Genomic DNA, 72,089 nt, shown 5'->3' on the forward strand with positions numbered 1-72,089 from the left:
CATGGAGACCCTGGTTCATGACTTCTGTCCTGCATTGCTGTTAGACTCCATGGTGCTGGACATGCACTCCATTGGTGCAGGCACTATGATAGAGGATGGCAGGGCTTCTCAAGCTCATTCCTGCTGCCCCTCTACCTCCAGGGAGGATACCAGAGGCCATCCGGTAGCCATAGGGAGGAGGAGCAGCCGGTCTACAGCCTGGGACCATCCACCCAGGTGACCCTAGGAGTGTCCAGCCCATCCAATTCCCATCTTCCTGTGACCACTTCAGCTCCACAGGCTGAGGAGGGTGGTGCTGCCTCACAGCAGGACCCCGAAAGCAGGCTGGGGCCCTCCAGATCTTGACCCTCCAATGGATGCCCACCAAGGTCATCACAGACAACAGGATTTGGTAGACAGCAGGCTGCCTCCACCTCCGCTGTGGATCCTGGGGATACACCAAGTGGCAGGGTTAGAAAAGCTAAGAAGGTGTAGTTGTACAGCACAGGCATGGGTGTTAGGCACTTGATCATAGTATCCACCTATGTAAATAGGGCACCCTGTCTGTGGCTCCTTGTTGTGATGAGATGTCTTGCTGCAATGCCAGCCTGAAAACTTGATTCCTGTTCCATAGAAAAGCTCAATCCAGAGCTTCGTCTTTCTGCAAGGTTGCCAGCACATTGGTGGCATCCCCTCAGTGACTGGACACCTCAGTCATGCCAAACTTCTCGTGGAGCATTAGGGCGCCTCCCACGATGTGCAGGGCTACCATCACTCACCCCAGTCATTGGCAATGTGTGCTCTCGGCACGTGTCACCCTGCTGCACCCCCCCCATAAAACATTACCCTCAGCCTCTGGTGACCCTGAACGTCAAGGGCACAGATCACTTGTGGTTTAAAAAGGAGGCACACCATTACCACTTATAGCTGCTGGAGATGGATAGTAAATACTGGCTTGACTAGTAAAGCCCACCTCCCCAGAACAAATTTTTAAAAACTCTCCAATTTCCAGGCCTGTTCTTTGTAGGCTAATCAGGTATCACCCTTAAGTTCTACTCTTTTCTTATCCTAGTCCCAGTGAACCATCACATGCACCAAAAGAAACAGGAAAGTCTTATGTTTTTTATTCAATTTTAAATTTCAGCCTGAATTTCACGGCTGAATTTTATGGGTTCTGCAGGAGTGGATGGGCGATAGAGATTGAAAAATCAAGGAGTGTGAGGGTGGTGGAGTGCACATTGCCTTCTCCTCCCCATGACAGTAAAAGTTTACTTTCCGTTGTTCCAAACACTTCCTCTTTTTCCCATTCCCACTGTCGCATAAAAACAGGGAGGAAGACAAACACACTACCTCCAGCCAGGAGCCCACACGCCTTCTAACTAAACACGGCCAGCAGCCAAAAACTGAAAGTGAAAGAAATCTTGTCACCTGACCTGTCAATCATTCTTCCCCCAACAATTCAAATGGGTCGTAAACTCATAAAATCCCAGGACATTGCATTAGGCCCAGATTAAATATAAACAAAACCCCATTTAAGCAGCAATAAAGTGAGATATTGCACTTTGGAAGGACAAATCAAAGTAGAACGTGCAGGGTAAATGGTAGGACTCTGAAGAGTGCAGTTGAACAGAGGGATCTGGGAATACAGGTACAGAATTCCCTAAAAGTGACGTCACAGGTGGATAGGGTCGTAAAGAGTGCCTTTGGTACATTGGCCTTTATAAATCGGAGTATCGAGTATAAAAGTTGGAGTGTTATGGTAAGGTTATATAAGGCATTGGTGAGGCCGAATTTGGAGTATTGTGTACAGTTTTGGTCACCTAGTTACAGGAAGGATGTAAATAAGATTGAAAGAGTGCAGAGAAGGTTCACAAGGATGTTGCCGGGACTTGAGAAGCTGAGTTACAGAGAGAGATTGAATAGGTTGGGACTTTATTCCCTGGAACGTAGAAGATTGAGGGGAGATTTGATAGAGGTGTATAAGATTTTGATGGGTATAGATAGAGTGAATGCAAGCAGGCTTTTTCCACTGAGGCTAGGGGAGAAAAAAAACCAGAGGGCATGGGTTAAGGGTGAAAGGAGAAAAGTTTAAAGGGAATATTAGGGGGGGCTTCTTCACGCAGAGAGTGGTGGGAGTGTGGAATGAGCTGCCAGATAAAGTGGTAAATGCAGGGTCACTTTTAACATTTAAGAAAAACTTGGACGGGTTCATGGATGAGAGGGGTGTGGAGGGATATGGTCCAAGTGCAGGTCAGTGGGACTAGGCATAAAATGGTTCGGCACAGACAAGAAGGGCCAAAAGGCCTGTTTCTGAGCTGTAATTTTCTATGGTTCTAAAAGGACTTCTAATCAGGCAGCCCAGTGCCTGCTTAGAACTGCAGAGAACATGATTAAAAATATATTTCTTAAAGGCATAGTAGCATCACAAGACTAATAATAAACCTTGAGGTCAGTGGTAATAAACTAACTGGAACAGTTTATTAACACTAAATCATTCAAAGGTCGCTGCATACGGGCAACCCTGTGTATATTGCAATGACAGTAAGAAGTCTCACAACACCAGGTTAAAGTCCAACAGGTTTATTTGGTAGCAAAAGCCACTAGCTTTCAGAGCGCTGCTCCTTCATCAGGCGAGTGGGAGTTTTGTTCACAAACAGGGCACATAAATATTGCATATATTGCTATATTGCAATGTACACTATCTAACAGCAAGGCTTGGAGAAGGCATAACCATAAGAACAAAACTCAAATAGTTTATTAATGTTACAAAACTCCATAATGGAACACAGTGCAGTGGTTAACAGAGAAAAAAAGTGCCAACAATTTAATAAGATTACAAAAACAATTACCATAGAATAGAAACCAGAGAATCCCTACGGTGCAGAAGGAGGCCATTCGACCCATTGAGTCTGCACCGACAACAATCCCTATCATTGTAACCCCACATATTTACCCCGGTCATCCCTCTAACCCCCTGGGACACTAAGGGGCAATTTAGCATGACCAATCGACCTAACCCACACATCTTTGCACTGTGGGAGGAAACCGGAGCACCCGGAGGAAACCTACGTGGAATACGTGGAAATTGGTGGAAATGATCCAAAAAGATTATGTATAAGAGCATGAGACCATAAGAAAAAGGAGCTGGAGCGGCCATTTGCCCCTCTACCATTTCAGTAAGATCATCTTCCTCCAATTTCCCTTCCAGCCTGTCTAGCATTAAAGCTAATAGGTTAGGAGTTGTCTTGATGGAGCATCTCTAATGTTAGATTTGAGAGGGTCTAAATGAAACTGCTTATATTGAGAATTCAAAGATTTCAAAGGAGGACCCTCATCTGTCTACGTAATTACCATTTATGACTGTGATATTGCATATACCTGTATGGTTCAAAAAGTGATCTATCATGAACAAATCATAGTATAGGTGGTCAATCTTAACAATGTAGTGCAACAGGCCAACATTTTTTTTAACCCTTTTTGGCACAATGCAGGTTCTCTTGCTTTCTTTTCCTTTCTCCCACCCACAACACTGTTATGTATGTTGGGCAATACGCCTTTCAGAGAACGGGTCAGGTGACCCAGGACTCAAGCTCAACCCTGGGTGGAGCTTGCCTAGCCAGGTATTGCGCTGACTGTGCAAGGATAAAGACGTGTTGATAAACTGTTCCAGTTAGCTTATTACCACTGACCCCGAGGTTTTATTATTAGTCTCAATATCAGATATCAAACATACCTCTCTGGGGTAATTCTCCGCTCTTGAGCATTTTATCCACTAGGTCTGGAACTTGTGCCCTAGACAGGAGAAGACCATGGTGCATCAATGTGCCCCATAATGTAACAATACAATTTACTCACACCATCCCCCTCCCAACAGCCAAGCAATCACTTGGTTGAAACAGGAAAATGAAGCTCTCGGACATATGGGTAGGCAAGTACGCTAAAGGTCAGGACTGGCAGCTTTGCTGTTTCTAAAAATGAAAACATTGAAGCAGTGAGACCAACTCTTAGGAACTCACCTGTTGTGTATGTTGAATAGGATGAAGGCTCTTCTGACCATCTCAGGAATCATTGTGGAGGAAGAAAGTGCAACCATCAGACCGCCTCTTCCTCTCTGACAATGTGAAATTCCTCAAAATCTAATCCCGATCTCTTACCCACTCATGAACAGACTACTCAACTTTTGAACTATTGTTTTTAAAAATTATTTTCAGGTACATGTGCAGTGTTGTGAAGTTGAGTTTGTGAAGTGTGGTCTCTTTAAAAGCTGGTTTTGTGTCAGTGCTTGGAGGTTTAAAATGCAGGTGCATACAGGGTACGCAGACTGCAACATTTGTACCAAAGTCCAAGCACAGGGTTGCCTTGGTATCAGGCTTTGCAGGCCTTTGAATTTTGAGTTCAGCCTATCAGTTTAAAGAAGACGCTCAGCTATCAGGAACCTATCAAATTGGAATTTGTTTTTGTTGACAACATCAGACCAATCCTGCTGTAGAAAAATTGATCAGTCATCACAGTTATAAAAACAGGAGATCCACTGCCTGTCCGGTTCAACTGAAGGCCTGCCACCTCTCAAAGCCTAGAGAGGGAAAGAGCAGCTCTCTGCCAGCTGCAAATATCTCTTGCGAGACTTCTTCATCTATCTAATGAAGGGTATCAAATCAGAACGAGATCACAGACAGCGGAATTGACAGAAGAACCCCAAAAGTTTTCCAAAGCCACAATACCTGGTTGTATAGTTTTTTTCTGAGAGTGACTAAATTCTGGGGTTTTTTGTCAATGAGTGGACCTTGTATTTATTTGAACAGCATTCCAGTAGAATCTTACTTTAACCGGTATGTTACTTGTTTAGTTAAAGTTCCCTGCTCGTTAAATAAATAAATTGTTAGTTGTTCATTTAAAGCGAGTGTTAGATATTTCTTTTAGTTAACCCTCTAAACATTAATGAAGAACAGTTCACACCTTCCCAAACACTTTTAACAGATTACGAAGCGAGGTATTCCTCTTTGGGGGATTCGGCATGGCTTCTCAAATGGGGACCAATCTCCACATCGTAACAGCAATCACATTCAGACACATCCTACAGTACATTTGGAAGCCAGCAAGGAGCAAGGTAAAGGATAATTCACATAGGTGATGATTTCTCCAGGCCTTAATCATCAGTCCTTATCTCCCTGGACATTGGAGATTATGATGTGGAGATGCCGGCGTTGGACTGGGGTAAACACAGTAAGAAGTTTAACAACACCAGGTTAAAGTCCAACAGGTTTATTTGGTAGCAAAAGCCACACAAGCTTTCGGAGCTGCAAGCCCCTTCTTCAGGTGAGTGGGAATTCCCACTCACCTGAAGAAGGGGCTTGCAGCTCCGAAAGCTTGTGTGGCTTTTGCTACCAAATAAACCTATTGGACTTTAACCTGGTGTTGTTAAACTTCTTACATTGGAGATTAACCAGGCTACTTGGATTATGTGTGTTGTAGCTTTTATATCTATATGTAGTCATGATAGATAGTCAAAAGTCAATCCTGTTCTGTCTCAATCCATTGTACTCAGTGGTAGCAATGGCTATGATTGACTTGATCAAGGGGATGTCCCAAAATAAGAGGTATGTATATAATTAAGCATTGAGCACAGTGGTGCATTTTATTGTTAATTAGCTCAAATTAGTAAATAATCACAAGGTTCAACATCCAGTCTCTCTTCCTGGGCTAGGAAGGGTTATATGGAATGCACAGCTGCTTTGGCAGGATCTGTAATCGTTATACTCTCAGCTTGGCTCATTTGGATCTCACCTCAGATTGTGATGTACATTCGAAGCCTATCATGGGCTGGACCACAGAATCTAGCTGGTACTCGTGCCCATTTCTCCAAACAAGATGTATAACATAAAAGCAAAATACTGCGGATGCTGGAATTTGAAACAAAAACAGAAAATGCTAGAAAATTGCAGCAGGTCTGACAGCATTTATAGAGAGAGAACAGAGCCAATGTTTCGAGTCTGGATGATCCTTCGTCTGATGAAGGGTCATCCAGACTCAGTGTTGGCTCTATTCTCTCTCTACAGATGCTGTCAGACCTGCTGAGTTGATCCAGGTGTCTTCTGAATGAGATGATGGATGGCACGGTGGCACAGTGGTTAGCACTGCTGCCTCACAGTGCCAGGGACCCGGGTTCAATTCCAGCCTCGGGTCACTCTCTGTGTGGAGTTTGCACCTTCTCCCCGTGTTTGCGTGGATTTCCTTCGGTTGCTTCGGTTTCCTCCCACAGTCCAAAGATGTGCAGGTTAGGTTGATTGGCTGCACTAAATTGCCCCCTTTGTGTAAAGGAGATTGATTAGCAAGGTAAATACATGGGTTATGGAGATAGGGCCTGAGTGGGATTGATGTCGATGTAGGTTTGATGGGTCGAATGGCCTCCTTCTGCACTGTAGGGGTTCTGTGACTATGTTAAACGGAAGCTCCATCTACCTGCTCAGGTAGATGTAATGGTTCCTGTGGCACAATATGAAGAAGTAAAGATTGTCCTGGCTAATATCACTCCTTCCATCAACAACACCAAAAATAGATTATCTGGTTATTTTTCATTTGCTGATATGTGACCTTTCTGTATGCAGACTGGTTCCATGTTTGCCTGCATTACAGTTGTGACTGAATTTCGAAAGCAGTCCATTGATTATAATGTACCTTGGCGCATCCCAACAGCACAATAAGATGTTGTGTATAAATGCAGATTTTTTTCATATAAATATTGAATTTCCAAATGATACATTATTCAGGAAGCTCATTAGTGAGTTATCTTCCGTCTTATTTCATTTGCTGTTTCTATTTGTTGCATGCATCAGCAAACACACCACCGATAACAGTACCTTAGAATTTAGATGTGAAAAGGTCTGTCGCTGCTCTGTAACATATAATCCAGATTGCATGTCATATTTTCACAGAATTCATCATTCTGAACCAGAATCCACTTAGAAATGGTTTGCAATATTGAGAGCCTCCCAATAATTGATTTGCTTAAATAATTGCACAGAAATAATTCAATTTTTTGAAGACTTCCTCTTTCAAAAGTAGCATAACCTTTAAAATGCCTTCAATTCTGTTTTCATGATATATTCTGAGCTGTATTGATCCTACTTTGCTCTGCCCCAGATAGGCAATCAATAATGGTTTGTCATCATACATGTGGATATAAAAGCAATCTCAGCTAGTTTCGATTTATCATAGAATCATAGAAACCCTACAGTGCAGAAGGAGGCCATTCGGCCCATCGAGTCTGCACCGACCACAATCCCACCCAGGCCCTACCCCCACATATTTTACCCGCTAATCCCTCTAACCTACACAACCCAGGAGTCTAAGGGACAATTTTTAACCTGGCCAATCAACCTAACCCGCACATCTTTGGACTGTGGGAGGAAACCGGAGCACCCGGAGGAAACCCACGCAGACACGAGGAGAATGTGCAAACTCCACACAGACAGTGACCCGAGCCGGGAATCGAACCCGGGACCCTGGAGCTGTGAAGCAGCAGTGCTAACCGCTGTGCTACCGTGCCGCTACCGTACCGTGGTGCTGTGAAGCTGTTTATATATATATATATATATATATGTATGTATATATGTATACACATGGGCGACACGGTGGCACAGTGGTTAGCACTGCTGCCTCACAGCGCCAGGGATCCAGGTTTGATTCCCAGCTTGGGTCACTGTCTGTGTGGAGTTTGCACGTTCTCCCTGTGTCTGCATGGGTTTCCTCCAGGTGCTCCGGTTTCCTCCCACAGTCCAAAGATGTGGGTGTTAGGTGGATTGGTCATGTTAAATTGTCCATTAGTGTTAGGGGGACTAGCTAGGGTAAATGCATGGGGTTATGGGGATAAGGCCTGGGTGGGATTGTGGTTGGTGCAGCCTCGATTGGCCGAATGGCCTCTTTCTGCACTGTGGGATTCTATGATTCTTAACACTAGGGTTGAATGATAGTAATATCAACTTGATTCAACTGATACAGACAATGGTTTTCAACAACAGCTTTCATTTTATACTGCCTTTAATGTTCAGATCAGAGCTGACTTGCATAGCTGCTGAGCCGAAGAGGAGATACTGAGCAGGCTGAGCAGTAAGTGGAACAAAGAGGTGGTTTTAATAAGCATCTTAAAGGAAGTGGGTGTTCTATGGTCACTTTCCATATGGATGCTTATTATATATTTAACTGGTTGCATGATTGCTTTAAGAGCCGGTCACATGTTTGATGGTGATGTCATAGGGTCCCTACAACACACAAGGAGGCCATTCAGCCCATTGAGTCGTCACCGGCTCTCTGACACAGTATCTCACCCAGACCCTCTCTCCCGCCCTATCCCCGTAACCCCACACATTTCCTGTGGCTAATCCATCTAACTCACATATCTTGGGACACTAAGGGGAAATTTTCACCACCAATCCACCTAATCTGCACATCGGACTGTGGGAGGAAACCGAAGCACCCGGAGGAAACCCACGCAGACGCGAACTCGGGTCCCTGGCATTGTGAGGCAGCAGTGCTACACACTGTGCCACCGTATTGCCCCCTGATGCTTATCACACTTAACTTTATCTATTGAGCAGATGCCACTAATTAGTTTTGCTAATATTCTTTATTTTTTGTCAGTCGATCATTTGCCCGTGACGGCTTCTCAAATGATCCCATGGTAGGGAAGGTGATGGATATGGTATTGAAAGGAATGACAGCTGGAGTGCATTGTATGCATCTGATTTGAAACAGTGTGTGCCAAGAAAACTTGAATTGACCATCCAAGGTGGCTGATATTGTGGAGAATCCGTGTGATAATTCCTCCTAGTTTGCATGGAAGTGTTCTTAAACAACTACATGAAGGACATCCTGGTATAGTCCAGTTGAAGGAATTAACACATAGTTATTTTGGTTGTTGAGTCTGGAAGCCCAGATTGAAGAAAAAGTGTCAATCCTGTGCCGGAATAAGGAATATACCACCATTGTATCCTTTGCACCCTTGGGAGTGGCCTAACATGCCATGGCAATGATTGCAGGTAGATTTTTGCTAGTCCATTTCATGATTTCATGTTCTTAGTCATAATTGATGCACACTCAAAATGGCCAGATGTTCTTATCATGAAATCTACTACATCTGAACAAACAATTGAAAAATGTGACAAAACATTAGCAAGATTTGGTAAACTGAAACAGATTGTTAGTGATAATGATTCACAGTTTACTACACAAGAGTTTGAGGATTATCTCAAAGTAAATGCTATCCAGCGTATAAAATCTACACATTATCAACTTTCAACCAATGCTGAGATATTTGTACAATCCTTGAAGCATTCTTTAAAAGCTTCAAGAGAGAAAGCTTCATTATCACGTTACGTGAATAGCTTTTTGACATCTTATAGAAACACTACCCATATTACTGCTCTTGAAGAGAAATTTGTGAGCTGCGTTTGATTTGTTATTACCTCCAGAAACTTCAATGATAGTAGAGTGTCAACAACAATCTCAAGTTGCAAAATGAGAAGTGAGGGCAAAGCAATGCTGATTTCAACAAGATCAAGTGTTAGCACGTAATTATATCACGAGTGAGAAATGGGTACCAGCCATTGTTTTAGCAAAAACAGTTCCAATTCCTTACATAGTTCAAACCAAAGATGAATTAGTTTGGCGATACTATGCTGGCCAGTTGTTGTCATCTCAAAATGATTCTCAGAATTATCTCCAGAAGTACCAATTCCTTTAGTCCCTTGTGTTGTGAATACTTCAATGGAAGACTCAGTTGAAGCTGAGTTGTCTGACGATTGTGTCTTCGTTACCACACCATCGGAGAATGATGCAGAATTAGTTCCAAGGGAATAAGTGTCTACTGAAGTTCCAAATCATACTTCTAGGGCCAAGGACAGCCAAATTCCAGAATGTTGTATAAGATCAAAGAGGAATAGGCGTTCTCCTGATTGACTTTCTTATTGACTGTGCATAATGATTGATGGTGCATTGTGCTGTGTCTAGAATATTATTGATCCTATGTATAACATCACAGTAATTTGTTGTCATGACCACAGAAGTAAAGGAGGGGGAAATGTTATATATTTAAGTGGTTGCATGATTGCTTTAAGAGCTGACCACATGATTTGATGATAATGTCATTGGGGTGTTTCACAGACTCTTGCCTTTGTTTCATTTTCTATGTTATGCAGGCCTTGGGCAGTACCACAGGGCCCAGCCTGGCACTGCCAAGGTGGCAATCCAGACCCTCTTGGGGGCCTGGATTTCCCCTCCCTTCACTTCAGCTGGGTCGGGCCACCAGCTCCCCACAAGTGGGGAGCTATACTAAACCCCGCTGGAGTTAAACACTCCTGGCGGGGGGAGAGGCTAGCGGGCCCAAAGACTTCAGTCCCGGACCCCCTAGTGATATGCAAATACATTCAAATCACCATTTGAACATTTGAAATCGGCGCGGAGCTGATGACACCGGAAATCCAGCTGCTGAAGACACGCGGAGGTCGTGGCGCCCAGCGCGGTGCCCATGAAACGACCTCCACTAGAGTCTCCCAACCCACTGCACTACAAAAGCAGCATTGCAGACTGGGAGAATGTCCCCTCTGCCCCCCACCGCCGCCCCCCCCCCCCCCCCCCAGCCCCCAACATCTTTTTTGTTTTGTTTAAAATCCACAACCCCCTTACATAGGACATTAAAATGCTGGTGACACTCAACTCTGTGGCGAGGCACAGGAGTTTGGGATTTGTTGAATGTTACAAAGGCAGAGAGAAGTTAGATCCTGCAAGAATTTAAACATGAAATTTAGAATTTTAAACTTGAGGCTGTGGGGATCTGAGAGCCAACATGAGGCAGGACTGATTGGTGAATGGGGTTTGATGCAGTTTAGGATATGAAGAGAAAAGTTTCTGATCAGCTGAAGGTTACGAAGTGTGAATTAGGGCAAGTTAACCGGCAGAGCATTCAAGTGATTACCGGGAAGTGACAAAATCACGGGTAATGCTTCAGAAGTGACAGAAAATTAAAGTCGGCAGTCTTTATGATGGAGAGGATGTAGGACCAACAACTCAAATTGGAGTTGAATAGGATGCCAAGCTTGAGAACAGCCTGTCTGAGCCTGTGACAGTGATTGAGAAGGGAGACAGAAATGGTGACAAGGGTATAGAGTCTGTAGTAAGTTTGAATGATGATGGATTCGATCTTCTTCATCTTTACACTTAACAAATTAGGGATTATCCAAATCTGGCAGCTGTTGGCCAGATGAAGTGACAAGAGGTGATACAGTGATAGCATTGGATGTCATCAGCATACATGTGGAAACTGACCATGTAAGATCTGACTAAGTGATAGTATGTAAATGAGAAAAGGGAGAGGGACAACTCTGGCCAGGGTTGGGGACGACTCTGGGGTAATATTAGAAGAGTGGGGACAGTATTGCTCGATGCAGTTGGATAGGTAAGAGCAGACCTAAGTGAAAGCAGTCCCACTGAACTGTGGCAAGCTGGAAAGGCATTGGAGGAGAATACAGTGACCAAGAAGGAATAATGCACCAGAGTCACGTTCAGAGATAATTTAAGCTCTGGTTAGGTGAAGATGCACCAAAGAAAGAAGACTGACTGGAGGGACTTAGATGGGCTAATGTGGGGAAAGTGGACACACGTTCATGAAATCTTTAAGAAAAGGGAAGTTTGCAGATGAAGCAGTAATTTTCACGGACCGAGTGGTTTAGAGTCAAATTTTCAATGTGACTGGGTGACGACAGTTTGGAAAGAGAGAGATGATACAGTACCTGAGGAGAGGGAAACTCATGGGCGCCATAAAAGGAATTTGGGTGATTTGCAGTTTAACAGGAATTAAGTCAATGGAATAAGGTGAGCTTATGGACAAAATCAGCTTGTAGAAGAAATGAAAGAAGATGCAAGGAAAATCTAGTGAAGGACACAGGTTAGGACTAGGATTGGAGGAACTTGGGTTTGAGATTTAACTTAGTGGAGAAGGGAAAAACAGAAAAGACAAATCCATAAGCGCCTCACATTTGCTGTTTGACTGAGAGGGAAGCAACTTAACAAGCGGGGTTAAAGGAGATACAATGTAGTGGAGAAAAGAAGCTCAGGGCTACCTTTGCTCTTCAGTATGATCCTAGAGGCGTGAGCAATTTTGAAACAGGACAATTAGCTCAACAATGCAGAATGTGGTCCAGGCAGATCTGGTGATGAATGGATAAACCAGCTGTGAACCACTGACGCTACAAGCCTGCGTCCTTTGAACTTGAGGGAGTGAAGATGGGAGCTATGCCAGGAAAAAGTACTGGGATGGGAGTGTAAAAGTCAAGCTGAGGATGTTAGTATCAAAAGTAAAGGTGAAGGAACAATTGAGCAAATCAGTGTCTACTGTACTGTAATAAGTCTTTGGAGGCAGAAGTCCCTTCACCAAAATCCCTTTATTTACAATTCCAACAGCAGTACACAGAGTGCTAGCAGTCTACCATCGGGAGTCCCAGGGGAACTGACACTCCCAGCTAAATACAAGGAAAAGACTCCCTGATTGGCCCGTCAATTGATTCCTTAATCAGGGAGTTCATATTCCAATAGTCCAACTTCAATGGCCTGATTGAAGTCATTACAAGTACTATCAGGACAAATAGAGAGGGCCAAAGGTTAGACAATTGGAAATCCGTAAGTGACTTGAGCAAAGAGTTTTTTTTAAAAGGACTTGATTGAAATGTTTTTAAAAATCATGAGATACAAAAATGCAGTAAACCAAATATTGGCCTGATGCAATATCTGTATTTGAACAGAGCTTTGATCTACAACATTTGATTTACACTATCTTTTGTTGCCTGTAATCCTTGTTCAGTGCAGTAAACAGTATATGACATAGCCCACATCTAAAAATATTCATGGGTGAGGCAGTGTTCTTGAATAACACAAATATTTTTAGATCCGCAATTACCAGCTTTACAATGGTGTAATGTGGAAAGAGTTAGACTGCCCTCCCTTTGCTTCTGTGCATTTAATGGGATGCTTTAGCATGGAATGATTTTCTCCATGCCTATTGTAGGCTCACATTCGCCCTATTGCAAGAGAAGATTATGCTCCTTCTGTTTTTAAATTCCCGAAATTATAGATGTTCAATTTTCAACTATTTTGCTTCAAAATTCAAGCTATATTCTACCTTTTTGAGATATTAAAACGCAGATTAGGAACTGAGAGCAGTTCAGCTTGACCAGACACTCCTTTGTGATATTGTCAGGGACCAGATCAGAAACGCCAAGGTATATTATAAAATTAGACTAGACCCTAACTATTTTGTATTTTGGAATTAGTGTGAGGAGAAGGTGTTCCACTCCAGGTGTGATTCTATTGACCCACTAGGAAGTTTTTGCCAAAACAAACTTTATTTTAATACAGCTTAAATACAACAAATGAATTAGCTTAATTTTTACCAATTGAAATACTTAAACATGACATGATACAATTCTTAACTGCTAATCTATCTCTATTAGTTCCAATTTAAGCAATATTCCTAATAGACTTGTACTCTTTTTCAAAATCAATTAGCTGATGTAGTAAGTCTTCGGAGGCAGAAGTCTCTTCACCAAAATCCCTTTATTTACAAACTCTAATAGCAGTTCACAGAGTGCCAGCAGTTAGCAGTCTACCTCCGGGGTTATCAGAGGAACTGACACCCCCGGTTAAGTACAAGGCAAAGACTCCTTGATTGGCCCATCGTTTGGATCCTTAATCAGGGAATTCATACTCCAATAGGCCAACCCCAATGGCCTGATTATAATCATTATAGCAAACAACTCAAGCGTATGTACTTTCTTACTTGCTAATGGTCTTAGAGCTTTTGAGCACACCTGGACAGAGTTACAGAGAGATATTTGTCTTGTAACACTCAAACATCAGCCTCCAGAGAGGGAGAGAGTGAGAGAGAAACACTTCTTGCTTCTTTCAAGATCAAGCAGAAACTAAATTGTTTTTTCTGTCAGCTTAGCTCCACCTATTCACATGACTCTGTCTTTTGTCAATCAACCTAACTATACCCTACTCTGAAACCCCAGGGGAAAACTCAAAAGTTAACAAAAATGCATTAGCTCCAATTGAAACAAATACCCCATTAACTAGGATCAATTATTTCTCCTGCATTCTCAGCATGGAGCTGCCGGGTTTGCAGACAGATCGGCACCGGGTAAATCAGAGCTAAAACTTAAACATACCCCTCACAAGGAACATGATCAAATACATTTCTTAAAGGCACAGTAACATCACAATATATTATTGATGTCTTCCACTGAACCTCACCATGACAGCTGGGATGGTGGAGTGTAGAAGAGTAAGTCTGTTGGATGAGCACGGCATTTGACCAAGTGTCAGAAATTCTTGTTACTCTATAAATGTTGGTGCTCCGTTGTCCAACTTGTTGAGTAGAAGATCTAATTGCAACCTCAGACTGAGATGTTGACTGCTGTCCATGATGAATCTGGTCGCTTCTTGTGACAGCTGAATGGCCCATTTTTGTACGTGGAGGGAAAAGTAGTAGAGGAGCCTGCTTCGCAAAGTTGCCAGCTGCTCACAGTGGTTCTAGGGTCTTATCCTGTCAACCAAACAAAGGGCTGTCTTAGCAGAGGAACATACTGGACTGACAAGGATCAAAATGAAAGCTGATTTTTTTTTGCAAAAAGAAACTTATAAAATCTATAAAACCACAATTTAATGGAAGCTTTTTGTTCATTCAACTGAAGAAATATTACTAACTCTTCCTTTAATCATCCATCTCAACCTCAATCTGTCAAACCATTTTCAGATGCATTCATTGTTACTAAATTAGAATAACCCATTTACTGAAGGTCCTGTTTTATGAACAGTTCTAGGAATGCGTAGAGAAATGTGACGTGAACCAAATTAAGCTGTAGTCCAACATCTGTCACTAACCCCAGTCGAGAAGATGATAAGGGTGGAAGACCAAAAGAAATATTTTGGGGGGAAATTTAGTGCAAACCTGCCATAGTTTCTCAACTTGGAACAGTCTTTGAACAGGATTTAGCGTCCAATCCGTACTAAGTATGATTAAATCTAGTATTAGAGACCTGGAGGAGTCCAGTTTAGCCTTGTTCCAAATAAAGTTTATTTATTTATTAGTCACAACAAAGGCTTATATTAACACTGCAATGAAGTTACTGTGAAATTCTCCTAGTCGCCACACTCCAGCACCTGTTCATATCAATGCACCTAACCAGCACGTCTTTCAGAATGTGGGAGGAAACCAGAGCACCCCCACGCAGTGAATGTGCAAACTCCACACAGACAGTGACCCAAGCTGGGAATCCAACCCAGGTCCCTGGCGCTGTAAGCAGCAGTGCTAACCACTGTGCTACCGTGCCGGAAGTCAAGCTGATCACTTGCTTCCATAAACTCAATGGCATTGAAAATTGGAGGCGGTGCAGGTGCATAAGATAAAATAGAGGTCAAATTCCAATGTACTCTGTGCCTTTGACTGCACTCTTTCAACTTTGTCTTATGGCAACACCCATCTACTGATGAAACCAACAAAACATGGAATGCACCAGGAGATCACATATCATTGACCAATAAAAACTATCGATCACCGTATACCCTATCATGAACCTCCCGATTCCCCAAAGCCTTCGGAAAAGCCACTAGTCAGAAATATGGAATACTTTCCACTTCTCTGGGGATGAGTGCAGTTCCAAAAACACTCAACATTCAACACTGTCCAAGAAAAAGTAACGCACTTGATTGGCACTCCATCTACCACCTTAAACATTCATTCCCTCCATCACTGGCACACAGTGGTAGCAATGTGTACCATATACAAGGTGTATTACATCAACTCACCAAGATTCCTTCATCAGCACCTCCAAATCCGCAGCATCTACACTTAGAAGAACAAGGTCAGCAGCCACATGAGAACACCAGCATGAGCAAGTTTCCTCCAATTCAGACACCATTCTAACTTGGAAATATATTGTAGACCCTACACTGTCACTGGACAATTTCAACTTTGTCTTATGGCACCACCCCTCTACTGATGAAACAATATCCACACCAACAAAGCATGGAATGCACCAGTCGATCCCATTTCATTGACCAATAAATACTATCTATCACTGTATACCCTATCATAAGCCTCCAAAAGATCAAAGAAAATTACAGCACAGGAACTGGCCCTTCGGTCCTCCAAGCCTGCACTGACCATGCTGCCTGACTTAACTGAAAGCCTCTATCCTTCTGGGGACCATATCCCTCTATTCCCATCCTATTCATGTATTTGTCAAGACACCCCTTAAAAGTCACTACTGTATCCGCTTCCACTACCTCCCCCGGCCACGAGTTCCAGGCACTCACTATTCTCTGTGTAAAAAATCTGCCTCGTACATCTCCTTTAAACCTTGGCCCTCGCACCTTAAACCTGTACCCCTAGTAATTGACTCTTCCACCCTGGGAAAAAGCTTCTGACTATCCACTCTGTCCATGCTTCTCATAATCTTGTAGACTTCTATCAGGTCACCCCTCAACCTCCGTCGTTCCAGTGAGAACAAACCAAGTTTCTCCAACCTCTCCTCATAGTTAATGCCCTCCATACCAGGCAACATCCTGGCAAATCTTTTCTGTACCCTCTCCAAAGCCTCCACATCCTTCTGGTAGTGTGGCGACCAGAATTGAACACTATATTCTAAGTACGGCCTAACTAAGGTTCTATAAAGCTGCAACATGAGCTCCATGTGGCATTAACTGCTTTTGATAGGAGATTGCACCACAGATCCATATTCTGAATGAAAAATAAATTATTCTAACCTCTTTTTTTTTAAATTACTGGTTCCTTCTCTCCATTTGATAAAAAATATTTTTTTAAAAAAGGAATGTCGAAAACAAAAGATGCAAAAGTCTGAACTCAGACCACAAGTATCTTCGGGAAACCAACAGGTTATTTAAACCCAGCCTGGATTTGACTATCCTACAATGGGCAAGCTTTCTGAAAAGCTGGAGTTGTTTTGCAAGATATTCTTTGAATTCTCAGAACATTCTGCAGCTGAAAAGATGAAAAAATGCTGGTACAGCAATATGAGATCTTCTGATCTTGAGGTTTATTCATTGTCCACAAGGAATAAGAAAGCATAGAACAACATTAACTTGTATTTTTATAGTTTAAAGTTTATTTATTGGTGGCACAAGTTGGCTTACACTAACACTGCAATTAAGTTACTGTGAAAATCCCCTAGTTGCCACACTCCGGCGCCTGTTCGGGGACACTGAGGGAGAATTTAGCATGGCCAATGCACCCTAACCAGCACGTCTTTCAGACTGTGGGAGGAAACCAGAGCACCCGGAGGAAACCCATGCAGACACGGGGAGAATGTTCAGACTCCACACAGACAGGAACCCAAGCCAGGAATCGAACCCGGGTGTCTGGCGCTGTGCGGCAACAGTGCTAACCACTGTGCTACCGTGCTGTCCAGAAGACTGATCAAAATGTACAGGATTATGAGGGAGATGGGCAGAGTGGATAAAGAGCAGTTGTTCCCCTTGGTTGAAGGATCAGTCATGAGGGGACATAGGTTCAAGGTGAGAGGCATAAAGTTTAGGGAGAATGTGAGGAAAAACCTTTTTACCCAGAGGGTGGTGATGGTCTGGAATGCGCTGCCTGGGAGGGTGGTAGAGGCAGGTTGCCTCAAATCCTTTAAAAAATACCTGGATGAGCACTTGGAGTTAGAATGTAAGCGGTGGCAACTTTGTATTGGATGTAATGTGACAAATGGGAACAAGATATAAGGGTCAGCTGACCCAGTAAACCATGGAACCAATTACAAAGTGATGTAATAGTCAACTGACCAGCTGATTCACTATAAATAAGGAACTATGTAGAATTGTGGAGAGCTTAGATTGGTCCAGGGCGAGGCCCCAAGTTTGGAGTAATGATGTTACTTTATTAAACCTTTCTTTGATTTATAAGTTGGACTAAGTTTTGTTGTATTTTCATTAGCTGCATTTTGAAGAGTTCCTTCTGAAGAAACACTTGGCACATCATAACATTCAGGGCTACGGGCCAAGTGCTGGTAAATGGGATTAGGTGGGAGGTCAGGTGTTTCTCACATGTCAGTGCAGACTCGATGGGCTGAAGGGCCTGTTCTGCACTGTATAACTCTATGATCAGAGGCTAGTAGCTCTTATGCTCAACAGTATCACTGGGGAGATGGTGGATACTGTACCCAGAGTTGAGATGTTACCCAGGGCAGAGGTAATTAATGGCTGGAGGAGTTTCATTGGGTGGGGATCGAGATCTGGGTAAGAGAGGATCAGCAGCAAGAACAAGGGGGTGGCTGTCAGTGGGCAACCCTCCTCCCCCACCCTTTCCCGACACTGGGTCCATTAATCAGGAACTGAGTGCCTTTGAAGGAGGGCCCCCTACCCCAGTTCCCCCACCCCATTCCCCATTCCCCGCCGCCCCAGAAGATGACAAACAATCCACAGGGGTTTATTTGTCATGCTCCCTGGGTGTCAACATGCACGCCCGCAGCTGGATTAATACTAGCAGCAGTAGGATGAGGCACTAAGTGGCCATTAATGGACCTTTTAAGGACCTCAATCGACGGTGGGGTGTGAAGGCTGAGCCCGGGCCTGCCCCGGACAATTTTGTCAGGGGTGAAGGGCTACCCACCGACCACCATCCTGCCCCAATTCACGCTCTCCCCACCTGCAAACACAGGGAAGGCAGAAGAGTCTGTCTAATATTTGCCCTATCACTAACCTCCATACAGCATTATCTGCTTTTACTAGGAAACTATTCCACAGACAGATACCAATCCCTTGATCATTTGCATTCCGAGTTTCGTCCCTTGCTTTGATAAAACTTGGTGAAGGAAGTGAAAAGAGAATTGAAGCAAAATATGCAAATGTGTGGATTCGTACCATGAGTCTGACAGGGCATTGTTTCAGCTGAGTTTCCACCTTCCATCAGCTGATGGATAAATTTCACCTTACCCAATGTGATCAGTTCTGAAACTCAAGACTTTTATTTACTTATTCATGGCATGCTGGGTCAGCATTTCTTACCCATCCCTCAGGGCATTTTAAGAGTCAACCACATTGCTGTGGCTCTGGAGTCACACGTAGGCCAGACCAGGTAAGGACAGCAGATTTCCTTCCCTAAAGGACATTAGTGAACCAGATGGGTTTTTACAACAATCGACAATTATTAGACTTTTAATTCCAGATTTTTATTGAATTCAAATTTCACCATCTGCCACGGTGGGATTTGAACCTGTGTCCCCAGAACATTACCCTGGGTTTTTGGATTACTAGTCCAACAACAATACCACTACGTCACTGCCTCCCCAATAAAGTTTCATAGACTAATGTGGTGATTGTCACTCTAAGACCAGTCTTACTGAGTAGGAGTCACATGGTCTGAACAACATATCAACATCCAGCATGGGAATCTCTCTAAGGGGAGATTTCCTCGTTAGAAAGAATATTGGGGAAGGTATCAAGGTCAAGGGTGGGTACCGGTAGACAGGAAGGTGGGTTGAAGTGTGTCTACTTCAATGCAAGGAGCATCCGGAACAAGGTAGATGAACTTGGGGCATGGATTGGTACTTGGGACTACGGTGTTGTGGCCATTACGGAGACGTGGGTAGAACAAGGACAGGAATGGTTGTTGGACATTCCGGGGTATAGATGTTTCAGTAAGTGTAGGGAAGCTGGTAAAAGAGGTGGAGGAGTAGCATTGTTAATCAAGGATAGTTTAACGGCTGCGGAAAGGCACTTCGAGGGGGATCTGCACACTGAGGTAATATGGGCTGAGGTTAGAAATAGGAAAGGAGCGGTCACGTTGTTAGGAGTTTACTATAGGCCCCCAAATAGTAATAGAGATGTGGAGGAAGAAATTGCTAAGCAGATTATGGATATGTGTGGGGGTCACAGGGTAGTTGTCATGGGGGACTTTAACTTTCCAAATATTGATTGGAACCTTTGTAGGCCAAATAGTTCGGATGGGGCAGTTTTTGTGCAGTGTGTGCAGGAGGGTTTCCTGACACAATATGTGGATAGGCCGACAAGAGGTGAGGCCACATTGGATTTGGTACTGGGAAATGAACCGGGCCAAGTGTTAGATTTGGTTGTGGGAGAGCACTTTGGAGATAGTGACCACAATTCGGTGTCTTTTGTTATTGCAATGGAGAGGGATAGGGCCGTACGGCACGGCAAGGTTTACAATTGGGGGAGAGGTAATTATGATGCGATTAGGCAAGAATTAGGGGGCATAAGATGGGAACAGAAACTGTCAGGGAAAGGCACTAATGAAAAGTGGAACTTTTTCAAGGAACAAATACTGGGTGTCCTTGATAAGTATGTCCCTGTCAGGCAGGGAGGAAATGGCAGAGTGGGGGAACCATGGTTCACGAAAGAGGTGGAATGTCTTGTGAAAAGGAAGAGGGAAGCTTATGTAGGGATGAGGAAACAAGGTTCAGATGGCTCGATTGAGGGTTACAAGTTAGCAAGGAATGAGCTGAAAAAGGGGCTTAGGAGAGCTAGGAGGGGACACGAGAAGTCCTTGGCGGGTTGGATCAAGGAAAACCCCAAGGCTTTTTACTCTTATGTGTGGAAAAAAAGAATGACCAGGGTGAGGTTAGGGCCGGTCAAGGACAGTAGTGGGAACTTGTGTGTGGAGTCAGTAGAGATAGGCGAGGTGATGAATGAATACTTTTCTTCAGTGTTCACCAAGGAGAGGGGCCATGTTTTTGAGGAAGAGAAGGTGTTACAGGCTAATAGGCTGGAGGAAATAGATGTTCAGAGGGAGGATGTCCTGGCAGTTTTGAATAAACTGAAGGTCGATAAGTCCCCTGGGCCTGATGAAATATATCCTAGGATTCTTTGGGAGACAAGGGATGAGATTGCAGAGCCTTTGGCTTTGATCTTTGGGTCCTCACTGTCCACGGGGATGGTGCCAGAGGACTGGAGAGTGGCGAATGTTGTTCCTCTGTTTAAGAAAGGGAATAGAAATGACCCTGGTAATTATAGACCGGTTAGTCTTACTTCGGTGGTTGGTAAATTGATGGAAAAGGTCCTTAGGGATAGGATTTACGACCATTTAGAAAGATGCAGCTTAATCCGGGATAGTCAGCACGGATTCGTGAAGGGCAAGTCGTGCCTCACAAATTTGATAGAATTTTTTGAGGAGGTAACTAAGTGTGTTGATGAAGGTAGGGCAGTTGATGTCATATACATGGATTTTAGTAAGGCATTTGATAAGGTCCCCCATGGTCGGCTTATGATGAAAGTGAGGAGGTGTGGGATAGAGGGAAAGTTGGCCGATTGGATAGGTAACTGGCTATCTGATCGAAGACAGAGGGTGGTGGTGGATGGAAAATTTTTGGACTGGAGGCAGGTTGCTAGTGGAGTGCCGCAGGGATCAGTGCTTGGTCCTCTGCTCTTTGTGATTTTTATTAATGACTTAGAGGAGGGGGCTGACGGGTGGATCAGTAAATTTGCTGATGACACCAAGATTGGTGGAGTAGTGGATGAGGTGGAGGGCTGTTGTAGGCTGCAAAGAGACATAGATAGGATGCAAAGCTGGGCTGAAAAATGGCAAATGGAGTTTAACCCTGATAAATATGAGGTGATTCATTTTGGTAGGACTAATTTAAATGTTGATTACAGGGTCAAAGGTAGGGTTCTGAAGACTGTGGAGGAACAGAGAGATCTTGGGGTTCATATCCACAGATCTCTAAAGGTTGCCACTCAAGTGGATAGAGCTGTGAAGAAGGCCTATAGTGTGTTAGCTTTTATTAACAGGGGGTTGGAGTTTAAGAGCCGTGGGGTTATGCTGCAACTGTACAGGACCTTGGTGAGACCACATTTGGAATATTGTGTGCAGTTCTGGTCACCTCACTATAAGAAGGATGTGGAAGCGCTGGAAAGAGTGCAGAGGAGATTTACCAGGATGCTGCCTGGTTTGGAGGGTAGGTCTTATGAGGAAAGGTTGAGGGAGCTAGGGCTGTTCTCTCTGGAGCGGAGGAGGCTGAGGGGAGACTTAATAGAGGTTTATAAAATGATGAAGGGGATAGATAGAGTGAACGTTCAAAGACTATTTCCTCGGGTGGATGGAGCTATTACAAGGGGGCATAACTATAGGGTTCGTGGTGGGAGATACAGGAAGGATATCAGAGGTAGGTTCTTTACGCAGAGAGTGGTTGGGGTGTGGAATGGACTGCCTGCAGTGATAGTGGAGTCAGACACTTTAGGAACATTTAAGCGGTTATTGGATAGGCACATGGAGCAGACCAGGATGATAGGGAGTGGGATAGCTTGATCTTGGTTTCAGATAAAGCTCGGCACAACATCGTGGGCCGAAGGGCCTGTTCTGTGCTGTACTGTTCTATGTTCTATGTTCTATGTACTACGGATGAGCTTGGAACATGCAGCTCATAAAGCAAGCTATTAAATAAAGTTAGTTTGTTCAATGCAGAACTGTTTGGCACGGTGGCACAGTGATTAGCACTGCTGCCTTGTTTCTCCAGGGACCCGGGTTCAATTCTGGCGTTGGGTCACTGTCTAAGTGGAGTCGACATGCTCTCCCCATGTCTGTGTGGGTTTCCTCTGGGTGCTCCGGTTTCCCCCCACAGTCTGAAAGACATGCTGGTTAGGTGCATTGGCCATGCTAAATTCTCCCTCAGTGTGCCCGAACAGGCGCCAGAGTGTGGCGACTAGGGGATTTTCACAGTAACTTCATTGCAGTGTTAATGTAAGCCTACTTGTGACACTAATAAATAAACTTTAAGGAGATGGTTAAAGTTTATTTATTAGTCACAAATAAGGCTTACATTAACACTGCAATGAAGTTACTGTGAAATTTCCCTAGTCGCCTCAATCTGGCGCCTGTGCGGGTCAATGCACCTCACCAGCACATCTTTCAGAATGTGGGGCAAAACCCAGAGGAAACCCATGCAGACACGGGGATAATGTGCAAAATCCACACCGATAGTGACCCAAGCCGGGAATCGAATCCGGGTTCCTGGCGCTGTGAAGCAGCAGTGCTAACCACTGTGCCACAGTGCCATGTGTCTAACCTTTGAACCTGGAGAGCATTTCCGCCAAGTTGAAGATGTACACGGGAGCTGCCACACTGTTATGAAAATACAATGGTGTTTTCCGTGATGAATCAGGCAAAATCATAGACTTGCAAGCTATGATCTATATTAATCCAGGGGCAACTCATGATTCTTTAGGGCAAGACCTGTACCAAATGCCTTACACAAAAAAGTAGATGTTGAGTTGAACAGGTTGGAAGAACTAGGCATCATACAAGATGTTTAATTTTTGGAATGGGCAGTACCCGTATTGAAACCAGATAAGACCATCCATATTTGCGGAGATTATAAGCTAACAGTTAATTAGGCCGCCAATTATCCATTAAGTATCCAATTCCAAAAATTGAAGACTTGTATGCAAAGCTGGCAGGAGGTCAATTTTACACAAAGCTGGACATGAATCATGCATACCAGCAACTCGATTAGTTAACTTTCCGAGGATATGTCACAATAATCACGCACAAAGATCTGTTGCTGTACACATGCCTGCCTTTTGGTGTGTCTTTGGCATGTATAATAATTCAAAGGACAATGAAGGGTCTTCTACATGGGCTAGACTGCACCTAACCTGACCGCTACCCCTTAACACAACTCAGCCAAACACAACCCTCCCCAACCCAAACTGGCTCCCATTGCCCAATGTCCACCCAAACACTTAAATGTCTGAACCCCCCCCCCCCCCCCACCAATGCCTGACCCCTAACTCTCACTCCTGTGTCTGAACCCCACCCATGTCCAACTCCCCCATCACATCCCATTTGGGCAGCATGGTGGCACAGTGGTTAGCACTGCTGCCTCACAGCACCAGGGACCCGGGTTCAATTCCAGCCTTGGGTCACTGTCTGTGGAGTTTGCACGTTCTCCCTGTGTCTGTGTGGGTTTCCTCCGGGTGCTCCGGTTTCCTCCCACAGTCTGAAAGACATGCTGGTTAGGTGGATTGGCCCTGCTAAATTCTCCCTCAGTGTACCTGAACAGGCGCCGGAGTGTGGCAACTAAGGGATTTTCACAGTTACTTCATTGCAGTGTTAATGTAAGTCTACTTGCAACACAAATAAATAAACCATTCACTTACCTTTGACACTTGCTTCTCCCTGGCCTGTTATATTCATTGGGACCTTTAAACTCACCTGTTTTACGGCAATTAGTAAGTCAGTACAGAGTGGCTGCCACTGCGAGGAAGGTATGGCCCAATGAAGCTACGAAATGGAATAGATATTTCACAGTAACTTCATTGCAGTGTGAATGTAAGCTTATTTCTGACTAATAAATAAACTTTACTTTAGTTTAGATAATGTTATGACCGCCACAAAGGCCATGGGGGATCGTCGATAGATCTCCCCGGGGGAGTACAAGTTCCCTTATTGAGCAGACTGAGGCTTGGCCAATAGGAAGCATTCAGAGGGCCTTTTAAACCTGTTAGTTCTCCTGGACCAGTGTTGTTCGTCTTGAGGTGTTGCACTACCAAAGCTATGAGACGCAGGAGGATCTCTTTCTTGGTACACAATGACGGAAATTGGCATTCGGCTATATAGGTTAAGTGAATGGGCAAAGATCTGGCAAATGCAGTATAATGGGGAGAAATATGACAGTGTTCATTTTGGCAGGAAGAATAAAGAAGAAGCATATTATCTAAATGGTGAGATATCGTAGAACTCAGATCCAAAGGGATTTGGATGTCCCAATGCATGAATTACAAAAGATTAGTATGCAGGTGCAGCAAGTAACTAGCAAAGCTAATAGAATGTTATTGTTTATTGCAAGGGGTAGCACGGTGGCACAGTGCTTACCACTGCTGCCTCACAGTGCCAGTGACCTGGGTTTGATTCCCGGCCTTGGGCGACTATCTGTGTGGAGTTTGCACATTCTCCCCGTGTCTGAGTGGGTTTCCTCCAGGTGCTCCGGTTTCTTCTCACAGTCCAAAGATATGCAGGCTAGGTGGATCGGCCATGCTAAATTGTCCCCTCATGTCCCAAGGTGTGTAGGTTAGATGGATGAGCAGGGTAAATGTGTGGGGTTACAGTGATAGAGTGGGGGAAAGGGCTGGGTACAAGACTCTGTCAGAGAGTCAATGGTTTGAATGGCCTCTTCCTACATTATAGGGATTCTATGCAAGGAAAATTGAGGGAGGTTATGCTTCAGTTATACAGGGCATTGGTGAGACCACATCTGGAGTACTGTGTACAGTATTGGTCTCCTTATTTAAGGAAAGATGGAAATGTATTGGAAGCAGCTCAGAGACATTTACTATATTAATATCTGGAATGGGAGAGTTGTCTTTTGAAGAAAGACTGGATAGGCCAGGCTGGATGTGGAAAGGATTGTGAGAGACTCTAGAATAGGGGTCACTGTTTAAAAATAAGTGGTCACCCATTTAAGACAGAGATGCGGGAAAATAATTCTCTCAGAGGGTTGTGAGACTTTGGAATTCTCTTCCTCTATGGTTGTTGAGGCAGGGTCATTGAATATCTTAGAGGCAAAAGTAGTTCAATACAAGGTGAAAGGTTATCACGGGATTGGCAGGAACGTAATTGAGGTTAAAAGTAGATCAGCCATGATCTTATTGAATGTCAGAGCGACCTTGAGGGACCGAGTGGCCTATTATTCCTAATTCATATGTTCATATAACATTTGTAATAATTCACTTTCAGAGATTTCATTGGTGAACAACAAAGAATTTATTTACAAGATCTACAAGAGTCACAGCATGTCGGCAGCAAGTTCTGGAATGCTTCCTGCCTAAGGGAACTCCTCCCCGGGGTGATTCCCCATTCTGAGTCCCGATTGGTCACCCAGGCCAGGTGACCCATACTCTGCTGTGTTGCCCTTAAAGAAATAATTATCACAGCATCACAGTTCCATGAGTATCATGTGCTCACTCGAAGTAAAGTTTATTTATTAGTCAAAGATAGGCTTACGTTAACACTGCAGTGAAATTACTGTGAAAATCCCCTAGTCGCCACACTCCAGCGTCTGTTCAGGTACATTGAGGGAGAATTTAGAATGGCCAATTCACCTCAACTGCACATCTTTGGACTGTGGGAGGAAACTGGAGCACCCGGAGGAAACCCACACAAACACAGGGTGATTGTGCAAACTCCACACAGACAGTGACCCAAGCCGAGAATTAAACCTGGGTTCCTAGCGCTGTGAGGCAGCAGTGCTAACCATTGTGCCACCGTGCTGCCCAAACAAAAAGGTTTGGTATCAAGTGCTCCTGAGGTTAATTCTTCGCTCTGCAATAGCTTAACTACAGAAGCTTCATAAATGTCAGCTTTCCTGAATGGAGTGGATAACCGCTGGAAGGGCAGTAGCCAGAGGTTTGCTTCTTTTGTACATATTCTGAGGTTGAACTGGCATTTTAAATGGCACTCTGGAAGATCATATGGACTTATCAGCGAGATCTCAGTTTTCAAAACACGGCACTGGAGTTATGGTCCATATAACATCGAAACCGAGAAGTTTGAGACTGACTCCTGAGTACGTGAGGCCTGGACTCTGGAACTGTACAGTAAACGCAGCATGGCAGCTGATTGCAACATCTCTGCAAATTATCTCCCGATCTAGTCACACCCGAACAAAACAAGTGAAACAGCATTCTGCTCTTGAGGCAATAGAGTTCGCAATTTTTCTGAAGTTTAATGTTCTTCGAACCTCTTTCTTTCTGTGTGTTTATAATACATGGTCATCCCTTTGACCCCCAATAATCCTATACTCCACCTCTCCCCACAGAACATTTGAAATAAAACGTCAGACAGCCGTTTTTGCACAGAAACCAACTCTCTGAAGAATGAAATAATGGAATTAAAAGATTAAATATAATAAATCGAGGACAAGTTGATGAGGCTCAAAATAACAATGGCTTTGTTGCCAATGGATAAATAAGTATTTACACTAATAGGGTCAGACAGAATGAACTATGCGACTGTACAGCTCTCCTCCTCGGCTCCAAGTGAGAATCCTCCCTAACGCGGGATATGCATCCTTGCACTCGATTGGCTCGGCTTCCCACCTCAACATTCCATAGGGTCCGACCTGATCACATGGCTCTCAGGGAGCGCGCCCTTAAAGGGGCCACACTACCACATTGAATAATGATATTGTTGCCTCCATTTTATAATGGTCAATAGCAAGTCACAGCTCAGATAGCTACACTGCCCCCCCCCCCCTTTCCACAACAGGAAAAAAGAGTTTGGACAATATTATTATTTCCCCATTTTTACTGTTTTTTCTTATTTAACCCTATTTCAGAGGCAGACCTCCTTCTGATCAAAGATAATAGCTGTGCAGTATATATTAATTTTTAAAATTATTCTTGGGACATGGGCGTCGCTGGCTGGCCAGCATTTATTGCCCATCCCTAGTTGCCCGAGGGCAGTTGAGATTCAACCACATAGGCTAGACCAGGTAAGGATGGCAGATTTCCTTCCCTAAAGGACATTAGTGAACCAGATGGGTTTTTCTGACAATCGACAATGGTTTCATGGTCGTCAGTAGATCCTTAATTCCAGATATTTTTTATTGGATTCAAATTCCACCATCTGCCGCGGCAGGATTCGAACCCAGGTCCCCAGAACATTAGCTGAGTTTCTAGGTTAACGATAATACCACTAGGCCACTACCTTACTTGTGGTTTTACAAATCCTTACAAATGTCCATGGATGTGACATTTCTGAAAAGTAAAGGTAGGAAGAGATGCCACTCCTTCACAGATGGTTTTTCTGATTAATGCAATGAGTAGCTAAGTCAGATGGACCAGCAAGTTCTCGGGGTCAGTCAGTGGTCCCTGGTATTTGTGAAGCTAGTTTATTTCAGCTGTGACAGTGATAAGGATTCTACAATTGGCCCCAGTACTCTGAGCTGCAGCACAGAAAACTGACTAGATATCTCACTGGAAGAAGGGAATAACACGGGCAGATGTTAGATTAATTGGCTTGTAATTTCCTGCTTTCTGTCTCCCTCTCTTTCTGAATAAAGGAGCGACATTTGCTATCTTCCAACCTAATGGGATCGTCCCCGAATCTAGGGAGCTTTGGAGAATTAAGAACAGTGAATCGACAACTCACTCTCTGCTTTTTAATGATCCGAGGATGAAGTCCATCAGGAGATGGGCTTTTGTTCGTGTAATAAGTCCTCAGAGGTTGAAGTCCCTTCACCAAAATCCCTTTATTTACAAGTCTGACAACAGCATACAGAGTGCTTTCAGTCACCATCTACACTCGGAGTCCCAGAGGAACTGACACGCCTGGTTAAATACAAAGCAAGAGGCTCCCTGATTGGTCCATCAATTTGGCCCTTAATCAGGAGTTCATATTCTAACAGGCCCACCTCAATTGCCTGATAAAATTGTTAAGTTAGCCCGTAGCTCCAACAATTCACTCAGTGCCGCTTCCCTGGTGATTGCAATTTTCCTGCGTTCCTCCCTCCCTTCCACTTCCTGATTTATACCTATTACTGGGATGTTATCAATATCCTCTAGAGTGAAGACAATAAATACCTGTTCAAGAAGCTTTTAGAGAGTATGGGGAGGGGATTTACATAAAAATTTGGAAGAAAAATACATATCTTTTTATTCACTCATGGGATGTGGGTTTGACTGGCTGGAGCATTATCCCTAATTGCCCTCAACAGGTAGGCCATTTCAAACAGCATTCAACTGCATTGCTGTGGATCTGGAGTCACATGTAGGTCAAACCCGGTCCGGATGGCAGATTTCCTTCCCTAAATAGAGGACGATCAACAATGGTTTCAAGGTCATCGCTAGACGTTTAATTCCAGACTCTTAAGAAACCACAATCAGGCTGCATTTTTAAAAAATCTGGCAATGTGGAAAGCCACGCAACAAATTCTGCAAGATGACATTACATCCTGCAGGTCACAGATAAGTCACTTAACAGCTCAGGGCTACTTTTGCAAGCTATGTATCCCTTTGAGCGTGGGCTGGAGGGCCGAAAGCAGAGCCCTGCAACAGTTAAGAGTTTACCTTGTCCATTGCTTGGTCAGCACTGATGCGCGATAAATCACACGGGAGGCAGGATGTACCAGGAAAATAAAGGCTTTTATTGCCAACAATAACGGAGCTACTATATACAATATACAATCCCAGACTAAAGGGTCACCAGGCAGAGCAGTGACTTTTATACCTCTCCCATGAGGCGGAGTCAACTGGGGTGTACCATAGGACTATATTAACAGGTAGAACAGCCCAACCCTAACCCCAACAGTAACATATCTACAGACTCATAGTACTGGCCAAACCATGGCTCAGCACTCGTGGTGGTAATCAACAATGGTTCACCACAAGCACGAAACAACAAACAACTCCAAATCTAGTGAATTGCTCAGTCAATGCAGCGTTCTTTAGAGCGTAATGCTGCCTCTTAACAGTTACTGCCTGTCCCCAAGCAGCAGTCATTGAGCTGCAAGGTAATTTTTTGGGGCAGAACCTGATATTGCACAATCTTAATATCTATTGGAATTCATAGAAATAAAAATCAGGAGAGATGTAAAACAGGCTGCAAATTTGCTTTCACCCATTTTACACTCACACAAAGTCAAATTTTATTTTTTATTTCTTTCTTCGTTCATGGGATGTGGGCGTTGCTGGCTGGGCCAGCATTCATGGCCCATCCCTGGGAGCAGTTAACATTGCTGTGGCTCTGGAGTAACATGTAGACCAGATCAGGTAAGGATGACAGATTTGGCTGGCACAGTGGCACAGTGGTTAGCACTGCTACCTCACAACGCCAGGGACTCAAGTTCAACTCCAGTCTCAGTTCACTGCCTGTGTGGAGTTTGCACGTTCCCCCCACGTCTACGTGGGTTTCCTCCGGGTTCTCCGGTTTCCTCCCACAGTCCAAAGATGTGTAGGTTAGGTTGATTGGCCATGCTAAATTGACCCTAGTGTCCGAGGGACTAACAGGATAAATATGTGGGGTTACGGGGATAGAACCTGGGTGGGATTGTGGTCGGTGCAGACTCGATGGGCCAAATGGCCTCCTTCTGCACTGTAGGGATCCTATAAAAAAAAGTGGCGGCACGGTGGCACAGTGGTTAGCACTACTGCCTCACAGCACCAGAGACCCGGATTCATTTCCGGCCTCAGGTGAATGTCTGTGTGGAGTTTGCACATTCTCCCCGTGTCTGTGTGGGTTTCCACCGGGTGCTCTGGTTTCCTCCCACACTCCAAAGGTGTGCAGGGTTAGGTTGATTGGCCATGCTAAATTGCCCTTAGTGTCCCAAGACATGTAGGTTAGGGAGATTAGTGGGGTAAATACTTGCGGTTACAGGGAACAGGTCTGGGTGGGATTTCCAAGTAGTGTCGGGGGATTACGTGGGGATACAAGGATAGAGCGTGCGTGGGATTGTTGTCGGTGCAGACCCAATGGGCTGAATGGCCTCCTTCTGTACTGTAGGAATTCTATGATTCTATTTCCCTCCCGAATGGACATTAATGAACTAGATGGGGACTCTCCTCTATGGAGTACTGTGAAATTTATCTGAGGGGTGTGGTGGTTCAATATATAAATGCAAGTGATTCCTACGATTTATGATTTTGAATTGAGGAGGAGTAATTTAGAAGGAGGCTCTTCAGCCGATCAAGTCTGCACCAACTCTCTGACAGAGTACCTTACCCAGGCCCTCTCCCTCGCCCTATCCCCGTAACCCCATACATTTCCCATGACAAATCCATACAACCTACACATCTTGGGACACTAAGGAGCAATTTAGCACGGCCAATCCAACCTGCACATCTTTGGACAGTGGGAAGAAACCGGAGCACCTGGAGGAAACCCACGCAGACATGGGGAGAATGTGCAAACTCCGCACAATGACCGCAAGCCGGGAATCGAAGCCGGGCCCATGGCGGTGTGAGGCAGCATTGCTAACCACTGTGCCACCGTGCCACCCTAATTAGATATGAGATTATTCTCATATGGGGAGATTCCCTTTGTGTGACTTTTGTATGCAAAGCAATGTAAATATTCTGGTCAAAAGTAAATGGTAAAAATAAAATGAACTGTGTTCTGCTTTGAGGCCAATGATGGGTGTGTGTTCCATGCTGCACTGTTTTAGCTGCTCTGTCAGCCTCTAATTCAGACTCTATAAAAAGCTGCACAGTGTACATGAAATAAGTATTATACCCTTCTGATTATTGCAAATGTACTACTTGTGTCCTCACCAATACCAATGGTCCCACCAATCTTGGTTTCGTAATGACAGTTGGCACTGTTGGGATAAGAACCACCTAGCAATACAAATCTGGCAAAACAGCAATGTAAGAAACAACAAGCCAAGGTACCATGGCCATCGCCTGTAGACGAAAACTCTTTTGTCAAGCAAAGCAGCACTTACCCTCCCCAAATTTGGTGCTCAGGGTTACCTGCCAGCCAAGTCACCTCACCACATCAAAGTTTACTAGTCCAGTATAGGGAGGCAGTGGCATAGTGGTATTGTCACTGGACTAATAATCCAGAAACCTAGGATAATGTTCGAGGGACCCGGGTTCAAATTTCACCATGGTAGGTAGTGGAATTTGAATTCAATAAAAATCTGGACTTAAAAGTAAAATAATATACTGATGACTATGAAGCCATTGTTGATAGTCATAAAAACCCATCGGGTTCACCACTGCCCTTTAGGGAACAAGATCTCTATTCTTACCAGATCCACAGCCACGCAGCTGACTCTTAAATGCTCTCAGAGATGGGCAATGAATGCTGTGGCTTCAAGAGTTGTGCACTCAACGCAGCCTTCAGTTTCAACGATAATACTGAGAGAGTACTACATTGTTTTAAGATACGCCTGTTGAGTTGGAGATTCCATTGCACTATTTGAGGAAGAACAGGGAGAAAATTTGCCCGGTTCCCTGACTACTAACACCACTAAAAACAGATGATTTGCCACTTGTGGGACCCTGCTGTGCAAAGAGAGGCTGCTGTTTTTTCTACATAAGAACAGTCACCGCAGTTCAAAAGTGGTTCCTTGGCTGCAAAGTTGCATGGGATGTCCTGAGCAACTGATAATCAGCACATAAATTACCCTTATACTGCACAGTATTATTGATATTGTGACTGACAAATACTTGCAACAAAAAAGTTAATATGGTTGGGGTGTGGTGGGGGGGGGGGGGGGGGGGGGGGGGGGGGGGGGGGGGGGGGGGGGGGAGGTGGAATCGTCTTATAGTTATCTAATTGGACTGATAGAGCAGTCCATGAAGGAAAAATGGCTAATTGGATTTTTTTTTCTTTGTTCTTGTGGAGTATTTAAGAAACTTTCTCAGAAGACTAAGGAAATTTGGCATGTCAGCTGCGACACTCACCAACTTTTACAGATGCACCATAGAAAGCATTCTTTCTGGTTGTATCGCAGCTTGGTATGGCTCCTGCTCTGCCCAAGACCACAAGGAACTACAAAAGGTCATGAATGTAGCCCAATCCATCACGCAAACCAGCCTCCCATCCATTGACTCTGTCTACACTTCCCGCTGCCTCGGCAAAGCAGCCAGCATAATTAAGGACTCCACGCACCCCGGACATTCTCTCTTCCACCTTCTTCCTTCGGGAAAAAGATACAAAAATCTGAGGTCACGTACCAACCGACTCAAGAACAGCTTCTTCCCTGCTGCTGTCAGACTTTTGAATGGACTTATCTTGCATTAAGTTGATCTTTCTCTACACCCTAGCTATGACTGTAACACTACATTCTGCACTCTCTCGTTTCCTTCTCTATTAACGGTATGTTTTGCCTGTATAGTGCGCAAGAAACAATACTTTTCACTGTATGTTAATATATGTGACAATAATAAATCAAATCAAATCAAATCAAACTAAGTCAACTGAATAAATAACTGTGTGATGCTATACTTTGCCGACCAATGCCTCTCAATTTTGAGAGGCATAGACAGGGTGGATAGTCAGAGGCTTTTTCCCAGGGTGGAGGTCTCAATTACAAGGGGGCACAGGTTCAAGGTGACAGGGGAAAAGTTTAAGGAAGATGTGTGGAGGAAGTTTTTCATGCAGAGTGTGGTGGGTGCCTGGAACGCGGCCAGAGGAGGTGGAACCAGGCACATTAGCAACATTTACGAGGCACCTGGATGGCTACATGAATAGGGAGGGAATAGAGGGAAAGGGACCGAGTTTGGTTTGTTTTAGTTTTAGTTAGGGCATCATGATCGGCACAGGCTTGGAGGGCCGAAGGGCTTGTTCCTATTCTGTATTTTTCTTTGTTCTATCACGAGTTTGTCAGTTATCCACATTGTTCTTACAGTTGTACAATACAAGCATATTTTGAAAGAGCTGCTTTTATACCATTCTTCCAATTCACAACTCCTGGGGAGTTATGGAAAACCAATTTTGCCATGCACAAAGCATGGGCTGAACTTTTAGGCTTCATAGGCACAGAGGTGGGCAGATGTGGACTTTCTCACCACCACCATTTCACTCGATCTTCGAACAGTGCGACGGGGATCTGTTACATCCACCACCAGCAGACTGATCGGATTTTATTCATAATCCCATCCACAGGATGGCACCTTCCAATGGTACACCACCCCCCTCCCCCCGCAATACCGCACTGAAGTGTCAACCACAATTGTTGCTTCTCTTGACCCCACCACCCTCTGCTGCAGAGGAGCAAGGGCTCCGAACGAGCCAAGCTGAAAGTGTAATTGCCAACTTAAAGGCACAGTGAAAATATCAGTCATTTTTGTTTGAATAGCTTACCTTTTTATTGTTGCTCTTGACAGCTATCTAAACGGATACAAAACAGGGAAGGAGTACTTTCATCATCAAGTGCTGTAATCTACAGTAACTATCAGTAGAAGTACTCTGATAACAATGTGCTGACAATCATACAAAGACTTCCACTTTCGAGCTCTATTGCCGATGTAGGATAAAGGGTAGAACTGCAGGCCCACTGCACTGCTACTCGATATAGATAATATCCAATTAACACCATCCTTCAAACCTGCAAAAAAGCAGGTAATTTAAATCACTCTTTATAATCAACAGATCGATTTCTGTGCTCTACCAGAGGGAGAGGTCAGTAAATTCCAAGTAACACGGTGTAGTAAATGGCAAATACTCTTTTTTTAAGTTACAAAGTTCAAAGGTTTAAAGTTTATTTATTCGTGTCACAAGTTGGTTTATATTAACACTGCAATGAAATTGCTGTGAAAATCCCCTAGTCGCCACACTCTGACGCCTGTTCGGGTACACTGAGGGAGAATTTAGCATGGCCAATGCACCTAACCATCACGTCTTTCGGACTGTGGGTGAAAACTGTGGGAGGAAACTCACGCACGCAAGGGGAAAACGTGCAAGTCGCCCAAACCGGGAATCGAACGCGGGTCCCTGGCGCTGTGAGGCAGCAGTGCTAACCACTGTGTCACCATGCTGCCCCACATTAGTGGTCATAAGCGTGACCCATGGACCTTGGCGCTGTAAAAGACAGCTTGACGGTACGGTGGCACAATGGTTAGCACTTCTGCCTCACAGCGCCAGGGACCCGGGTTCAATTCCCGGCTTGGGTCGCTGTCTGTGTGGAGTGTGCACGTTCTCCCCATGTCTGCGTGGGTTTCCTCCGGGTGCTCCAGTTTCCTCTCACACTCCAAAGATGTGCGGGTTAGGTGGATTGGCCATGCTGAATTGCCCCTTAGTGTCAGAGGGACTAGCTAGGGTAAATGCATGGGATTGTGGGGATAAGACCTGGGTGGGATTGTGGTCAGTGCAGACTCGATGGGCTGAATGGCCTCCTTCTGCTCTGTAGGGATTCTATGATTCTATGGTTCTTGAAGCTTGGAGGAAAACAGGAAGTGATTCAAAATGTAACAGGAAGTCGAACAGCAAAATCTCCAAAATTCCTGGGATGTTGGCATCACTGGCGGGCTGAATGGCCTCCTTCTGGTCTGTAGGGATTCTATGATTCTATGGTTCTTGAAGCTTGGAGGAAAACAGGAAGTGATTCAAAATTTAACAGGAAGTCGAACAGCAAAAACTCCAAAATTCCTGGGATGTTGGCATCACTGGCTGGGCCAACATTTATTGCCCGAAATGGCTTGCTCAGCCATTTCAGAGTCAAGCACATTGCTGTAAGGTACAGAGTCACATATCGTTCAGGATGGCAGATTTCTCAATGAACCAGATTTTTTTTTCCCGCAGTCATTGTTAGACTTTTAAAACTGGATTTGTATGGAATTTCATTTTCATCATCTGCTGTGGTGGGATTCCGAAACCCAGGACTCCAGAGTATCACCCTGGGTCTCTGGTCCAGCGATAATATGATTAGACCACTATCCCCCTTGCAAGTAAGAGTTAAAACATGGCGTGAGGTTGAGCAAGGAGAGGAAACGGTGAGGTAGGAGAGACAGAGCACTGAAATTTAGAGGAAAGTTGAAGTGATTGAGGAACAAGAGCTCCTGGGTGACGAATAGTATACTAAATCTGGGAATGTCCAACTTTTAACTTGCAACCCGCAACGAGGAGTTCCAGAATTCCTAAACAATGCAAGCAACACAGAGCAAGTCTGTTGGATGCTCCTTTAGGTCAGAATTTACCTATTTCACTCATCTAGTCCTCAGCTTCATCATGATTAGGGATGGGATAGATCCCAGGATGATAAAGCCTCTTCAGCCCATAGCAGCAGAGTACTATGGCCCTCCTATTCCCATTACAACCGCCATCTGTCGTCCCCCCCCCCCCCCCCCCCCCCCCCCCCCTCCCCACCACCACGCCATGTAAAGCAGCGTTGAACACGTTTTTTGACTTTGAAGCAACACCTCCGGAAACAGCCCTTTCCAAATGTCTTTTTTGAAATTCATGAGATCAGAAAGGACTGTTGCCAATGTTGTTGCTCTCTATGTTTGAGATTAAATCTTAGCTAAGAATATCTTAAGTTTGCGATGCGTGCAAACGATAATTGGGCAGCACGGTGGCACAGTGGTTAGCACTGCTGCCTCGCAGCACTACGGACCCAGATTCAATTTCGCCCTTGGGTAACAGTCTGTGTGGAGTTTGCACGTTCTCCCTGCGTCTGCGTGGGTTTCCTCCGGGTGCTCCGGTTTCCTCCCACACTCCAAAGATGTGCGGGTTAGATGGATTGGCCATGCTAAATTACCCCGTAGTGTCAGGGGGATTAGTAGGGTAAACATGTGGGGTTACAGGGATAGGGCCTGGGTGGAATTGTTGTCGGAGCAGGCTCGATGGGCTGAATAGCCTCCTTCTGCACTGTAGGATTCCATTCTATATATACATATAGCTATAGTTATTCCAGGATATGCACTAAATGTAAGAAGGTGAGAAATAGGGATTGGCCATTCAGCCCTTCAAATCCCCTCCACCATCCAATGAGATCATGGCTGATCTATTTCTAAAGTATTTTCCTGCACTATACCCGTATCTTTGATGCTTTTATATGTAGAAATCTCAGTCTTGAACATACTCATTGCTAAATCCTTCACAGCCCTCTGGGGTAGAGAAAGATTCACAGATAACCATAAGCAGAGATGAACAGCCCATGCAACATGCCGGGTGCTTCTGGCCTGTTCGCTAAATCACCAGGGGAGGGCAAAATCCATTTCTGTCAATTACAAACACTTTTGCTAATCAATTAACTTTCTTTTAAGTTGCTTTTGTGTAAGTAACCAATCGGAACCCCACCCTTTACATAGAAACTGAATTGAACGTCTCAAAAAGATTACAGAATGTATAATTTTTTTTAAAACCTGAAATAACATTTAAGTTACAAATTGTTTAACTCCTCTGATGGGGGAATTTCAGTACAGATGCTCATACAGGTGTCTAAAGCCATGCAAAAGTCCGCTCCTAGGGTCATATGCTGCAGTTTTACCACCCCGCCTGCCACGGGAATTGGAGCGGGTGAGGGGCGGACAATGGGAAGGTCCATTGGCCTTGGGTGAGATTTTCCGGTCTCGTGTCGAGCTAGGGCATAAAATCCCACCCATAGAGTCATAGGACCCGATTTTACCATCAAGTTGTGCCCGTTTTCGGACGCGAAAACTTGATAAATTCGGGCGTGAGGCGAGTAGCACGATCCGCGCCTGCCTCTGCGCCGGTTCCCTCTTGACCAAGGCCCGAAAATGGCCACGATCGGGACCGCGCCCGAAAACAGGCGCGACAGCCATCTAAATGCATTTGCATGCATTTAAATTGACTTAATGGGCTGCACACCTAACCTAGCCAGTACTTCCTCCTTTACCACCGTGTTCGCCCATCCAGAATCAGCACGAAACAGACATGCTCTACACAAGTCCGATTTGGGCGCTCCAGTTAGTGAGGAGGTAAGTGTCAAGCGTCCGACGGCTCTCTGCTTGAGATCGTTGGGCAGGGGGAGGCAGAAGGGGGGTCCGCTGCCCCTCTGCCTGAGATCAATGGGGGAAGGAATGGGGGGGGGGTCCCGGGGGGCGGGGGGGGCGGTCCCCTGCCACTCTGCCTGTGATCAGTGAGATGAAGGGGGGGTCTGCTGCCCCTCTGCCTGAGATCAATGGGGGGGGGGGAATGGGGGGGTCCGCTGCCACTCTGCCTGTGATCAGTGAGGGGGAAAGGGGGGGTCCGCTGCCATTCTGCCTGAGCTCAGTGAGGGGGATGGGGAGAGGTCTGGGTGATGGAGGAGGTAGGGGGATAAGGGGGTCAGTAATGTTGTGGGGGGTGGGGCAATGTCTGTGGGGGCCAGGGGGAGGCATTATCCGGCCCGGGAGGGATGGTGTCAGAGGAGCAGCATTCTATCATTTTTGTTCCGCGCAGTTGGAGGCACCGATCAGAGCTGCGGGATTTCGGGCGCCCACAGGATTGTGCAGCGCGATTCGGAATGGCTGATATTTTTCAGGCAGAGTGTGAATGGGGGCGCCTGAGAACGGGTCTAAAAGTCGGACCTGAAATACTCCCAGTTTCAAGTCCGCCCAGCATTTAGAATCAAAATGGTAAAATAGGGCCCATCAAGTCAGCACTGACAATAACTACCACTAAAGGCCCGGTAATCCCAGTTTCCTGCACTTGTCCCATATCCTTGAATATTATGATATTTCAAGTGCTTATTCAAATATTTTTTGAAGGTTGTAAGGCTTCTGTTCTATATAGTGTCTCCTGTTTGAATGATCTTACAGTCAGAAAGTTGGCCAATTAATTGCCTGATATTTTGGCAGTAAAGAGCAGTTGTGCGCAGTCAGAGTCCCACAGATTCTGTTTGGGATAATCACAATTAGGATTACCTCTTAATATCGAAGATTGAGGGGTGCAACCTAATTGATTTATTTTTGGTGATGAGGAATTGATCGGACAGAGAGAAACTATTTTCCTCTGACGAGAGAGTCCAGGACAAAATTTTAGCTGGGGTGTTCAGGGTTAATGTGGGAGAGCACTTCTTCACTTCTAGAGCGGCACGGTGGCACAGTGGTTAGCACTGCTGCCTCATAGCACCAGGGACCCGGGTTCAATTCCGACGTCGGGTCACTGATTGTGTGGAGTTTGCACGTTCTCCCCGTGCCTGCGTGGGGTTTCCTCCGGGTGCTCCGGTTTCCTCTCACAGTCCAAAGATGTGCGGGTTAGGTTGATTGGCCATGCTAAATTGCCCCTTAGTGTCAAGGGGATTAGCAGGTTGAATCTGTGGGATTACGGGAATACGGCTTGAGTGGGATTGTGGTCGGTGTGGACTCGATGGGTCAAATGTTCTCCTTCTGCACTGTGGGGATTCTATGATTCTACGACTCACACCCAGGGTCACGATAATCTCTCCTCTGGCAAAAAGCTGTTGCGGCTGTGAGTGAATTAAAACCAAGACTGAGATTGATAGGTTTTTGTCAGGTAAGGCCAAGAACGTTATGGCAGACTAACAAATCTGCTTGCTCCCAGTAAAGCGAAAGATGTGCCGTACAAAATAATTACCTCCTCGCTGGGAGAAGATTTTAATTCCAAGTCACTAAATTTAACAGAAAGCAAAGATTTACTTCAGTGGCACAAAAGGATTTATCATTACATTGCAACTTTGGTACATTCTCAGATTTGTGCATTACAAAATATATCCATGTGTGGATTGGTGGGTGCAAGAATCCGGTGGAAGTTACAATACACACATGGGCCCATATCTTCTGGCCTCTGGGTAGTTGGAGGCTGGAGATACCCTGGTAGATATGCCACAGGACCCCTCAAAAATTCCCAATATCAGGACTCCATGGGTATTTCCTGACACGTTTGAACTTCTGATCGTCTGCTCCCCGGGACTCTCTGAGAAATCTCCAACTCTGAATTAGAGTCAAAGACTTTGGGCAGGAATTTTCTGGCCTTCCCGTTGGCAGGATCTTCCGGTCCTGCTGGAGTCGATCCCTGCCCCGGGTTCTCTGGCAGCGAGGGGGCGGGTGGCAGTAGGAGGGTGAGACATGAAAAATGGGGCAGAATTTGGCGGGGATGAAAGATCCCGTCGGTGGCCAATGTTGAGTTGCCACCACGGCGGGAAAACCTTCTATGGTGAGGTGAGAAAATTCCAATCTTCAGATGGAATTACTTATTTATAGACTTACTTTTCTGGATAGTTACCCAGGAAATGTTAGACAGGAAAGACCTAGTCCAACACGTGGGTAGCTATACAACCCTAACCTTCCAATCACTCACACTTAACCCCCCAATCACCCCCCCACCCACCCCACTCTCTTCACATCAAACCCAATTAGCCCCCAACCCGATTACCCCCTGACCCAAGCCAACAGCACCTCTGACCACCTATTCACCTCACCTATCAACCTAGCTCCTTTTATAGAATCATAGAATCCTACGGTGCAGAAGGAGGCCGTTCGGCCCATCGAGTCTGCACCGACCACAATCCCACCCAAGCCCTACCCCCTTAACCCCATGCATTTACCCTAGCTAGTCCCACTGACACTAAGGGTCAATTTAGCATGGCCAACCTACCTAACCCGCACATTTTTGGACTTTGGGAAGAAACCCATGGAGTCACGGGGAGAATGTGCAAACTCCACGTAGACAGTCACCCAAGCCGCGAATCGAACCCAGGTCCCTGGCGTTGTGAGGCAGCAATGCTAACCACTGTGCCGCCTTCCGTAGTTACCTTCTCTCTGTAACTGTTTTCAAAGCAGCTTTTGGACATTTGAGCTCTTTACCTTTCAGAGTACAGCAGCTAGTGCCATAACGAGGGCAGGATTCTCTGCCAGTTCCCTGCAAGGTTTGTTGCATTGGGCCAGATGTAAAGGATCTTCCATTGGAACGCTGCCCCGAAATATTAGAGGAAGCATGCTTTTTGTGTCTGATCACAGTTGTAAATGGAAAGGATGGTGGGGACGGTGGGGGGAGGGGGGGGGGTGCGGGTGGCGGGGGGAGAGGTGGTGATTCTCCCACTCGCCACACTAATTTTCTAGCGGGGTGGGAGAATCTTGCGGTCGGGATCGCCACGGGCTAGGGGGGCTGGAGACCAGGGCGGTCCGAGACGGGGGGGTGACAGGAATGGCCGGCGGGGGGGGGGGGGGGGGGGGGGTGGCTGTGATCGGGCCATGGTGGGGTTGGGAGGGGCAGCATTGTGGGGGTCCTGGACTGGCCAGCGATTGAGCTGGCCAGCAATCGGGCGGCTGACAGTGCAAGGCCACTGCGTATGCGCAGAGATCCGCTGGTTTCAGCCTCCTGGGCAGGAATAGGCCCCGCCTCCTGAAATTTAACGATATTCGCACTGGTGGCTTCCGCATTGCACCGAGTGTGGGAGATTCCAGTGTGAACTCCCACTGAAAAAACCAGTGTGAATTATTCCCGTTGTCCCACAAATTCGACACCGAGGCCAGAATTTTACCGGCACACCCGCCCCGATTCCGGAGGCGGGCGAGGCTCGGAGAACGGCATTCTCCATATGCCGCAGACAGGATCGTATGAACCTCGGGCGGAATTGCTGGTAAAATTCCGCCCTTGGAATTTTTTTGGGAGAATTCCGTCCAGGGTTTCTGAGTCACGAATAGAAGAGGGAGCACTTCGAATAATCTTCGGAATCAAAAAGTTTGGAAACTACAATGTCAAATATCATTTCTCAAGTGAGAATGATATGGCTGATGCAACGTCTCCTTTGCTGCTTCTGTAATCATCACAATAGGGGATGAATAAGAATCAGAGCTTTCACTCACCACAACTGAAAATGTGGCTGAGACTCAAAAAGAGTCTCACCACCAGCTGACTTTAAGTAATTGGACAGAGTTTAATTGGTGAACCGATGGGGAATTGAAACTATTTCACACTCGATGTAATGAGTTACCAAGTAAGCAGGGCTGCATTAAGTGGGGTCACAGAGCAGTGCCGAGTTGTTTAAGAGACAAGGGAGGGAATTTTCCTGTCCCGCCCACCACAGGAATCGTAGCAGGCAGGGGGGGGTGGACCATGCAAAGGTCTGTTGACCTCGGACGGGATTTTCCAGTTTTGGGGCGAGCGGGGCAGGAAAATCCCACCCAATTCTGCGTGGAGTTTGCACATTCTCCCCGTGTCTGCGTGGGTTTCCTCGTAGGTGCTCCGGTTTCCTCCCACAGTCCAAACTTGTGAAGGTTAGGTTATTTGGCCGTGATAAATTGCCCCTTAGTGTCAGGGGGATTTGTAGAGTAGATAAGTGGGGTTACAGGGATATCCCTGGGTGAGATTGTTGTCGGTGCAGACTCAATGGGCCGAGTGGCCTAATTCTGTTCCTATGTCTTATGGTCTTCTGCACTGTAGGGATTCTATGATTCTATGAAAATTCTGACAGAGCTTGATACTGAACAAATGGGATGAGATCCAAAACCAGAGGTTTTGTAGATTGGTCTGGTCTAGATGTTGATCTGGAATCTTTGGTTAGCAAATGCATCACTTGTCAAAACTGCAGGAATAAGTCACTAGAATAAGAGGAAACAAATTAAGATTTAAATTTATTTATTAGTGTCACAAGCAGGCTTACATTAATACTGCAATGAAGTTATTGTGAAATTCCCCTAGTCGCCACATTCCGGCGCCTGTTCGGGTACACGGAGGAAGAATTTAGCATGGCCAATGCACCTAAGCAGAGTGTCTTTTAGACTGTGGGAAGAAACCGGAGCACACGGAGGAAACTCACACAGACACGGGGAGAACGTGCAGACTCTGCACAGACAGTGACCCATGCTGGGAATTGAACCCGGGTCCCTCATGCTGTGCCGTCCCTGAATAGAATGTTTCTCTTCAAATTCTATGACACTCTGCCAAAAAAATCATGGGGATGTGTTTCATGCCATCATACAGGGGAGGGGCGCCTCAAAATGCAGCAAAATCCGGCTGCTCAGAGATCGGGGCATCATCTTAAAAGGACAGCCCAAGCAGAACCTCAGTAAGCCTACCCCTTCCCCCCAGCCCACCACAGAGGTGGGCAGCACGGTGACACAGCAGTTAGCACTGTTGCCTCACAGCGCGAAGGACTTGGGTTCGATTCCCGGCTTGGGTCATTATCTGTGTGGAGTTTGCACATTCTCCCTGTGTCTGTGTGCATTTCCTCCGGGTGATCCGGTTTCCTCCCACAGTCCAAATAACGTGATGGTTAGGGTGCATTGGTCATGCTAAATTCTCCCTCAGTGTACCCGAACAGGCGCCGGAGTGTGGCAACTAGGGGATCTTCACAATAACCTCATTCCAGTGTTAATGTAAACCTACTTGTGACACTAATAAATAAACTTAACTCTCAGCAGCCCCCTTCCTCACCCACAATCAGAATTGGCACTTCTCTACACCCCTCCTGATTATCCGTCCTTTCTTTCCCACCCCCTCCCCCCGCCTCTCCCTAATCATCAGCCCCTTCTCCACCCCCCACCCCCCCCCCCCCCCCCCCCACCACCGCCCAGCCCACAGTCTGAGTTGGCATCCACCTCCATCATCTCAAACCGTTCCCGCCATCCCCCACTGGCCACCACTAGTATTGCCAGCTCCTCTATCCGCTCCTGGCCATTACCACATTGAAATGAATCCCTTCCCCACCACGAGGCTCCCACTGGAGCCCGAACATGGCAATGCCAAGGTCAGTATAGCAGTGATTAGCACTGCTGCCTCACAGCGCCAGGGACCCGGGTTCGATTCCTGACTTGGGTCACTGTCTGTCACTGTCTGTGTGGAGTTTGCACATTCTCCCCGTGTCTGTGTGGGATTCCTCTGGGTGGCTCCGGTTTCCTCCCATACTCCAAAGATGTGTGGGTTAGGTGGATTGTTCATGCTAAATTGACCCTAGTGTCAGGGGGCCAACATGGAGATAGGGTCAGGGTGGGATTGTGGTCGGTGCAGACTCGATGGGCCCAATGGCCTCCTTCTGCACTGTAGGATTCTATGATTCTATGATTCCGGGAGACCCCCATGACTGGTTTGAGCATGCGCCGCCATTCCCGCAGACGGAGCGTGCGGGCTCAAAATCGTCCCCTCTGTTTCAGAGTGGGCGGCACGGTGGCACAGTGGTTAGCACTGCTGCCTCACAGTGCCAGGGACCCGGGTTCAATTCTTGGCTTGGGTCACTGTCTGTGTGGAGTTTGCACATTCTCCACAGACCTGCGTGGGTTTCCTCTGGGTGCTGCGGTTTCCTCCCACAATCCGAAAGACGTGCTGCTTGGGTGCATTGGCCATGCTAAATTCTCCCTCAGTGTACCTGTAATAATTCCACGGAGGCGAAAGTCCCGTCACCAAGTTACTTTATTTACCCCATACACCTGTGCACAGCCAGCTCTCCAGTTGCTCCCTGCTGAATGCAGGCTGGGAGTCTGACACACCTGCTTTAAATAGGGAGCACGAGGCGTCCTGATTTAACCATTAATTAGGACTCTAGCAAGCCAACTTTATTAGCCTGGCTGAAGTCATCACAGTACCCGAACAGGCGTCAGAGTGTGGCGACTAGGGGATTTTCACAGTAACTTAACTGCAGTGTTAATGTAAACCTACTTGTGACACAAATAAAATAAACTTAAACTTAAGTCCATTGTATTCATGCCAACAATGCCTATTTGCACTTGTTTGTTTTTGAAGTTGTCTAGTTAGTGTAACAATGAAGTTAATTTTTTTTAAACCCTTCTTTAAAAGGGAGAAGCAGTGTAATGTACTCAAATGTCCAGTGCATGATGACATCATTAAACATGTAATCTCACCATCTTACTCTCTCTCTTTACAAGTTCCATATTTAACACTCAGAAAGACTCCACTTCAGAGCTTTGTTATCTGAAACACCTTGATAAGATCATTACATCGTAATCCCTCTACTCAATAGGCCACACACTAACTGCCAGAAACTCTAAAACAATTCTTATTCCCATTCTCCGGTATGTTGCTGTTACTAGATTTTTAAAATTTATTGATGGATTGTATTTTGAATTTTAATTTTTGATATTGGCTGGATTTTATATATAAATTTAACACTGTGCGTGGGGCTTGGCTTAAAAGCTGCAATCACATTGTTATTTATTTATTAGTCACAAGTTGGCTTACATTTGCAAGGAAGTTACTGTGAAAATCCTCGAGTCACCACACCCTTGCGCCTGTTCGGGTACACTGAGGTAGAATTTAGCATGGCCAATGCACCTAACCAGCACGTCTTTTGGATTGTGGGAGGAAACTGGAGCACCCGGAGGAAACCCACGCAGACACGGGGAGAAAGTGCAGACTTCGTACAGACAGTGACCCAAGCTGGGAATTGAACCCGAGTCCCTGGCGCTGTGAGGCAGCAGTGCTGGCCACTGTGCCACCGTGCTGCTCGTGACCATGGGTGCCAAGGGTACTGAAAAAAGTAGCTTGGCAAAGGCTTTGCACCCCGGACAATGATTCCTCTGTTTCCTCCACAGAAGCTGCCTAACCTGCTGTGCGTTTCGAACTGTTTCAGTTTCTGAAACTGGTTCAACAGCTGAACCTGAACCAAAACTTAAACATGCCTGTAAGATCAAAGGTCATGCCTGAATACAGCTCTTTTTACAAAGTACAATGCTGGCAGGTATGACACGCAACAATATAGTTTAATGACTTTAATGATAGGCCGGCATAAAAACAGATATGACTTACTCTGATGCGAACAACAACATTGGTATTTTATGATATCTTCGTTCTGCCTTACAAACACCTCAGCCTGGAAAAATATCAGATTCTACAATATCTTGTATGATTGCATAGTAACTACGGAGCGACTAATTTATCTATTCTGACTGCTCTTAAATTGTGGCCAGAAAAAGTAGATCAGATCAAAAGAAATTTGTGGCCTCCAGTGACATCTGCTGGAAGTTTTATACAACTTCCCATCTCAATCTTCAAATTTACATGATGTGGAGCGTTGGACTGGGGGTGGGCACAGTAAGAAGTCTCACAACACCGGGTTAAAGTCCAACAGGTTTATTAGGAATCACGAGCTTTTGGAGCGCTGCTTCTTCCTCAGGTGAGGACTTCAAATTTACATGGTAACAATCCGGATTGGGCAACTCAGATTTTTATATCTTGCTGTGATTGAAGTTTATTGGAAATCTTTAGCGTATGCAGGTTCCTATTAATGTCTGCAGAAACGAAGGTTACCTTTGTGATAATTGTGCATATTTGTCCAGCATTTATTACCCATCACCAACTGCCCTCCAATTCAAAGGGTCAACCATATTGCTGTGTAGGCCAGACCGGGTAAGGACGGCAGATTTCCTTCCCTAAAGGACATTTGGGACATCTGAACCAGATGGGTTTTTCCGACAATCGACAATGGTTTCACAGTCATCAGTAGATTCTTAATTCCAGATTTTTTAAATTGAGTTCAAATTCCACCATCTGCCGTGGCAGGATTCGAACCCAGGTCCCCAGAATTAATTGGCCAATCATTTTATTGGTGCCTGTGGGATCTTGCTATGTGGATAATTATTAATACTTTTGCCTGTCTAACAGCTGTCATTAAATATCAAAGTAATTCATTCTGAATGGGTGTCATATGCCCGTGAATGTTTATGAGCTGTGATTAAATGCTATATGAATGCAACATTTTCCCTTTTAAAGTTAATTTATTTGTGTCACAAGTAGGCTTACATTAGCACTGTAATGAAATTACTGTGAAAATCCCCGAAACTCCGACGCCTGTTCGGGTACACTGAGGGGGAATTTATCACAGCCAATGCACCTAACTAGCACGTCTTTGGACTGTGGGAGGAAACCGGATCACCCGGAGGAAACCCACGCAGACATAGGGAGAACGTGCAGACTCTGCACCCACAGTAACCCAAGCCGGGAATTGAACCCAGGTCCCTGGTACTGTGAGGCAGCAGTGCTAACCACTGTGCTACCGTGCCACCACAATGGTGACCACAATTCTGACCACAATGGTGGATGGTTGGACACCATTGAAAGTGGCACGTCACCTCAGGCAGAGGCTGATCCCTTTGGTAGGTCATTGGAGCGACTTTCACAAATTTACTGTTTTATTCTGGATTTGTTTAAATAAAGCCATTTTCATCACTTTCTGCTTTTGGACCACCTTTTCTCAATTCCACATAACTGGATAATTTCAGAAGAAATAAATCTGGGGCAAGAAACAGCCATTCGGCCCATCAAGCCTTCTGCATCCTGATGCTAGTATATGACTATCCAATCATGAATTCCTCACTCTCCGTCTCACCCACGCCAACTCCACCCAACCCCCGACTGTCATCACCTCCACTTCTTGCCTTCCACCTCTCACCCCCACTTGTTATTTGCTTACATTAAAGAACATCAAAGGCTGGACGTGACTGCTCAGTATATAACATACAAACACGTTAATGCGTCTGTTCAAATAATGGATGGGAGAAATACGATATGTTTGCATAATTTCTTCGACAATAGTTTGTCATCTCAAATTCTGTCCCCGAAGCTCCCTTAAAGACAATTAGGCTATTGATAACATTCAATTCCCCTAAGAATGCAACTCTCCTCAAAAGTTGGCAAGTGGCAATCTTCCTTGGCAGTCAGCCCATCAGTTGGGTATGTCCCTCGCAAAGCCGGTCAGGTATTTGCCCCTCCCCCGGTGAGCGACAGGGAACCAAAGATTCCCAACCCCAGCTGCCTACTCAGTGGTTGTTTGTTTTGAATGTTGTTGTCACGGTTGCAATTGTCCTCCACCCAGAATAACACAGAAATGTTGGACAGGAAACATAAAATGGCTACCACCAGCACGCACCATGATGTTCTGTAAAACAATTGTCCTGGAATCTACCTCACCCAGAGCCAACGTTTAGGAAATAAATCATTAGTATTGCGAGGTAGCTGCGATATATTAAATAGAAGTTGATCAGAGGCTGGAATTTTCCTTTTAAATAGAATGTGTTCTCCCCCACCTTGTGCCAATGTTATACCGAGTTTCAGTTGGCATAGCAAAATTGTTTAAAGTTTTTTGTCAAGTTTATTTATTATTGTTGCAAGTGGGCTTACGTTAACACTGCAATGGAGTCACTGTGAAAATCAAATCGGAATGACAAGTTGTCTTTGTCAGTCTCCAGTGCTCCAAGAACAATCTTGGACCCATACAAATGAGTTGTAAAATATTATTACATGTTGCAAATGTCCCTCAGAGCAATGATTTACAAAGCAGATTAAGACATGTTTGCAGCAAAGCAAATATTTGGAAGCTTGCCTCTTTAAGTGCTGTAGCAATGACCCACATTACTTTGGCAAGTCCACATCAGAACTGCCAACAAACACACTGCCTGTTTCACAATCCTGACCAATAGACCATATAGTATCAGTAATAATCTTAAAGTGGTATTGTTGCTATGGCTAAGTGAATGGCACACTGGTTAGCACTGCTGCCTCACAGCGCCAGGGACCTGGGTTCAATTCCCAGCTTGGGTCACTGTCAGTGTGGAGTTTGCATGTTCTCCCTGTGTCTGCGTGGGTTTCCTCCGAGTAGAATCATAGAATCCCTACAGTACAGAAGGAGGCCATTCGGCCCAATGAGACTGCATCGACAACAATCCCACCCTATCCCCGTAACCCCATGTATTTACCTTACTAATCTCCCTGACATCTCCCTAACACGAAGAGTCAATTTAGCATGGCCAATCAACCTAACCCAGACATTTTTGGACTGTGGGATGAAACTGGAGCACCGGAGGAAACCCACGCAGACACAGTCCACGGTTTCCTCCCACAGTCCCAAAGACGTGCCGGTTAGATGCATTGGCCATGCTAAATTCTCCCTCAGTGTACCCGAACAGGCACCAGAGTGTGGCGACTGGGGGATTTTCACAGTAATTTCATTGCAGTGTTAATGTAAACCTACTTGTGACAATAAATGAATAATTGAATCCCTGCAGTGCAGAAGGAGCCCATCAAGTCTGCACAGATATCTGACAGAGCATCCCACCCAGACCCTATCCCTGCAATCCCACTTATTTACCCCGCTAATCCACCTAACCTACACATCTTGGGACACAAAGGGGCAATTTTAGCATGGCCAATCCATTTAACCAGCACATCTTTGGGTTGTGGGAGGAAACCGGAGCACCGAGAGGAAACCCATGCAGACACAGGGAGAACATGAAAACTCCACACAGACAGTCACTCAAAGTGGGAATCAAACCCGGGTCCCTAGTGCTATGAGGCAGCAGTGCTAACCGCTGTGTCACCGCACCACCCAAATGACTTGCATGCCATTTTAATGGGTTCCTAGACCAACAGTTGAAAAAATTCTTTCACGGGATATGGGTGTCACATGGGTGTCCAGCATTTATCGCCCATCCCCAGTTGCCCTTTAGAAGATGGTGGTAAGCCGCCTTCTTGAACCACTGTAGTCCATGTGCTGTTCAGGAGGGAATTGGAAGGTTCGTATTTATGGTATAATCGTGGCCTGTCAAGGGTCATGTTGCTCCTTAAACTTTTGTGGATTGTCAGTTAAAGATGTATTAAATATTGATGTGATGATGAAAAACCTGCATGACAACTGCCGTAAGAAGTTTAACAACACCAGGTTAAAGTCCAACAGGTTTATTTGGTAGCAAAAGCCACACAAGCTTTCGAGGCTCTGAGCCCCTTCTTCAGGTGAGTGGGAATTCTGTTCACAAACAGAACTTATAAGACACAGACTCAATTTACATGAATAATGGTTGGAATGCGAATACTTACAACTAATCCAGTCTTTAAGAAACAAAACAATGGGAGTGGAGAGAGCATCAAGACAGGCTAAAAAGATGTGTATTGTCTCCAGACAAGACAGCCAGTGAAACTCTGCAGGTCCACGCAACTGTGGGAGTTACAAATAGTGTGACATAAATTCTGATTCTAGGATCGCATGATAAAGACTCAGGAGGAAAAAAGCAGAAATATTTATGTGAAATAGTGTGACATAAACCCAATATCCCGGTTGAGGCCGTCCTTGTGTGTGCGGAACCTGGCTATCAGTTTCTGCTCCGCGACTCTGCGCTGTCGTGTGTCGCGAAGGCCGCCTTGGAGAACGCTTACCCGAATATCAGAGGCCGAATGCCCGTGACCGCTGAAGTGCTCCCCAACAGGAAGAGAACAGTCTTGCCTGGTGATTGTCGAGCGGTGTTCATTCATCCGTTGTCGCAGCGTCTGCATAGTTTCCCCAATGTACCATGCCTCGGGACATCCTTTCTTGCAGCGTATCAGGTAGACAACGTTGGCCGAGTTGCAAGAGTATGTACCGTGTACCTGGTGGATGGTGTTCTCACGTGAGATGATGGCATCTGTGTCGATGATCCGGCACGTCTTGCAGAGGTTGCTGTGGCAGGGTTGTGTGGTGTCTTGGTCACTGTTCTCCTGAAGGCTGGGTAGTTTGCTGCGGACAATGGTCTGTTTGAGGTTGTGCGGTTGTTTGAAGGCAAGAAGTGGGGGTGTGGGGATGGCCTTGGCGAGATGTTCGTCTTCATCAATGACATGTTGAAGGCTCCGGAGGAGATGCCGTAGCTTCTCCGCTCCGGGGAAGTACTGGACGACGAAGGGTACTCTGTCCACCGTGTCCCGTGTTTGTCTTCTGAGGAGGTCGGTGCGGTTTTTCGCTGTGGCGCGTTGGAACTGTTGATCAATGAGTCTAGCGCCATATCCTGTTCTTATGAGGGCATCTTTCAGCGTCTGGAGGTGTCTGTTGCGATCCTCCTCATCCAAGGCGGCCTTCGCGACACACGACAGCGCAGAGTCGCGGAGCAGAAACTGATAGCCAGGTTCCGCACACACAAGGACGGCCTCAACCGGGATATTGGGTTTATGTCACACTATTTCACATAAATATTTCTGCTTTTTTCCTCCTGAGTCTTTATCATGCGATCCTAGAATCAGAATTTATGTCACACTATTTGTAACTCCCACAGTTGCGTGGACCTGCAGAGTTTCACTGGCTGTCTTGTCTGGAGACAATACACATCTTTTTAGCCTGTCTTGATGCTCTCTCCACTCCCATTGTTTTGTTTCTTAAAGACTGGATTAGTTGTAAGTATTCGCATTCCAACCATTATTCATGTAAATTGAGTCTGTGTCTTATAAGTTCTGTTTGTGAACAGAATTCCCACTCACCTGAAGAAGGGGCTCAGAGCCTCGAAAGCTTGTGTGGCTTTTGCTACCAAATAAACCTGTTGGACTTTAACCTGGTGTTGTTAAACTTCTTACTGTGTTTACCCCAGTCCAACGCCGGCATCTCCACATCATGACAACTGCCCACCAGGCATCGGGCATTGCCACGGGAGCTGGGCCAGAGGGGGCAGAACCTATTGGGGGGCAGGGCCTATGGGGAGGGGGGAGGGTGTCCTGCTGCCCTCACTCTGCATTGGGATTGGTGACAGAGGGAGGGGAAGGGGGATCAGGACTGGCCATCCGGGTGAGGGGGTCGGGGGGTGGGGGGGAGGGTGCAGCGGGGGAGGGAGGTCGGGGCTGCCGGGTTGGAGGGTCTAGAGAGATTGGGTTTGGCCAGAGGTCGGGAAGATCGGGTCTTGTTGGGAGGGGTGAGCACACATCGAGGCTGGCCCAAAGAAGTCTGGGAAGCCAGCAGTCGGGGGGGGGGGGCGCGGGTGAGGGTATCGGTAGGCCCGCGATGTGGGGTTGCTGGGCTGGCCAGCGATCTGGAAGCCGGAAATACTGCACATGCGCCGGTCTCCGCTCTGACAGTCCGATGCATGCGCAGTGGCCCGCTCAGCGCTATGCTGCCGGCCTCTCAGGTGGGAATAGGCCCCGCCCCCTGATTTTCAGAGGGAATCCCGCTCGGGCACTCTGCGGAGCTCCGAGTGTGGGAGATTCATTCTGAAAATCACACTAAAAAATCCAGCGGGAGTAACTCCCATTTTCACGCAAATTTGGCACTTAGAACCTTTTTGGGAGAAGCCCGGCCATAGAGTTAGGCAACAGATCGATCACAATCTCATTGAATGGCGAGAGAGGTGCAAAGGTGTCAAATGGCCTCCTCCAGTTCCTTCAGTCCTGTGAATGGATGATAGAGAGATGTGAGACTTAGATAAATTGACAGCTGGAAGAAGAAGGATAAATATATGTATGTTAGAGAGATGAAAGTTAGATGGAGCAAAGAAAGACAGATGAAAAAATAGAAAACAGGCTTCTGTCTGTGATAATATCTACAATAGGCCAACAAGAGGTGATACTCACAAACGCAATTGTTCAGGCATGCTGACTCCCAGCGTCAGATGGTGCGTATTGTGTAGCAACACAGCCAAGGAAGTTCAAGAGGTTACAACGGAGACAATATCTTGCTAAATCCACTGAGTACAGAATGTCCCGTGGACTTTGTACCAGACTATCATGTTTTATGGCTTGATCTATTCAGAGAATAAAAATTGTTAAATATTGATGTTGGAGATCTTTAAATGATTAATTCTGCAGCACAAAAGCTCAAACAGATGAAACAAATATGCTGTTTTGTGTGCATGTGTGTGTGTGTGTGAGTCCGTTGGGATAGAAGGACAGTGTAGACAGTGCGCATGATTCTCCCCACACCCAGAGAGTTGAGTATGGTCAACACTGATTCAGATTTTGAGCATATAAATAACTCCAGGAGTCGGCTGTAAAGGAGCAGTGCTTTATCGCACAAAATAAAGTAAAGTAAAACCGCAAGCCCTGTGGTGAACACAAACAGGTCCTAACCGGGACAATGCAACAATGGACCCACTCAGGGGCCTGCTTTATAAAGGGCTCAGTACACGAGCTCCACTTGGTTGGTTAATTACCAGTCTCCAGGGAGCTTGTATTCTACGAGTCCTACAGGGAGGTCAATCAGTGATTCCGCATTGCAAGTCCCGGGGGTTATCACAGAGCAGGCACTCCAGTTTTTTTCAGTGTGTGATGTATTTGCTAATTTCCAAGATGTTAGCCAGATACCCGAAGTAATTTTTGAGTAAAAGCCCATTGTTTTTTTTCGATTGATGGTGGGATTCGTTATCAATTTGGTTCACGTCGCAATCATTATCAGTCAGGAAATTCTGAAAACACAAGCCATTATTCCACCCCTCACTGATATCAACTGATAAAGAACAAAGAACAAAGAAATCCCAAAGATATCCCAACTCTTATCTAGTTTGGACTTGTGCTTTACTCGATGGAAAAGACTTGAGTGCGTCTTGGGGATGTGAGCAGTACTAAAGTTCTTTCTTTGGCAAAATGTAACAAACTTAAAGGTGAAGTACTTCCTGGAAGGAAGAGATGAGGAATCAACAGCATCAATTATTTCAGCCCCACTGGCCTCTTTACTGCAATGGAAATTCCTCCAATGGTACAGAAAACAAAAGCTTCTCGAAACAGGAATAGACTTTTTATCCCCTTGAGCCTGTTTTACTATTCAATCAGTTCATGGCTGGTCTGAACTCAACCCCATTTGATTCTGTAACCCTTCATACTCTTATCTAATAAATATCTATCATTGCAATTTTGACATGTTCAATTGACACAGCTTTTTGGGGGAGGGAGTTACAAATCTCCACCGCCCCTCACATGAAGAAATGCCATTGGATATCACCCCTAAATGACCTAACCCTGTCTTTAATGTTATGTCCCCTTGTTCTGGGAGTCACTACCATAGTTTCTCACTATCTACCTTATCAACTCTTTTTTTCTTACACACCTCAACTATATAATCCTTATATAAAAGCAAAATACAGCAGATGCTGGAAATAGGAACAGAGGAATTAGGAGCAGAAGTGGGTAATTCAGCCCTTCAAACCTGCTCCACCAATCAATCAGTTCATGGCTGATCTCTTGCTGGTCTCAAATCCACTTCCCCACTGTTCCCCATATCCTTTTAGCCCATTTTAAAATCAGAAATATATCTACTTCCTTCTTGAAACCATTTAATGATTCAGACTCCACTGTGCTATGGGATGCCTTTATAAAGAGTTATCTAGACTCAAAACGTTGGCTCCATTCTCTCTCCACAGATGCTGTCAGACCTGCTGAGATTTTCCAGCATTTTCTGTTTTTGTTGTATGTTACCCCCTTAATGAGATTTGGCTCGAATAGACACGTATGACAAGGTGAGGGTCGATTGGAGGGCAGTGAGGAGAGATTAAGAGGATCTGAGGAGGATTGGAGGCTGAGGAGAGATGGTTAGGGAAGGTTTCCAGATTGAAGGTCCAACCACAAATGGTGGAGCCGGGATGACAGCAGAAGGTTCGGTTGAGCAAGATTGGAAGGGGAAATGATTCTTTATTAGGAGGAGTAAAGAATGGCTCGCGAAACAAGAAAACTGGCTCGTCACCTGAGGCTGATCTCATGTACCTCCTGGTAAAGTAATGTTGGCAGATGATGGCTCTTCTCTCTCGCTAGGGCAAAGTTCGGTAACAGGAAAGGTCAGAAGTAGTAAATGGCAATGCTGCTTTAGTGATAAATTTATTACAAGGGGTCACGGGCTCAAGGTGAGAGGGGCGAGGTATAACTCAGATATCAGAGGGACGTTTTTTACACAGAGAGTGGTGGGGGCCTGGAATGCGCTGCCAAGTAGGGTGGTGGAGGCAGACACGCTGGCATCGTTTAAGACTTACCTGGATAGTCACATGAGCAGTCTGGGAATGGAGGGATACAAACAAATGGTCTAGTTGGACCAATGAGCAGCACAGGCTTGGAGGGCCGAAGGGCCTGTTTCCTGTGCCGTACTGTTCTTCTTTGTTCTTTAACAGCCAGATGAGGCTAGAGCCATTAACTATATCTCCTTACAAGTCACCTTCCCAGTGTTAAAAAAAACCTTCCTCAACTAGGACTTTAGGGTGGCATGGTGATGCACAGTGGTCAGCACTGCTGCCTAGGGTGGCAAGGTGGCACAGTGGTTATTACTACTGCCTCACAGCTCACAGGGACCTAGGTGTGATTCTGGCCTCGGGTGACTGTCTGTATGGAGTCTGCACATTCTCCCCATGTCTGTGAGGGTTTCCTCCGGGTCCTCCTGTTTCCTCCCACAGTCCAAAGGTGCGCAGGTTAGGAGGATTAGCGGGTTAATTACAAGGGGTTTACGGGGATAGGGCCTCGATAGGATATTCTGTCGAAGAGTCGGTGCAGACGTGTTGGAGAGAATGACCTCCTCCTATGTTTCTGTGATTCTATGATTAGCTTGTTAATGTGCTGTGACTTTACCTTTGACCTTTGCATGTGAACAGGTGTAATGAATGCAATATAGTAAACTTCATAAACTGGAACTCCCAAAATATAGAAGCAGGAAAGGAATAGGAAATTAAGCAAAAACATTTGATAAAATGCAGGAAAAGATGAAATGGGTAACCTGTCAACAGTGATAACCTAATTAGCACAAATAAATCTAATTATCTAAGTCATTTCTGCTGTTCAGTTTTACCCCGTTCCATAGTCATATTGTCCTGAGCCAAGATGGTCCAATTCATTGGCAAAGATTTAAAACTCCAAAGATGTGTAAATTAGGTGGATGGGTCATGGCAAATTGCCGCCAAGTGTCAGGGGGATTGGCAGGTTAAATACTTGGGGTTACGGGGATAGGGTCTGGGTGGGATTGTTGTCAATGCATACTCGATGGGCTGAATGGCCTCCTTCTGCACAGTAGGATTCTGTTCTATGATCAACATCCCTGATGTTTCCCGTCCCACAGGAAGTCTACTCTTCATTCCTTCCCTCCATCTCTCCATCTCTCAGTTGGTCCCCATTTGAGAAACATGGTCCCCATGTTTAAAATTTTGAGAGGCTACATCGTGAAAAATTGTATCTGGTGGGTTTGTAAATTGACAACAGGACAGTGTAAAGGTAAGATAAGTACTAGAAACATAAGGAAGTGGATTAGGATACATTTTTTCAGATAGAATTATTAGAATGCAGAATGTATTTATTATTTATTGTTAGTTTCACAAGGAGTCTTACATTAACACTGCAACTCTGGTGCCTGTTCAGGTACACTGAGGGAGAATTTAGCATGGCCAATCCACCTAACCAGCACGTCTTTCGGACTGTATGTGGAAACTGGAGCACCCGGGGCAGCACAGTGGCACAGTAATTAGCCCTGCTGCCTCACCGCACCAGGGACCTAGGTTCGATTCCCAGCTTGGGTCACTGTCTGTGTGGAGTTTGCACGTTCTCCCCATGTCTACGTGGGTTTCCTACGCTCCAGTTTCCTCTCACAATCCAAAGATGTGCGGGTTAGGTTGATTGACCATGCTAAATTTTCTCTTAGTGTCAGGGGGACTAGCTAGGGTAAATACATGAGGTTACGGGGATAGGGTCTGGGTGGGATTGTGGTCGGTGTAGCTTCGATGGGCCAAATGACCTGCTCCTGCACTGTAGATTTCTATGATTCACCCGGAGAAAACCCACGCAGACACGAGGAGAATGTGCAAACTCCGCACAGACAGTGACCCACGCCGGGGAATGTATTGTCACAAATCGTGACATTTGAGAGGGAATTAGGTAAATAATTGGAAAAAAGGAATTAAATTCACAGCAGAAATAGGATTAGAGGCGATGGCACCAATGTGGATCGAGCAATGCCTTACGTACATTGAATCGAATGGTCTCCTTCTTCCCTGTAATCTCTATTATTCTCTCACTGGATTAAGAGGAAAGTGACCAAATGCAAATTGCTCGGGCTATAGGATGCATTTCAGCAGTTCACCACACTAACGTTGACAACGCCTCTGAGTTCCAAAACCTCTAGCATCAAGAAGGATCAATCAGCAATGTTAAAGGGTCAGCATTACCTCCAAGTTCCTTTTCAAGTCACATGCTGACTTGGGGATAGATTGCTGGTTGCTGTTACTGAATCAATCTGCAAGAGTTACTGATCCAATACCAAAGTGTCCCTATGTTTTTGATTTGATTTGATTTATTATTGTCACATGTATTAACATACAGTGAAAAGTATTGTTTCTTGCGCGCTATACAGACAAAACATACCGTTCATAGAGAAGGAAACGAGAGAGTGCAGAATGTAGTGTTACAGTCATAGCTAGGGTGTAGAGAAAGATCAACTTAATGCAAGGTAGGTCCATTCAAAAGTCTGATGATAGTAGGGAAGAAGCTGTTCTTGAGTCGGTTGGTACGTGACCTCAGACTTTCGTATCTTTTTCCCGAAGGAAGAAGGTGGAAGAGAGAATGTCCGGGGTGCGTGGGGTCCTTAATTATGCTGGCTGCTTTGCCGAGGCAGCGGGAAGTGTAGACAGAGTCAATGGATGGGAGGCTGATTTGCGTGATGGATTGGGCTATATTCACGACCTTTTGTAGTTCCTTGCAGCCTTGGGCAACAAGGGTCTTGAAGTGCAACCAGCAAAGGAGAAGACCCCACTCCCACCTCCCCCTGAGGAGAACTGGGGATCATCAATACATTTGAGGCTGGTAAGGTTTGTCAGGTTCCAAACACAAATAAAAACACATACATATCTCCTGGATAATGCTATATACAGGTTGCTTTACACTAATCTTTCTCTCTCCCCCTGATGTTACACCTGCAGCCTGGAGTCTCAGACAGCCACGTCCACATGAATCCCATGAGTGTTGTTCATATTACCTCTTATCGACTAATAGGCAGTATGTCTTGTCAAGCAGAAAAAAATCTCCCTGTCAATCTCTGACCCTTTCCCTCCCCAAGAGGATGCAGCGCACGTGACTGGTATGCAACACAATGCATGCCTGGCAGACAAGTGGCTAAACTTAGCTATAGAAGGAGAATGAGTCGAATCATAGAATCCCTACAGTACAGAGGGAGGCCATTCAGCCCATCGAGCCTGCACCGACCACAATCCCAATAAGGCCCTATCCCCAGAACCCCGCGTATTTACCCCGCTAATCCCCCTAACCTACGCATCCCAGGAAACTAAGGGACAATTTAGCGTGGCCAATGCACCTAACCTGCACATCTTTGGACTGTGGGAGGAAACCGGAGCACCCGGAGGAAACCCATGCAGACACGGGGAGAATGTGCAAACTCCACACAGATAGGCTGGAATTGAACCCGGGTCTCTGGCGCTGTGAGGCAGCAGTGCTAACGACTGGGCTCTCATTAAAAAAAGGTAAGTGTGAGGACAAGATTGGATTTGAGGCTGGAAGATCTTTACCCGTTACTGCCAAGGCTCGCGTAATGTCACTTAAGTGCTGAAGAATGAGAATGCTTTCTTTTATTCATTCATGGGACATGGGTGTCGCTGGCTGGCCAGCATTTATGGTAAGGAGTCTCACAACACCAGGTTAAAGTCCAACAGGTTTATTTGGTAGCAAACGCCACTAGCTACTCCTTCGTCAGATGGAGTGGAAATCTGCCCAGTCCAAAGCCGGCCTTTCCACATCAGCATTTATGGTCCATTCCTAGTTGCCAGAGGGCAGTTGAGAGTCAACCACATTGCTGTAGCTCTGGAGTCACATGTGGGCCAGCAGTGCTAACCACTGTGCCACGGTGCCGTCCGACCGTGCTGTTGGAACGACAATCAAGGCTGGCATTTGATGTTAACGGCCAAGATGGACATCCAGGGTGGAATTTTCCCATCCCACCCATTACGGGAATCTTAGCGGGCGGGACATGGACCATGCCAAGGTCCATTGACCTTGGGCATGATTTTCCAGTCTTGGGGCGAGAGTGGCTGGAAAATCCCACCCACAGTCACCCAGTGTCGCAGCCACGTAGCCTGGAGATCTCATATTACCTCATGTTTTTGTAGACACCATTAATCACTTGGTGATGGGGTGGGGGGGGGAGGGCGGGGGGACGAAAGGAACAACGTGTGAATGTCCCAACTGGAATTTTACATGTGTTGCATTCCTGGGGAGGATTTTTCCATTGCCTTTCAAAATAAGAAAACACAGCAAGACACCAAAATTGCGCATGTCACTTACTGCCCAGCTAATTCTCCGAGTAGATGACAACACTGTCATAAAACCTTCAGCAGCCTTTCAGAAGAGAAATGTGCTTGAATTTGATTGTTAAAACAGAAAATAGCTCCAAGTTGAAAGACATTTATGACTGGCATAATCAGACAGCAGTTTGACGAATTGGCCTTTGGAGACTGACAGTGTGCTGGGACTGCTGATAGACACGAGCAATAATATTACATGGAAGGGAATGCATAGGATGCAGCAGTAAAAATATTTAACCTGTTCACTCCTGGCGGGATTCCAGTGAGGGAAGGACAATTGTTTGTTGATCTATTTAGGGAACCTTGTGCAATATGGGGGACATATTTTATTTTAGTATTTCATAACTGTAGACCAGTCACTGGGCTAGTTTCTTCTCCTCCTCTCCCAGAGATAGCTATGGGGGTTTATTGGGGACTTTGCATTTGAAAACTTCACTTGACCTTCTTCATAAACGCTAATATCACGGTGATATGTAGGGAAGATGGGAAGCAGCACAAGTGTGAGGGGACTTAGGCTGTAGATTGTCAAGATACAAACAAAGGCCAGCACTGTCTCATTCTGCCATCTAGTGGTAATAAGACAAATCTCCCTCTCTGCCCTTCCAAAAAATGGTGACTCCTGTGCTCTGATCTACATTTATAACATGGGGAAGCGATGGCCCAGTGGTCTCATTGGTAGACTATTAATCCAGAAACTCAGCTAATCTTCTGGGGACCTGGGTTTGAATCCTGCCACAGCAGATGGTGGAATTTACATTCATTAAAAACGTATCTGGAATTACGAATCTACTGATGATCATGAAACCATTGTCGATTGTCGGGTAAACCCATCTGGTTCACTAAAGTCTTTTAGGGAGGGAAATCTGTCTGGCGGCCTACATGTGGCTCCAGAGCCACAGCAATGTGGTTGACTCTCAACTGCCCTCCAAGGGCAACTAGGGATGGATAATAAATGCTGGCCCAGCCAGCGACGCCCATGTCCCATGAATGAATAAAAAAAACAGCACTTGCTTTCTCCACCACTTAAGTGACATTACGCGAGCCCTGGCAGTTCCTGTTGATAGGCTGGTCAGTCACGAAGATCTTCCAGCCTCAAGTCCAATCTTGTCCTCACACTTACTTTTTTTTATCGAGCACCCAGTGATTAGCACCGCTGCCTCACGGCACCAGGGTCCCGGGTTCAATTCCAGCCTCGGGTGACTGTGTGGAGTTTGCACGTTCTCCCCGTGTCTGCGTGGCCTTCCTCCGGGTGCTCCAGTTTCCAACTGACATTCTAAAGATGTGCGGGTTAGGTGGATTGGCCATGCTAAATTGTACCTTAGTGTCAGGGAGATTAGCGGGGTAAATATGTGGGGTTACAGGTGTAACGACTTTAATCAGGCAATTGAGGTGGGCCTGTTAGAATATGAACTCCCTGATTAAGGGCCAAATTGATGGGTCAATCCGGAGCCTCTAGCTTTGTATTTAACTAGGTGTGTCAGTTCCTCTGGGACTCCTAATGTAGATGCTAACTGAAAACATTCTGTATGCTGGTGTCAATAAAAGGATTTTGGTGAAGGGACTTCTGCCTCCGAGAACTTATTACAATGGCGATAGGGCCTGTGTGGGATTGTTGTCAGTGCAGGCTCGATAGGCTGAATGGCCTCCTTCTGCACTGTAGGGATTCTATAATTCTATGACAATAAAGAATCCTTTTTTAATCTCCTCCTTCCTTGCCACCCCCACCCCGCCCTACTTGAAGCCAACTGTAGCACCTCCATCAGCACCCCGACCCAGCTGCGAGTTAGGCTTCAGAATAACCCTAACTCAACATGATTCAACATCAACAAGGCAATACCCATTGAGCCACTGTGACACAGCAAGACTCCATTGTTGTGTAATGACCACAGGCTCCTGCAGAACATCACCTCTATTCAGTTTAATGGTCCTGAGTGTGACAAATAGTAAATTATTTGTTACCTGCACATGCTAAACGTGGATTAGGTTTAGTGACACGTTCATCAACTGAAGGTGCCACCAAACTGTGTCGTTTGGGTCAGGTTGAACAACTATATATAAATTGCACAATTGTCGATTGAAACTGCCATCCTGATCAGGGACTCTGAACATAACTTTCTCTTTAATCAAACTTCAGTTATAACATCAGAGAATGATCTTAGGCACAAAACCTATTCCACTTCACCTTTCCAGAACGCTGGGGCACCTTTCCAGGACTACCATGGAATCATAGAATCCCGACAGTGCGCAAGAAGCCATTCAGCCCATCAGGTCTGCACTAACCCACCGAAAGAGCACCCTATCTAGGCCCAATCCCCTGTCCATTGATCACAGCCAATCCTCCTAACCTGCACATCGTTGGACTGTTGGAGGAAACACACGCAGACACGGGGAGAATGTGCAAACTCCACACAGACAGTCACCCGAGGCCGGAATTGAACCCGGGTCCCTGGCGCTGTGAGGCAGCAATGCTAACAACTGTGCCACCGTGCCGCCCCTTAACACGTCAGCAATCAGCAACGTCTGAGTGGGCTCCAGCGCTCTGGCCTCACAATCCATTCCAGCGGTTTCAACATCCTCCCACTGAAGGAATGCCACTTGCTGCCTGCTCTAACATCGCACTCGCTGCTGCAATGCATCTCAAGAGTTAACTTCACAGCCACACAACAGAAGATTTGCGTTTGGGCTGCTGTAAACACCTGGTGCAAGTCTCTTGGCATTTTCTGCTGGGGAAGATAAACCTCAGTGTTTTCTTTTGTCGGGCCTAGTAATTTAATACCGTCTGGTGTGCGAGTGGATTCGGGCCAGCTGTGGATGCAAACCCTAGGAGATCAGGTACAACTTGGATCGGAGTGCAGGCTCCATGAAGTTGATGTGAAGCAGAGATTAACCCTTTCCTGGGTATATCAAATATAAAATACTAAAAGGAATTGGTAAAGCAAACGTGGACCAAATGTTTCCCCTTGTAGGGCAATCTAGACAAGAGGTATAGGTTGAGGTGGCACGGTAGCACAGTGGTTAGCACTGCTGCTTCACAGCCCCAGGGACCTGGGTTCGATTCCCGGCTTGGGTCGCTGTCAGTGTGGAGTTTGCACATTCTCCTCGTGTCTGCGTGGGTTTCCTCCGGGTGCTCCGGTTTCCTCCCACAGTCCAAAGATGTGCGGGTTAGGTTGATTGGCCATGCTAAAATTGCTCCTCAGTGTCCTGGGATGCGTAGCTTCGAGGGATTAGCGGGTAAAATATGTAGGGATATGGGAATAGGGCCTGGGTGGGATTGTGGTCGGTGCAGACTCGATGGGCCAAATGGCCTCTTTCTGTGCTGTAGGGTTTCTATGATTTCTAGGTTGAGAGGCAGTAGAATCATAGAATCCTACAGTGCAGAAGGAGGCCATTTGGCCCATCAAGTCTGCACTGACAACAATCCCACCCAGGCCCTATCTCCGTAACCTCATGTATTTACCCTGCTAACCCCCCCTAACATTAAGGGGCAATTTAGCATGGACAATCCAGACAATCCAAACTGAGGTCACAGGTATAGGTTGAGAGGCGGTAGATTCAAAACTGAGATGAGAAGGAAATACGTCTCGCAGAGGGTGCTGAATTTGTGGAACTTGCTGTCCCATAGTGCGGTGGAGTCTGAATCATTGAATGATTTCAAGAAGGGGATAGATATATTTCTAATAAGAAAAATGGGTTAAAGAGATATGGGGAATAGGTGGGGAGGTGTATTTGAGACCAGGGGGAGATCAGCCATGATCTGATTGAATGGTGGAGCAGGCTCGAAGGGCTGAATTGCCTACTTCTGCTCCTAGAATAGAATCATAGAACCCCTACAATGCAGAAGGAGGCCATTCGGCTCATCGAGCCTGCGCCAACAACAATCCCACCCAGGCCCATAATCCCATGTATTTACCCTGCTAATCCCCCTAATCTACACACCTTGGGACACTGAGGGACAATTTAGCATGGCCAATCCACCTAACCCGTTGGACTGTGGGAGGAAACCGGAGCACCCAGAGGAAACCCACGCAGACACGGGGAGAATGTGCAAACTCCACACAGACAGTCACTCGAGGTTGGAATCGAACCTGGGTCCCTGGCGCTGTGAGGCAGCAGTGCTAACCACTGTGCCACTATGCCACCCTCCTAATTCCTATGTTCCTATCCAGACATGTTCAAAGGTTTGCATTGTTGTTTTACCATGGTGCGTATATTTGCCTTGAGGTATCATATGAGATGGACAGTCTAAAAGATGATGATAAAACCTCAGTGATAAAATATTTGTCCTGTCAGATCAGCAACAATGATGCCATTCAGGTAAATGAAGTATTCATCATTACATTATGACAATCATTTATCAAGAGCCTTAAACAATGTAAAACATCCCAAAGTGCTTAATTAGAGTGAGATGATCATTCAGCTCCACACACGTATTTGATCAGAGGGTGATCCAATTAGTTTTACTTTCTGCTCTTTCCCCATAGCTTTGGAATTTTTTTCCTTCCCTTCAAGAATTTTATCTAAATCTTTTATGAAAGTTACTATGAAATCTGCTTCCACTACCCTTTCAGGCACTGAATTCCCAAATCATAACAACTCCCTGTGTGAATAAATGTTTCCTCCTTTTGCCTTTGATTCTTTCATCCTTAAATGTGTTACCCACCCTTCTGCTTTATTCATTCGATCAAACACCATCATGGTTTTGAACACTTCTATCAAATCTCCTCTTAACCTTCTCTGTTCTAAAGATAACATGATGTGGAGATGCTGGCGTTGGACTGGGATAAACACAGTAAGAGTTTTAACAACACCAGTTAAAGTCCAACAGGTTTATTTGGTAGCAAATGCCATTAGCTTTCGGAGCGCTGCTCCTTCGTCAGATGGAGTGGATATCTGCTCTCAAACAGGGCAATGGATGAATGAACACCGCTCGACAATCACCAGGCAAGACTGTTCTCTTCCTGTGGGGGAGCACCCCAGCGGTCATGGGCATTCAGCCTCTGATCTTCGGGCAAGCGTTCTCCAAGGCGGCCTTCACGACACACGACAGCGCAGAGTCGCTGAGCAGAAACTGATAGCCAAGTTCCGCACACATGAGGACGGCCTAAACCGGGATGTTGGGTTCATGTCACACCATCAGTAACCCCCACAGCTTGCCTCCTGGACTTGCAGAATCTCAGTGAGATTCTGCAAGTGAGATTCTGCAAGTCCAGGAGGAAAGCTGCGGGGGTTACTGATAGTGTGACATGAACCCAACATCCCGGTTTAGGCCGTCCTCATGTGTGCGGAACTTGGCTATCAGTCTCTGCTCAGCGACTCTGCGCTGTCGTGTGTCGTGAAGGCCGCCTTTGAGAACGCTTGCCCGAAGATCAGAGGCTGAATGCCCATGACCGCTGGGGTGCTCCCCCACAGAAAGAGAACAGTCTTGTCTGGTGATTGTTGAGCGGTGTTCATTCATCCGTTGCTCTGTTTGAGAGCAGATTTCCACTCCATCTGACGAAGGAGCAGTGCTCCGAAAGCTAATGGCATTTTCTACCAAATAAACCTGTTGGACTTTAACCTGGTGTTGTTAAAACTGTTGCTAAAGATAACAACCAAGCTCTCTCTGCATAACTGAAGTTCTTCATCCCTGGTACCATTCGAGTGAATCCCCTCTGCACTCTCTCCAAGGCACAGAATTGACGACAGAACTCCAACTGAGGCTTAACCGATGTTTTATACAGGGCCAGAATTTTCCAACCTCACCTGGGATTATCCGGTCCCGCTGCAGTGAGTGGAGTTTCAGTTGAGCGCCAAATTCTCCGTTCTCGCTGGCAGTGGCGACAGGGCGTGAATGACCGGAAAATTCCAGCCAAAGCGTTTTATACAAGTGCAATAAAACTTCCTTGATTTTGGCCTTTATTCCACAATTAACAAAGACAATCATTCAGGTGCTTTTTTTAAACAGCCTTCTCGACCTATCCTGCTATCTTCAGAGATTTTGCCCACAAGCAGTGCTGTAAAGGCACGTACCTCATGGATTCAGCCTTTCTTGTCTCCTTTCACTTGTTGGATTTCCCAAAGCCCAAAAAAACCCAGTTAAAATATTTAAATTACTAATCTGCCTCCTAAGGATGGATATCATAGAATCTCTACAGTACAGAAGGAGGCCATTCGGCCCATCGAGTCTCACCAACCATAATCCCACCCAGGCCCTATTTCTGAAACCCCACACATTTACCCTGCTAATCCCCCTAACACTCGGGTCAATTCTAGCATGGCCAATCAAACTAACCCACATATCTTTGGACTGTGGGAGGAAACCGGAGCACCCCCCATGCAGACACGGAGAGAAAGTGCAAACTCCACACAGACAGTGACCCAAACTGGGATCGAACCCGGGTCTCTGGCCCTGTGAGGCAGCAGTGCTAACCAACGTGCCGTCACCTACTTCTCACCCTGCTTCTGTTAAAAGCGTTGGAGTTGGGTTCGGCTCCTGGTTTGGATTTTTAGCTTTTTAATCTCCTATCCAAAGCAAGCTCACCCACGTTTGGGGGTGTATATAAGCTCCGCTGTGCTATCAGGTGACTTCCTTCAAAACTGAAATGCTCCAGTTGCTCACGACGCCAAACTATTCATCACCTCAGTGGGAACTCACAGTTAACAAACGGATCCTGTAAAGAAAGAAAAACTTGCATTCCTATGCACCGTCTCCAAACTCTTTACAGCCAATGAAGTACTTTGGAATTGTGTTCAATGTAGGGAATACAGCAGTCAATTTGTACACAGGAAGCTCCTTCAAACAGCAACGTGATAATGGATTGTTCTCAGTTTTAGTGATGTTGGTTGAGAGATAAATACTACCCAGGAGATGGGGGAGAACTCCCATGCTTTTCAAAATAGTGCCAATGGGCTCTTGTATGTCCAGTGGCCAACTTGAACCTCAGCTTAATGTCTTACCTGAAAGATGGTGGCGTGATATTGTGCCTGTGTGTGCCATTGCAATGTAAAGGTGCTCAACCGAACGAGGGATAGTGTGGGACTGTATAATTGCACCACCCACAGTATGATGTATAAGGTCACATGGTAAGAGACTCTCAGAGAACAATCCATTCTGGAAGCAGCCTGCCTGCATTGTGTCGCACCATGCATGACTGTAACCTGGGATCTGTGAATAGTTATAACACTAACAATAAATGATTCATCTTTAAACATACAAGATATAAAGTCATGGAGCCTAGAGATATACAGCACGGAAACTGGCCCTTCGGCCCAACTCATCCATGCCGACCACGTTTCCTAAACTGAACTAGTCCCATTTGTCTGCATTTGGCCCATATCCCTCTAAACCTTTCCCATCCATGTACCTGTCCAAATGTTGTCTTTGTACTTACCTCTACCACCTCCTCTGGCAGCTCATTCCATATACGCACCTCCCTCTGTGTGAAAAAAGTGCCCCTCAGGTCGCTTTTAAAACTGACCAGCTTTCCTATACTGAACTAGTCCCATTTGTCTGCGTTTGGCCCATATCCCCTTAGCCCTTGTCCATCCATGTACCTGTCCATATGTATTGTTAAATGTTGTAATTCTACCCGTCTCTACCACCTCCTCTGGCAGCTCATTCCATATCCGCACCACCCTCTGTGTGGAAAAAGTTGCCCTTCAGGTACCTTTTAAATCTTTCCCCTCTCACCTTAAACCTATTCCCTCTAGTTTTGGACTCCCCTGCCCTGGGGAAAAGACCTTGGCTATTCACCTTATCTGTGCCCTCATGATTTTAGAAACCTCTATAAAGTCACCCCTCATCCTCCAACGCTCCAGTGGAAAAAGTCCCAGCCTGACCTTATAATTCAAACCTTCCAGTCCCTGTAAGACCCTTGTAAATCTCAAAATCTTCGCATTGAGACATCTAAAGAACCCATATTATAAAAGGTTGGCAGCGTGGGACTGGTGGTGATGACCAATGGTGATAGTACCATGGTGCTGTTCTCCACTCCTATGTTAACCCTTGCTCTGTGAGCACCTTTCCATGACATAAGCATGCCAGCTCATTATCACAACAGATGGCACTCCTGACATTGCAGCCTCACTGTTGCACTGGATTGTTGACCTAGATGATGTGCTCAAGTCTCTGGGAAAGTTGTTTCCAACCTGGTACAAAAGCATCGGATTTCCTACTGTCAAACTGAAGTGCCACCCATCAAACTGCTGCACAGACAGGGAGGTCTGTACAACGACAAGGAGGAGGTAATCACAGTTTACAGATTGTGCCTCCCCTTCACCACCCTCTCTGCTTTGATATCAATGGCACATCCATGACAAGCTGAGGGTTAGGGATGATCTTAGACAGAGCTTGTTCCTTATAGGCAACCTTCTGAGAACCACGTGGTATGAGACATAGAAACATAGAAGCTAAAACCAGGATTAGGCCACTTGGCCCTTCGAGCCTGCTCCACCATTCATTTTGATCACAGCTGATCATCAAATTCAATATCCTGATCCCCCCTTCCCCCCATATCCCTTGATCTCATTAGCCCCAAGAGCTATATCTAGTTTCTTCTTGAAATCAGACATTTTGGCCTCAACTACTTTCTGTGGTATTTAATTCCACACATTCACCACCCTCTGGCTGAAGAAATTTCTCCTCACCTCAATTCTGAAATCTTTCATACTCAAACTATGAACCCTAGTTCTGCTAGTCTCCCAAAATTCCTTTTTAAATGAACTGAATGAAGTGAGATAATTGTCAGTGCTTATTCTTGAACCTTGTGAGGTCTACTGCAACATGGCTGCACCAATTAATAGAATCATAGAATCCCTACAGTGCAGAAGGAGGCCATTTGGCCCATCGAGTCTGCACCGACCACAATCCCACCCAGGCCCCATCCCCTTGGCCCCACCTACTGCTAGTCCCCCTGACACAATGGGGCAATTTAGCATGGCCAATCAACCTAACCCGCACATCGTTGGACTGTTGGAGGAAACCGGAGCATCCGGAGGAAACCCACGCAGACACGGGGAGAATGTGCAAACTCCAAAACCTGAGGCTGGAATATGAACCCAGCTTCCTGGCGCTGTGAGACAGCAGTGCTAACCACTGTGCCACCGTGCCATCCAATTCATTAATCCTAACAGTATACTGATAAAAATAATGCTTACCAGGGAACAAAGCTTGTGCTAGATTTTTATAATAGAAGAGGTGGGTGAAATTCTAAAAGTACTACTGTGTTCCCTGTAAATATATGAAGCAATTAGAAATATATAATCTGTTTTAATTTTAGACCCATTAAAGTGGAAGCAATTGCAGAGTTATTAAGGCTGCCATTGTTTAATTTTATGTCACCTAGCAAGGTTGTGTAAAAGATAGAAGGTATTACATCAACTCCAAAATTGTTTATTTATACACCATCTTCAACTAAATAAAATGTCCCAAAGTCCTTCACCGTCGCTGCGTCAAAATCCTGGAATTCACTCTTTAACATCACTGTGGGTGTACAACACGATGTGGAGATGCCAGCGTTGGACTGGGGTAAACACAGTAAGAAGTCTCACAACACCAGGTTAAAGTCCAACAGGTTTATTTGGTAGCAAACGCCACGAGTGGCGTTTGCTACCAAATCAATCTGTTGGACTTTAACCTGGTGTTGTGAAACTTCTTTCGGTGTACAACACCACAGGGACTGCAGCGGTTCAAGAAGATACAAAGTCTAGGTCACGTACCAATGACTCAAGAACAGCTTCTTTCCTGCTGCCATCAGACTTTTGAATGGACTTACCTTATATTAAGCTGATCTTTCTCTACACCCTAGCTATGACTGTAACACTACATTCTGCACTCTCTCCTTTCCTTCTCTATGAATGGTATGCTTTGTCTGTATAGCGCGCAAGAAACAATACTTTTTGCTGTATATTAATACATGTGACAGTAATAAATCAAATCAAATCAAATTACACCACCACCTTCTCAAGGGTACTTAGGGATGGGCAAAAAATGTTGGCCTAGCCAGTGACGCCCAGAGTCACAGAGTCACAGAATTGTTACGGTGCAGAAGGAGGCCATTTGGCCCATCGTGTCTGCACCAACTCTCCAAACAAGCATCATGACTTAGTACCATTCCCTTGCCTTTTCTCCATACCCCCTGCACATTGTTTATATCTAACTAATCATCTAATGCCCTCCTCATTTACCCACATTCCAGAAAATAATTTTTAAAAATGATAAAAGGCAACTTGATCCTGAGCTACATAAGCAGCTATTTGGGTTGCCCATTGGGTCAAAATGGGAGTTTTTAAGGACCTTCTCAGAGCAGGAAAACAAGGTGGAGAGACGGAGCAGTTTCACAGCTCCAGATATCCAGAGCTAAGGGCTTAGAAACATAGAAAAACTACAGCACAAAACAGGCCTTTCGGCCCCACAAGTTGTGCCGAACATATCCCTACCTTTTAGGCCTACCTATAACCCTCCATCCTATTAAGTCCCATGTACTCATCCAGGAGTCTCTTAAAAGACCCTATTGAGTTTGCCTCCACCACCACTGACAGCAGCCAATTCCACTTGCCCACCACCCTCTGTGTGAAAAACTTCCCCCTAACATTTCCCCTGTACCTACCCCCCAGCACCTTAAACCTGTGTCCTCTCGTAGCAGCCATTTCCACCCTGGGAAAAAGCCTCTGAGAGTCCACCCGATCTATGCCTCTCAACATCTTATATACCTCTATTAGGTCTCCTCTCATCCTACGTCTCTCCAAGGAGAAAAGACCAAGCTCCCTCAGCCTATCCTCATAAGGCATGCCACTCAATCCAGGCAACATCCTTGTAAATCTCCTCTGCACCCTTTCAATCTTTTCCACATCCTTCCTGTAATGAGGCGACCAGAACTGAGCACAGTACTCCAAGTGGGTTCTGACGAGGGTCTTATATAGCTGCATCATTATCCCCGGACTCCTAAACTCAATCCCTCGATTGATAAAGGCCAGCACATCATACGCCTTCTTAACCATCTCCTCCACCTGCGGGGCTGATTTTAGAGTCGTATAGGCCTGGACCCCAAGGTCCTTCTGATCCTCTACAGTACTAAGAGTCTTTCCCTTTATATTGTACTCCTTCATCCCATTTGGCCTGCCAAAATGGACCACTACGCATTTATCTGGGTTGAAGTCCATCTGCCACTTCTCCGCCCAGCCTTGCATCCTATCTATGTCCCTCTGTAACTTCTGACATCCCTCCAGACTATCCACAACCCCACCAACCTTCGTGTCATCGGCAAACTTACCAACCCATCCCTCCACTTCCTCATCCAGGTCATTTATGAAAATGACAAACAGCAAGGGTCCCAGAACAGATCCCTGGGGCACACCACTGGTGACCGACCTCCATTTAGAAAAAGACCCATCTATACCCACTGATGCGCGATTAATCCACTCGGGAGGCTAGATCGTACCCGGGAATAAAGGCTTTTATTCACAACAAGAATAGAGCATACTGCTTAACAATACAATCCCAGACTAAAGGGACACTAGGAAGTGCAGTGACCTTTATACTCCTATAGGAAGGCGGAGCCAAACGGAGTGTACCACAGAACAATGCTAACGGGTGGAACACCCCAACCCTAACCCCAACAGTAACAAGAGTAACATATGTACTAGTACCCATAGTGATAACCATCTATGGTTCAGTACCCATAGTGGTAACCATCTATGGTTCACCACATTCACCCCTCCTTTAAAAACAAAGGCCGCTGGGGTAAAAAAATAGTACGAACTGTCCATATGTTCACAAGTTCAGTCGTATCGGAGGTCCGCACCGTCTCTGCGACCTCCGCAACACTGGTGGCAGTGCTGGTTCTGGTGACCGTGGTGTCCCTCTCTCCGAGGTGGTGTCCAGTGACTCCTCCAGTTCCTCACGCACGGGTGGACCTCGAGGTGGCGACAATCTCCTGGACCCAGGCAAGCTGTACACGGGCGTAAGAGGATTAAGTGGAGGTCCCGATACTGCCCACGCCGTGTCAGGAGGGGAGAGAATGGGCACAGGAACCCTAACCTGGGGTGCGGGAGCGACGGGGGTTTCCAGGTCCCCTGCAGGCGCCAGATCTCTGATAGAGACCGTGTCCTCTCGCCCGTCAGGATATGCTACATAGGCATATTGAGGGTTGGCGTGGAGGAGATGGACCTGTTCAACCAAAGGGTCGGACTTGCGGGCCCTAACATGCCGTCGCAGGAGGACAGATCCTGAGTACATCAACCAAGACGGCAGTGAGGTCCCAGAGGAAGACTTCCTAGGGAAGGTAAACATTCGTTCATGTGGAGTAGCATTGGTTGCCGTACACAGGAGGGACCGGATTGAATGGAGCGCATCAGAAAGTACCTCTTGCCAACAGGAGACTGGAAGACCCCGAGACCTTAACGCCTTCCAGACTGTAGCGTTTTCTCTTTCGACCTGCCCGTTACCCCTGGGGTTGTACCTCGTAGTCCTACTTGAGGCAATTCCTTTAGAGAGCAGGTATTGCCTCAAGTCGTCGCTCATAAACGACGAACTCCCATCACTGTGGATATAACTGGGGTAGCCGAACAGGGTAAAAAGACTCCGCAAGGCTTTTATGACCATGGCAGCGGACATGTCAGAACAAGGAATGGCAAAAGGGAATCGGGAGTACTCGTCAACCACGTTGAGGAAATACACATTCCGATCTGTCGAACGAAGGGGGCCCTTGAAATCAACACTCAGTCGTTCAAAAGGGTGAGTGGCCTTGATGAGGTGTGCCCTGTCAGGTCGGTAGAAGTGCGGCTTGCATTCAGCACAGACCTGGCAGCTTCGAGTTATCGACCTGACATCCTCTATGGAGTAGGGCAGATTCCGGGCCTTTACAAAATAGAAGAGCCGAGTGATCCCCGGATGGCAGAGATCATTGTGGAGGGCCTGTAGCCGGTCCTCCTGCACACTGGCACATGTTCCACGCGACAGGGCATCTGAGGGCTCATTGAGCTTCCCCGGACGGTACATGATATCATAGTTGTAGGTGGAGAGTTCGATTCTCCACCTCAAGATTTTATTATTCTTAATTTTTCCCTTTAACGTGTTATTGAACATGAATGCCACGGACCGCTGGTCCGTGAGCAGGGTAAATCGTTTTCCAGCCAAATAATGGCGCCAATGCCGTACGGCCTCCACAATGGCCTGAGCCTCTTTTTCCACAGAGGAGTGCCGAATTTCAGTGCCTTGGAGGGTGCGAGAGAAAAAGGCGACGGGCCTGCCTGCCTGGTTAAGTGTGGCGGCCAGGGCGAGATCAGATGCATCACTCTCCACCTGGAAGGGGATGGACTCATCGACAGCGTGCATCGTGGCTTTCACGATGTCGGCTTTTATCCCTACAAAGGCTAGGCGAGCCTCTGCTGTCAGGGGAAAAGAGGTAGACTTTATGAGCGGACGGGCTTTGTCCGCGTAATTGGGAACCCACTGTGCATAATACGAGAAGAAGCCTAAGCATCTTCTCAGTGCTTTGATGCTATTGGTTCGGGGAAGTTCAAGGAGGGGACACATACGGTCTGGATCGGGGTCGATGACCCCGTTTTCCACCACGTATCCGAGGATTGCTAGGCGGTGCTTGCTGAATACGCACTTCTCCCTGTTATAGGTCAGATTCAGGCGAGACGCAGTGCGTAAAAACTTCAGGAGGTTGGCGTCGTGGTCCTGCTGGTCATGGCCGCAGATAGTGACGTTGTCCCGGTATGGGAAGGTAGCCCGTAGCCCGTTTTGGTCCACCATT

This window comes from Mustelus asterias, chromosome 26, assembly GCF_964213995.1.
Source record: "Mustelus asterias chromosome 26, sMusAst1.hap1.1, whole genome shotgun sequence".
In the NCBI taxonomy this organism is placed as follows: domain Eukaryota; kingdom Metazoa; phylum Chordata; class Chondrichthyes; order Carcharhiniformes; family Triakidae; genus Mustelus; species Mustelus asterias.